The sequence below is a fragment of the Nerophis ophidion genome, linkage group LG07 (assembly GCF_033978795.1).
Source record: "Nerophis ophidion isolate RoL-2023_Sa linkage group LG07, RoL_Noph_v1.0, whole genome shotgun sequence".
NCBI classification, from domain to species: domain Eukaryota; kingdom Metazoa; phylum Chordata; class Actinopteri; order Syngnathiformes; family Syngnathidae; genus Nerophis; species Nerophis ophidion.
This window is the reverse complement of record NC_084617.1, coordinates 10,331,427-10,392,624: the sequence shown is the minus strand read 5'-3', so window position 1 is coordinate 10,392,624 and position 61,198 is coordinate 10,331,427. Positions and strand designations below refer to the sequence as shown.

General features: G+C 41.1%; 1 protein-coding gene across 2 annotated transcripts; it reads right to left on the bottom strand.

Moving 5' to 3' along the window:
* Window positions 1-1,029: 1,029 nt before the first annotated feature.
* gpr146 (G protein-coupled receptor 146) lies at window positions 1,030-44,737 on the bottom strand. 2 transcript variants are annotated; one of them, XM_061905321.1, is made up of 3 exons: window positions 44,483-44,737; window positions 27,342-27,409; window positions 1,030-9,604 (listed from the first exon to the last, which is right to left on the bottom strand). In XM_061905321.1, the coding sequence occupies exon 3, from the start codon at window positions 9,567-9,569 to the stop codon at window positions 8,568-8,570; it is 1,002 nt and encodes a 333-aa protein (XP_061761305.1). In that variant the 5' UTR covers window positions 9,570-9,604; window positions 27,342-27,409; window positions 44,483-44,737; the 3' UTR covers window positions 1,030-8,567. The 2 variants fall into 2 exon arrangements, with proteins under 2 accessions (XP_061761305.1, XP_061761304.1); XM_061905320.1 differs by lacking the exon at window positions 27,342-27,409.
* Between the last annotated feature and the right edge of the window lie 16,461 nt (window positions 44,738-61,198).

Here is a 61,198-nt window from a genome sequence, read left to right as displayed (position 1 = left end):
TCGACCGGTAAATTGAGAGCTTTGCCTTCCGGCTCAGCTCCTTCTTCACCACAACGGATCGGTACAACGTCCGCATTACTGAAGACGCCGCACCGATCCGCCTGTCGATCTCACCATCCACTCTTCCCTCACTCGTGAACAAGACTCCAAGGTACTTGAACTCCTCCGCTTGGGGCAGGGTCTCCATTTATATACACTAGATATTTTTTTCCCCATTTTATAAATATATATATATATGTATCTATATGTCTTGATTGGATTATCCAGAGAATAGTGCTCGATACCGTGGTAGAGCGCAATATGTATGTGTGGGAAAAATCACAAGACTACTTCATCTCTACAGAACTGTTTCATGAGGGGTTCCCTCAATCATCCCTCAATCATCAGGAGATGATTGAGGGAACCCCTCATGAAACAGTTCTGTAGAGATGAAGTAGTCTTGTGATTTTTTCCCACACCTACATGTATATATATATATATATATATATATATATATATACTGTATGTATAAGAAATACTTGAATTTCAGTGAATTCTAGCAATAAATATACTCCTCCCCCCTTAGCCCCGCCCACCCTGACCCACCTCCCCCAATCTCCCGAATTGGGAGGTCTCCATGTTGGCAAGCATGGAAACTCCACACAATTGCAAACTCCAACCGTCGATTACGTCACCGCAGCTTTTAAAAAAAAAAACGCGCTGATCGGTTTACGATCAAAATCCGCCGCGCTTGATGTATCGACGCGGGTTTTCCGGATTAGCTTGTGGTCTGACAACAAGCTCCTGGATGTGTCTGCTCCTGTCTGGTTGCCAGGCAACAGCTCCATCCAGGTCAGACAAAGAAGACGCTTGCTTGACCTCGGCGTTTTGGCCGGCCATGATTTACACCACAAATATGCAAAGCGCGCTGCAGTGCAAAACATAACAACAAACATGGTGGACATGAGTACCTTTGTGGTTCTTGGGTTTGCATGCAGCCCTTGTATGGGACACTCTTTAGGGGCATCTAAATAAACAAGGGAAAAAGGGCATTGTTAGTTCATGGTTTATTCAGTCTTTGACTCAAAATGACAGTAGATTACTTAAAGAATCTAGATAAATCTCTTACATACCTCCTCCAACCCCAAAAATAACTAATGTGTTCAACAGAGCACTCGATTCATCTGTACTGTAAAATCTCTCACAATATATACACATTCATTTCGCATCATAAAGTACACTCGTATACACGGAAAGCGTCACAATCGTTTTTGTGTTTTTTGCACCCTATGAGGTTTTGCTGTTGAAATAGCGGAGATTAAAAAAAAAAAAAATGGAGGGTGTTAGAGCGTATATAAAAATGAACCCTGCTGCTAAACAATGGTGGATGTTTCTCCCAACAGATGGCACTGCAACAACATGGCGTGTTGACCGTTTCATGGTGGGAGGGGGGGAGTGGAAATAACAAATGTTATGATATGTCCGAGGCGTTTTAAACAAAGTATCTTCTAAAAGTCAAATGACTGATTGTGATATAGTTTAAGAGGAGCCAACACGGGGACTTTTTTTTTTTAGGTGCACAATTGCACACAGGTGACAAGGGGCAGCAGCATCGTGTGGGTACTTTAAAATTAAATTAAAAAAAAAAAGTACTGTATTAAGTCAATTAGTGGCCTCTGTTGCTAAAGCAGGGGTCGGGAACCTTTTTAACAGAGAGCTTTTAAAACAGGGGTCACCAACATGGTGCCCGCGGTAGCCTGTAAGGACCAGATGAGTCGCCCGCTGGCTTGTTCTAGAAATAGCTCGAATAGTGAAGTGAATTATATTTATATAGCGCTTTTCTCTAGTGACTCAAAGCGCTTTACATAGTGAAACCCAATATCTAAGTTACATTTAAACCAGTGTGGGTGGCACTGGGAGCAGGTGGGTAAAGTGTCTTGCCCAAGGACACAACGGCAGTGACTAGGATGGCGGAAGCGGGAATCGAACCTGCAACCCTCAAGTTGCTGGCACGGCCACTCTACCAACTGAGCTATACCGCCCCACATAGCAGCACTTACCAGTGAGCTGCCTCTATTTTTAAAATTGTATTTATTTACTAGGAAGCTGGTCTCGCTTTGCTCGACATTTTTAATTCTGAGACAAAACTCAAATAGAATTTGAAAATCCAAGAAAATCTTTGAAATACTTGGTCTTCACTTGTATAAAATAAATTCATACATTTTTTTACTTTGCTTCTTATAACTTTCAGAAAGACATCCATCCATCCATTTTCTACCGCTTATTCCCTTTTGGGGTCGCGGGGGGCGCTGGCGCCTATCTCAGCTACAATCGGGCGGAAGGCGGGGTACACCCTGGACAAGTCGGGACTGCAGGAGCTTCGTATTGTGAGGCAGACGCAATTTTAGAGAAAAAATACAACTTTAAAAATGATTTTAGGATTTTTAAACACATATACCTTTTGTCCATTTAAATGATTTCCTCTTCTTTCCTGACAATTTAAAGCAATGTTCAAGTACATTTATTTTTTATTGTAAAGAATAATAAATACATTTTAATTGAATTCTTCATTTTAGCTTGTTTTTTCAAAGAAAAAATATTTCTTCAAACTTATTATGATTAAAATTTTAAAAATTATTCCGACAAATCTAGAAAATCTGTAGAATCAAATTTAAATCTAATTCCAAAGTCTTTTGAATTTCTTTTAAAATATTTGTTCTGGAAAATCTAGAAGAAATAATGATTTGTCTTTGTTAGAACTATAGCTAGGTAAAATTTTTTATATAGTCTAACAAAGGTCAGATTGGATTTTAACCTATTCAAAACATGTCATCAAAATTCTAAAATTAATCTTAATCAGGAAAAATTAATAATGATGTTCCATAAATTATTTTTTTTAAGATTCGAACTAGGTAGTTTTTGTCTTCTTTTTTTCGGTTGAATTTTGAATTTTAAAGAGTCGAAATTGAAGATAAACTATGTTTCAAAATTTAATTTTAATTTTTTTCGTGTTTTCTCCAATTTTAAACCATTCAATTAAGTGTTTTTTTTCATCATTTATTCTCTACAAAAAACCTTCCGTAAAAGGGAAAAAAATGTACGACGGAATGACTGACATTTTTTTTAATATATATAGATTTATTTAATAAAGGTAAATTGAGCAAATTGGCTATTTCTGGCAATTTATTTAAGTGTGTATCAAACTGGTAGCCCTTCGCATTAATCAGTACCCAAGAAGTAGCTCTTGGTTTCAAAAAGGTTGGTGACCCCCATTTTAAAATATATTTCTGTTAGAGCCATATAATATTTTTCAATACCGAACACAACTAAATGCGTGCATTTTTAAGTAAGACTAACATTTTTAGAGTATAATAAGTCTCTTGTTCTTTTTAATAACATTGTTATTCTGAAGCTAATCAATTGAACAGCTGCGGTAGAAACAAATGGATGTATTAATAATGCGTGAGATTGTTTTATATTACCGGTGGAATTATTCATTACTTATCGTGTTAAACAATGTCAGCAAAGATTTACCTGAGAGCCAGATGGAGTCATCAAAAGAAACACATCTGGCTCCAGAGCCATAAATTCCCTACCCCTGTCCTAAAGAATGCTATAAGTGAAGTGAAGTGAATTATATTTATATAGCGCTTTTTCTCTAGTGACTCAAAGCGCTTTACATAGTGAAACCCAATATCTAAGTTACATTCAAACCAGTGTGGGTGGCACTGGGAGCAGGTGGGTAAAGTGTCTTGCCCAAGGACACAACGGCAGTGACTAGGTTGGCAGAAGCGGGAATCGAACCTGCAACCCTCAAGTTGCTGGCACGGCAACTCTACCAACCAAGCTAAACCGGTATAATAACATTTCTGACTTGGCCACTACTTGAGGGAATACAATATACATATACATTCCAATTAGAGATGTCCGATAATGGGTTTTTTTTTTTTTGCCGATATCACGATATTCTCCAACTCTTAATTACCAATTCCGATATCAACCGACACAGTGGTGGAATGAACACATTATTTTGCCTAATTTTGTTGTGATGCCCCGCTGGATGCATTAAACAATGTAACAAGGTTTTCCAAAATAAATCAACTCAAGTTATGGGGGAAACAATGCCAACATGGCACTGCCATATTTATTATTGAAGTCACAAAGTGTGATATTTTTTTTAACATGCCTCAAAAAAGCAGCTTGGAATTTGGAGGTTGAGGTGGGTAGGGTTGGGAGGGACTAGGTCTGTATATTGTTGCGTCCCCTGAGGGTTAGTGCTGGGTATTTGTTCTGCTGTGTTTATGTTGTGTTACGGTGCGGATGTTCTCCCGAAATGTGTTTGTCATTCTTGTTTGGTGTGGGTTCACAGTGTGGCGCGTATTTGTAACAGTGTTAAAGTTGTTTAAACGGCCACCCTCAGTGTGACCTGTATGGCTGTTGACCAAGTATGCCTTGCATTCACTTGAGTGTGTGAAAACCATAGGTATTATGTGACTGGGCTGTGGCTTTAAGGTTTATCGGCGCTCTTTACTTCTCCCTACGTCCGTGTACCAATCCGTACAGCGGCGTTTTAAAAAGACATTAATTTTATTTTTTGAAACCAATCATTACATCCATCCATTTTCTACCGCTTATTCCCTTCCGGGGACGCGGGGGGCGCTGGCGCCTATCTCAGCTACAATCGGGCGGAAGGCTGGGTACACCCTAGACAAGTCGCCACCTCATCGCAGGGCCAACACAGATAGACAGACAACATTCACACACTAGGGCCAATTTAGTGTTGCCAATCAACCTATCCCCAGGTGCATGTCTTTGGAAGTGGGAGGAAGCCGGAGTACCCGGAGGGAACCCACGCATTCACGGGGAGAACATGCAAACTCCACACAGAAAGATCCCGAGCCTGGATTTGAACCCAGGACTGCAGGACCTTCGTATTGTGAGGCAGACACACTAACCCCTCTGCCACCGTGAAGCCCCCAATCATTACATTTTAAAGCATTTATCGGCCAATAATATCGGCAGCCCGATATTATCGGACATCTCTAATTCCAATCCATAAAAAGGTGAATACAAAACTCCAAGTGCTCAAGTCTGCTAAGTTTGCAGGGAAGATTCAAACCTCAGTAATGACAAAGTGTGAATGTTCCTAGCGTTCCTGAACGCCTCCCCTTCAGGGCAGCCTCAGTGGCAAAGAAAATTATAGCTGTACTAATCTGAAGAGGTGAGACTCCAGCCAAAATTCTTGGGATTTGGATTTAATGATTTCCCGGGTAATGAGGTAAACGGTTTTGTCTGGGGCCGTCGTCAGCGCGTGGGTGTTCAAATCAGGTGTTCAGGTTTTAAAATACAGAAGTACTTTCAAAGTGTTGATTCATTCCTGCAGTAACTAAAAATATCACTAGGTAAAAACATGTCACATTCCGATCCTCATTTTGTGTCCGTTAGGGATGAGAATCTTTGGGAACCTAACGATTGGACCCGGTTACGATTCCTGGGGTGACGACGCAATTCAGAATCGATCTTGTGTGATCGATTATCTTGTGTGACATCATGCACAAAAGTGCACTTTGTTTTAACTATTGTAGTGGCGTTCTGTACAAAAAGTGCACTTTAATTTAGTGTTGTTTTGTAATGTCACTTAGTGACATCATGCACAAAAGTGCACTAATAGCTTGTTTTTAAAATGTCTCTGACGATCTTGCACTTGTTTTGAAATGACATGACACTGCTTAATAACTGTTTAATAAATACAGTTTTGGTCAATTGACTTAGTTGTGATTTCCCTGTCTGCATGAAAGTTTAAAATGAGCATGTATTAATGCAGCATGAAGACGAATATTTAATGTAGACACATAGAATCATCATACTGCTGTGATTATATGCATCAAGTGTTCATTCAAGGCTAAGGTAAAATATGGAGATATATATGGTGTATCGTGACATGGCCTAAAAATATCGGGATATTAAGAAAAGGCCATACGGCCCAGCCCTACAGTGAATCGTTACCCCCCCAAGAATCAAATCGAATCATGTAGTGCCCAAGTGATTACTGCAAACTCGTGCATTTTTCGACTCTGCTCCCTCAGACTGAAGTGCGTGAAACTAAAATCTTGCTTCTTCAGAGTTTCCGAAAAAAAAACGTTCATCCTCTTCGCGATTTGAACGGTCAGCTGAAAATATCGCAAGCATAGGGCATTTTTCTTCGTAGTGCTAGGACTCATTGAGAACAGACGCTGGCTTGACCACCACGCATATTTAATGAGCCGAACGTGAGCCGGACGTGACGTCACGTTGATCCGAGCAATTATTTGGTATAAAATTCAATGTAGCTTTTTTCGAAACAGGTTACAGGTTATAAAAGCTCCTTCTGGTTGCAAGGAATGGTTTAAAGACTTGTTATTCAAAACTGATCCTTATAAAAATATTTAATAAAAAGTAAAACAATAAATAAATACATTTTTTCAGAACGATTTTTGAAAATTATGAATCAGTTTAGAATCGGGATAAATAAGAATTGTGATTCAAATGGGAATATATTTTTTGGGGGGGCACAAGGAGTAGTTTTACCTTATTTTAGTCTTGCTAAATCGTGTTTTTTTTGTTAAAATCAGGAATTATTAAATGCACTCTGATAAACTTGAACATTGCTTTTAAGATGGCGACAGTTTTAAACCTGAAAGTCAACCAGAGGATTATTGTAGTCCAGTGCCGTACCTCAAGAGTGGTTTGATTGCGACCGCTACTCTTGCGAACTTGCTAATTTAGCATTTTGTGTAACGGAGTAGTGGACAATGGCGAGGGAATCGACATCCAGATCTTCAGCTCGCGGCGCCCAAGACGAGACTTAAAACCAGGAGAGACAGGGCCTTCTCTGAGGTCGGCCCTAAGCTCTGGAACACTTTGTGCCTGCCATGTTCGAAATTGTCCCACAGTGGAGTGTTTTAAGTCTCGTCTTAAGACCCACTTTTATTCTTTGGATTTTAACACTACGTGAGTTGTGTGGTCCTCTGTGTATTTAAAATTTTGATTTCTATTTATTGTTTTAATTGGTTATATCCTTTAAAATAGTTTTTAATCATGTTTATTTTTAAATTTATTTTTTTTGTTTGTTTTTTATTCAGTCATTAGTGGAGCTAAGAATAATATTTGAATATTGTTTTTAATATTGTTGTGCAGCACTTTGGAAACATTTCTGTGTTTTTAAATGTGCTATACAAATAAAGTGGATTGGATTGATTGGATTGAACTTTGTCGGAGTTGGAACAATCCATGTGGAACATCGGTCACTTATATTGTACGTAAATGCTCCAAAATCAGAGACGACGTCTAATTTTTTGGGGTTTGGAAGGGGATAAATGTTCTGTGACAATAATCTAGGCCAGGGGTCGGGAATGTTTTTGGCTTAGAGAGCCATGAATATAAAAATATATTTCCGTGAGAGCCATATAATATTGTTTAATACTGAATACAACTAAATGCCTGCATTTTTAAGTAAGACCAACACTTTTAGAGTATAATAAGTATGTTATTAATTTTAATAACATGGTTATTCTGAAGCTAACCACCAACTTCTGGTGCTGCATGTTTTTGCTGATGGCTTTGTAGTCTGGTTGATACATGGTTATTTTTAACAAATTATTAATTACTTATCATGTTAAGCAATGTCAGTTAAGATCTGAGAGCCAGATGCAGTCATCAAAAGAGCCACATCCGGCTCCGGAGCCATAGGTTCCCTACCCCTGATCTAAACTTTATGGTGGAATTCTATGCGATTCCTGTCATACATTTCCATTTGGCGTCGTCTTACTTTATTTTAGTTTTACCTAATGTAGTTAACTTATTAAAGGTTCCTGTGGATTTATGTTGATTCTGTGATGGGACATTCATTCATGTGTTGTTGTGTTAGACTAAATAGGTTCCATTGTACCCTGAGGGTGGATTCATCTACTTCAACGTAACGGCTGAGTTATGGCAGAAGGGTACAGGTTCTGCAAGTGGAGCTTTCAAGAAGATGCCTTCAAGTGTGACGTACTTAAAGGCTGAGAACCTTATCTGGTACACAAAGTGCTTTGTGAATGTAGCTAACGTTTGACTTCATTTCATAGTCTGTTCAACGTTCTGTTGATGGTGCAGCGTCTAATATTCCGATGCGTTCTCTCGCTAAACATTTGGGAAGCTGTTGTTTACATAAGAGTAGCTTAATGAATGTACGGCAAAATTCAGCCATTGCGTTCGTCACATTGCCAGGATTCAGGCCACTGCAATGGTCAAGAGCTACGAGCTAGAGTAGGTGCTAAGTCACCGCACACGACAACAAGAAGCCAAGTGAGTGGAGCGCTTCTCTTGGTCACACACGCAAAGAATGTCAGCACTTAGTGGTTTTCCTTCTCGCTCTGCAGAACTGATCCGTCGGATCTCGCTCCGGAAGGTGACAGGAAATTCCACAGTTTGCTATGTCGCGCTTTAACGCAGTCCAGAGCGGCGAGGGCGCGGCGGAAGCAAGATACTGGCTCTGGAGGGTGGTAGAGGGGGCGAGGACAAGGGGGGGATAAGTGCCGGAAGAAAAAAAAAAAAAAAAAGCAGGGGCTTCACGTGACCACTCGCTGCACTGTGGAGCGTTCGTGGGGGCAGGACTGGTCCCGGCAGCGGAGCCTCATGAGGAGCCGCTGTAGCTTGTTGGAGAAGTTCTTGTTCATCTGGCGGTACATGAGTGGCATGGCGAAGCTGCTGGAGAACGCCATCAGCTTGGACATGCACCTCAGGAAGTAGTAGGTGGGGAAGTAATGCGAGCTGCTGACGTAGCCGGGGGCGCCGGCCACCGTGTGCACCAGCAGCGTCACGTAGTAGGGACTCCACAGTAAGAACTGCACGCACACCGAGGCCAGCAGCAGTCTGTGGATGGACGGGTCCAAGCGGGCCGAGTCCTGGTCCAGAGGCGTCGACTCCTTCCGGATGCGCAGGATGAGCACGAAGGCGTAGAGCACCGCCACGGCCGGCACCACGTAGCCTATGAACATCATGATGGCGTCGGCCGCCTCCTTGTTCTGCATCTTGGAGCACTCCACCATCTTGGTGGAGATGTGGTTGCACACGTAGAAGAGCAGCGAGGAGAAGCTGGTGAGCACGGCGCCGCCCCAGATGAAGCCGCAAACGTGCTTGGTGTTGTACACGCTGGACATGTACGTGCGCGGCAGGGCGCGCTCGATGTAGTAGTCCAGGCTGAGCAAGGTGGTGGAGTACATGATGACCAGCGAGGAGATGTTGAAGAGGATGAGCAGCGTGATGTAAACCTCGTTGGTGTACTCCCACGCGTGCCAGCGGGTGAAGGTGGAGCTCAGCAGCTCCACGGGCGCCACCACGTTGAGCACCAGGCCGGCGATGGCCATGTTGACGAAGTAGACGTCCGGCATGGTCATGGACACCTTGTTGGACAGGTTGACGGCAACCAGCAGCACGTTGTAGCACACGCCCACCGGGAAGCACACCAGGAGGTAGACCAGAGACAGCACGGACAGGATCAGGCCGAAGTCCTGGCAGAGGCGGAAGTCCACGCTGCTTTCCGTCTCATTGTAAACCATGCAGATCCACATCGCTGGGGCCGGGACGGGTGCTCGCCACCGTTGGACTGCAGGCAGGGAAAGAAGACGTTGTTAAAAAGCTTGTTAAAGGGGAACATTATCACCAAACCTATGCAAGCGTCAATATATACCTTGATGTTCCAGAAAAAAGACCATGTATTTTTTTAACCGATTTCCGAACTCTAAATGGGTGGATTTTGGCAAATTAAACGCCTTTCTGTTTATCGGTCTTTTAGCGATGACATCAGAACGTGACGTCGCCGAGGTAATACATCCGCCATTTTCATTTTCACATTACAAACACCGCGGGTCTCAGCTCTGTTATTTTCCGCTTTTTCGACTTTTTTTTGGAACCTTGGACACATCATGCCTCGTCGGTGTGTTGTCGGAGGGTGTAACAACACTAACAGGGAGGGATTCAACTTGCACCACCGGCAAGAAATCTGCCGCCAGACCCCCATTGAATGTACCAAAGTGTCTTCACATTTGACCGGCGATGCTAAGACAGACATGGCACAGAGATGTATGGATAACCTGCAGGTGCATTTGCAACGATTAAGTCAACGAAATCACAAAGGTGAGTTTTGTTGATGTTGTTGACTTATGTGCTAATCAGACATATTTGGTCACGGCATGACTGCCACCTAATCGATGCTAATATGCTACGCTAATCGATGCTAACATGCTATTTATGCTAGCTGTATGTATATTTTAAACTAGATACCAACATTTAATGCGAAACAAACACTTACCAATCGACGGATTTAAGTTGCTCCGGTGTCACAAGATGCGAAAGTCCTGATCGTTTGGTCCGCACATTTTACCGGCGATGCTAATAAGGCAGCCATGCTATGGGCCACTTCATTAGGTACACCCATCCTATGGCCGAATAGCGTCAATAGCTATTCGCTCAATAGCTTCAATTTCTTCTTCAATTTGGTTTTCGCTATCTGCCTCCATACTCCGACCATCTGTTTCAATACATGCGTAATCTGTTGAATCGCTTAAGCCGCTGAAATCCGAGTCTGAATCCGAGCTAATGTCGCTATATCTTGCTGTGGTAACCGCCATGTTGTTTGTATTGGCAGCCCTGTATGACGTCACAGGGAAATGGACAGTCGCATCGCAAATAGCGAAAATCAAGAACTTTAAAGCTTTTTTAGGGATATTCCGGGAGGTGTAAAAGTTTTAAAAAAAACTTCGAAAAATAAAACAACCCACTGGGAACTGATTTTTATTGTTTTTAACCCTTTTGAAATTGTGATAATGTTCCCCTTTAAAAACAAAACAAAACACAGAAGTTGTTAACTGGCAGTCAAGTGGAACTTCTCAGGCTGAACAGCCCTGGGGTTTTTATACTCTGGAATTTTACCACCATTGAAATCTGACAAATACGCCTCAAAATTTACACGGAACGGCATTACCTGCATTTAGATTTTGCCCGGCCTTTTTGCAGCCATCGCCACTGAGTCATACAGAACAACTGTTGTGTACTTCCCTTGGGTCGATACTAAGGGCTAGATTCAAGAATGTACACACACATATTTCCCCACTCCAGGAGGGATGGCAATCGAGAACCGGTTCTTGTTGGGAAATGATTCCCAGTAAGGCTGGTAAATATATCGAATATACTCAATATATCGCAGGTTTGTCTCTGTGTGATACAGAAAATCAATCTAGCATGGGTTTAACTCTTATCTTACTGATAGGATGCAGTGTGTCTCCCATAACAATGTGACCTCGGACTACGTTAAGGTAACGTGTGGAGTTCCCCAGGGTTCGGTCCTTGGCCCTGCACTCTTCAGCATCTACATGCTGCCGCTAGGTGACATCATACGCAAATACGGTATTAGCTTTCACTGTTATGCTGATGACACCCAACTCTACATGCCCCTAAAGCTGACCAACACGCCGGATTGTAGTCAGCTGGAGGCGTGTCTTAATGAAATTAAACAATGGATGTCCGCTAACTTTTTGCAACTCAACGCCAAAAAAACGGAAATGCTGATTATCGGTCCTGCTAGACACCGAACTCTATTTAATAATACAACTCGAACATTTGACAACCAAACAATTAAACAAGGCGACACGGTAAAGAATCTGGGTGTTATCTTTGACCCAACTCTCTCCTTTGAGGCACACATTAAAAGCGTTACTAAAACGGCCTTCTTTCATCTCCGTAACATCGCTAAAATTCGCTCCATTCTGTCCACTAAAGACGCTGAGATCATTATCCATGCGTTTGTTACGTCTCGCCTCGACTACTGTAACGTATTATTTTCGGGTCTCCCCATGTCTAGCATTAAAAGATTACAGTTGGTACAAAATGCGGCTGCTAGACTTTTGACAAGAACAAGAAAGTTTGATTACATTACGCCTGTACTGGCTCACCTGCACTGGCTTCCTGTGCACTTAAGATGTGACTTTAAGGTTTTACTACTTACGTATAAAATACTACACGGTCTAGCTCCATCTTATCTTGCCGATTGTATTGTACCATATGTCCCGGCAAGAAATCTGCGTTCAAAGGACTCCGGCTTATTAGTGATTCCCAAAGCCCAAAAAAAGTCTGCGGGCTATAGAGCATTTTCCGTTCGGGCTCCAGTACTCTGGAATACCCTCCCGGTAACAGTTCGCGATGCCACCTCAGTAGAAGCATTTAAGTCTCACCTTAAAACTCATTTGTATACTCTAGCCTTTAAATAGACTCCCTTTTTAGACCAGTTGATCTGCCGTTTCTTTTCTTTTTCTTCTATGTCCCACTCTCCCGTGTGGAGGGGGTCCGGTCCGATCCGGTGGCCATGTACTGCTCGCCTGTGTATCGGCTGGGGACATCTCTGCGCTGCTGGTCCGCCTACGCTTGGGATGGTTTCCTGCTGGCTCCGCTGTGAACGGGACTCTCGCTGCTGTGTCTTGGATCTTCTTTGGACTGGACTCTCGCGACTGTGTTGTATCCATTGTGGATTGAACTTTCACAGTATCCTGTTAGATCGGCTCGACATCCATTGCTTTCCTCCTCTCTAAGGTTCTCATAGTCATCATTGTCACCGATGTCCCACTGGGTGTGAGTTTTCCTTGCCCTTATGTGGGCCTACCGAGGATGTCGTGGTGGTTTGTGCAGCCCTTTGAGACACTAGTGATTTAGGGCTATATAAGTAAACATTGATTGATTGATTGATTGATTGATTGAATCAATCAATCAATCAATGTTGATTGATTGATTGATTGATTGATTGATTGAATCAATCAATCAATCAATCAATCAATGTTTACTTATATAGCCCTAAATCACTAGTGTCTCAAAGGGCTGCACAAACCACCACGACATCCTCGGTAGGCCCACATAAGGGCAAGGAAAACTCACACCCAGTGGGACATCGGTGACAATAATGACCCAGTGGGACGTCGGTGACAATGATGACTATGAGAACCTTGGAGAGGAGGAAAGCAATGGATGTCGAGCGGGTCTAACATGATACTGTGAAAGTTCAATCCATATTGGATCCAACACAGTCGCGAGAGTCCAGCCCAAAGCGGATCCAACACAGTCGCGAGAGTCCAGCCCAAAGCGGATCCAACACAGCAGCGAGAGTCCCGTTCACAGCGGAGCCAGCAGGAAACCATCCCAAGCGGAGGCGGATCAGCAGCGCAGAGATGTCCCCAGCCGATACACAGGCAAATGATTGTGATATTCGAGTATACGTTCTCACACAGTTGCTATTAGTAGCTCTTCTCACTCTTTCTTGTTTCTCCTTCTCACAGACATAAAACAAGCGTACCTTCTTACATACGTCGCATACTGTCGTGTGTGCAACGTCATACGCTCTCGCGGAGCAGACAGGTAGCGACAAGGGTAACGTTAGCTGTGGTGCTAGCGCGGCGGTGCGAATGGTGATACAAGAGAAAGAAGGTGCGAATCTGGTAACAAATGAAGGAAGAAGAATGAATTCCCAAGAAAAACAACAAGGAGTCCATCGTCTGGCCAATTTTAGTGTTGCCAATCAACCTATCCCCAGGTGCATGTTTTTGGCGGTGAGAGGAAGCCAGAGTACTTGAAGGGAACCCACGCAGTCACGGGGAGAACATGCAAACTCCACACAGAAAGATCCCGAGCCCGGGATCGAACTTAGGACTACTCGGACCTTTGTATTGTGAGGCAGATGCACTAACCCCTCTTTCACCGTGCTGCCCATATATAGTGATATATATTACCCTATTTTTCGGACTATAAGTCGCAGTTTTTTTATTAACACATTACCGTAAAATATCAAATGATATTATTTAGCTCATTCACGTAAGAGACTAGACCATGGGTGTCAAACTCTGGCCCGCGGGCCAAATCTGGCCTGCCGTGTAATTTAATTTGGCCCTTGAGGCAATATCAATTTAGCATTAGAGCTGGCCCGCCGGTGTTATACAACGTCGGTGCCGCTGTAACACTGCATTCATACTTGCCAACCCTCCTAATTTTCCCGGTAGACTCCCGAAGTTCAGTGGCCCTCCCGAAAATCTCCCGGGGCAACCATTCTCCCGAATTTCTACCGATGTCCACCTATATTGGGGGCGTGCATTTAAGGCACTGCCTTTAGCGTTCTCTACAACCTGTCGTCACGTCCGCTTTTCTTCCATACTAACAGCGTGTCACATAATATTTGTGGCTTTTACACACACACACACACACACACACACACACACACACACACACACACACACACACACACACACACACACACACACACACGCACACACACACACACACGCACACGCGCACAAGTGAATGCAAGGCATACTTGGTCAACAGCCATACAGGTCACACTGAGGGTGGCCGTATAAACAACTTTAGCACTGTACTGGGGCGGTATAGCTCGGTCGGTAGAGCGGCCGTGCCAGCAACTTGAGGGTTCCAGGTTCGATCCCCGCTTCCGCCATCCTAGTCACTGCCATTGTGTCCTTGGGCAAGACACTTTACCCACATGCTCCCAGTGCCACCCACACTGGTTTAAATGTAACTTAGATATTGGGTTTCAATCCAATCCAATCCAATCCACTATTTATATAGCACATTTAAACAACAATAACGTTTCCAAAGTGCTGCACAGCCATGTTAAAAACAATATTATGCTCCAACAATGACTGAATAAAACAAAAAATGAATAAAAATAAAACCAATAAAAACAATATAAAAACAAATATGATTAAAAACTATTTTAAAGGGTAAAATCAATTAAAACAGTAAAATAAAAATAAAAGTGTATAAAAAACAAAGAGGACAACAGAGGACCACTATGTAAAAGTGCTTTGAGTCACTAGAGAAAAGCGCTATATAAATATAATTCACTTCACTTCACTTCACTGTTACAAATATGCGCCACACTGTGAACCCACCCCAAACAAGAATAACAAACACATTTCGGGTGAACATCCGCACCGTAACACAACAGAACAAATACTCAGAACCCCTTGCAGCACTAACTCTTCCGGGAAACTTCCACCAAACTGACCAATAGTCAACGTTTTATTCATGCATTTTCTCTTTCTACTTCAAGGCTTGATTGTTTGGTTCATTCATTATTGTTATTTTATTTTCAAATGTATTATTAGCCTGTGGAAAAAAATTGATACTTACCTCAGAAGATTGCAAATAGAAAAAAAGGCATAACATTTGTATAAAAATGTTATTTGATATGCCATTGATATTTTTTTAAATTGTTATTATTATTATTATTTGAAACTGGATTTTGCATGTCACTAAAGTTATATAAGCCTTGCTTGTTCAATATTTAATGCAAAACTTGTTTGGGTCCCTATTAAAAGGTTAATTTGTTCAACCTTAGCCCGCGGCTTTGTTCCGTTTAAAATTTTGGCCCACTCTGTATTTGAGTTTGACACCCCTGGACTAGACGTATAAGATTTAATCAGATTTAGCAATTAGGAGTGACAGATTGTCTGGTAAACGTATAGCATGTTCTATATGTTATAGTTATTTGAATGACTCTTACCATAATATGTTAGGTTAACATACCAGGCACTTTCTCAGTTGGTTATTTATGCCTCATATAACGTACACTTATTCAGCCTGTTGTTCACTATTCTTTATATATTTTAAATTGCCTTTCAAACGTCTATTCTTGGTGTTGGGTTTTATCAAATAAATTTCCCCCAAAAATGCGACTTATATATGTTTTTTTCTTCTTTATTATGCATTTTCGGCAGGTGCGACTTATACTCCGGAGCGACTTATACTCCGAAAAATACGGTATATCTAAAGCCCACACTAGCAAGGAAAAAAAAAACAAGACTTTTTTAAAAATCATGTGTGTCTGCCGCTGCACAAAATTTTACTTTTAAGTCAATAATTCATGTTCCTTTTATTAAACTATGTTTAAAAACACTAATCAAAAAGCTCCGTTTTACCTGCTCAATGTCCAAACACACAAACATGCAAGTCAACATTTTTTTAACTTTGCACTTGAACCAGTTTTCCAAAAGCTCCATAAAAAAAAAAAAAAAAAAACCTCCTATGCATTCGTATGGACCTACTCCCTTAACTAACTGAAATATTGATTCATCGCAAAACACACAAGCACGTCTTTTATGATCAAGCTCAAATGTCCCAGGAGGTACATTACAGCATCATGCATCACTTTTAGCCTTGAAAAAGACGTGTTGTTGTTGGCAAAGTGCATTAAATATTAAAGCACGATACACACACACTTGCTAGTCAGAGCAGCCAAACACACACGTACACACACAACTTGCTGTTATACCCGGAGTAACACAGTTAATTTTACTTCACTGCATCCGACTGGCTGAATATGAACAGCTCGCAATGTGCTAAAGCCTAAGAAAAAAACAAAAAAAACCTGCTAACTGCCACGAATGAAGGCCTTGTTCTGGTGGCGGCACACAAAACTCAATTGTCTTGACGCCTCTGCAAGCTTCTGTTCTGGCTGGCAGTATGTCAGGGTCACATGGTGGCTCGCTGCTTTCCACATGGCCTGACAATGACATTTAAGCCACCGCCAGCAACCGAACAGTTTGGTGCACTTCTATAGGTCACGTTTTTATGTAGTGTTGCCCTCACAGTCTATTGAACCCAGCCAGACTGGGATTCATATCCATCAGCACTGCACCATAGACACACTACTTTGGTTCTAAATAGGGCTGTCAAACAATTAAAATATTTAATCATGATTAATGGCATTTTGTTCATAGTTAACTCCTAATTAATCACAGATATACAGGTGATGTTCATATTATTAGAATATCATGAAAAAGTTGATTTATTTCAGTAATTATATTCAGAACGTGAAACTTACATATATCAATTCATTACACACATAGTGATATATTTGAAATGTTTTTTTATTTAAATTTTGATGATTAGTACCGACAATTACTGAAAATCCCAAATTCAGTATCTCGGAAAATTAGAATATTAGTTACGACTAGTACCAAAAAATATTTAGAAATGTGGGCCAACTGAAAAGTATGAACATGGAAAGTTTCAGCATGTACGGCAATCCATACTTAGTTGCAGCTCCTTTTGCCTGAATTGCTGCAGCAATACGGCGTGGCATGGAGTCCACCAGTCTGTTGCACTCCTCAGGTGTTATGAGAGCCCAGGTTGCTTTAATAGTGGCCTTCAGCTCTTCAGCATTGTTGGGTCTGGCCTCTCGCATCTTCCGCTTCACAATACCCCATAGGTTTTTTATGGGGTTAAGGTCAGGTGAGCTTGCAGGCCAATCAAGAACAGGGATACCATGGTCCTTAAACCAGGTACTGGTAGATTTGGCACTGTGTGCAGGTGCCAAGTCATGTTGGAAAATGAAATCTTCACCTCCATAAAATTGCTCCACGGCAGGCAGCATAAAGTGTTCTAAAACTTCCTGGTAGACTGCTGCATTGACCCTAGACCTCAGGAAACACAGTGGACCAACACCAGCAGATGACATGGCACCCCAGACCATTACCGATTGTGGAAATTTGACACTGGACTTCAGGCAACGTGGATTATGTGCCTCTCCTGTCTTCCTCCAGACTCTGGGACCTTGATTTCCAAAGGAGATACAAAATGTACTTTCATCTGAAAACATAACTTTGGACCACTCAGCAGCAGTCCAGTCCTTTTTTGTCTTAAGCCCAGGCGAGACGCTTTTGACGTTGTCTCTTATTCAAGAGTGGCTTTACACAAGGAATGCGACAGCTGAAGCCCATATCTTGCATACGTCGGTGCGTGGTGGTTCTTGAAGCACTGACTCCAGCTGCAGTCCACTCTTTGTGGATCTCCCCCATATTTTTGAATCGCTTTTGTTTGACAATCCTCTCCAGGGCGCGGTTATCCCTCTTGCTTGTACACTTTTTTCTACCACATCTTTGTCTTCCCTTTGCCTCTCTATTAATGTGCTTGGACACAGAGCTCTGGGAACATCCAACCTCTTTGGCAATGACCTTTTGTGTTTTGCCCTCCTTCTTTAAAGTATCAATGGTCATCTTTTAGACAGTTGTCAAGTCAGCAGTCTTCCCTGTGATTGTGTGTCATACAGAATCAAAACAAGAGACCATTTAAAGGCTTTTCCAGGTGTTTTGAGTTAGTTCGCTAATTAGAGTGTGGCACCAGGTGTCTTCAATATCTGACCTTTTCACCATATTCTAATTTTCTAAGATGTTGAATTTAGGGTTTTCATTGATTGTCAGCTATAATCATCTCCTTTTTGGCAAAAAAAACACTTGAAATGTATCAGTCTGTTTGGAATGAATGTATACATTCTACAAGTTTGACTTTCTAAATGGAATTAATGAAATAAATCAACTTTTTCATGATATTCTAATAATATGACCAGCACCTGTATATAATTTTTCATCATAAATAAGTGCAGCATTTTCCCCGGGATATTTGTTAGTTAAGGTGGTGTCACTCCACGTGGAAGGGGGCGTCGCCCGGGACAGGCGGACGGACGGGGAAGGGGCTGGGTGGCAAGTGGCAATAGACTACAGACTACAGTGAAGTAGGCTGGCTTCGTTGCGTGAAGAAGCCTACAATTTTTGGTTGTGTTTTCCGCTCCATAAGCTGAATGGCAATAAACGATATATAGCACGATATTTTTTCCGTAAAGTAAAAACAAAACCCAAAGCAGTCCTAGTTACCTGAGATACTAAGTATGGTATTATTTTGACTTACTAAATATTGACTTACTAAGACAAAATGACAAAGTTAAATTAATGACTTACTGTCAATAAGCGTTTGCAAGAAGCATTTGAAAAAAAGAGTTAAAAGTTGGGCCATATGCTGACATACAGTGGGGCAAAAAAGTATTTAGTCAGCCACCGATTGTGCAAGTTCTCCCACTTAAAATGATGACAGAGGTCTGTAATTTTCATCATAGGTACACTTCAACTGTGAGAGACAGAATGTGAAAAAAAAATCCAGGATTTCACATTGTAGGAATATTAAAGAATTTATTTGTAAATTATGGTGAAAAATAAGTATTTGGTCAACCATTCAAAGCTCTCTTTGATGAAAGGAAGTTTTGGCTCAAAATCTCACGATACGTGTCCCCATTCATTCTTTCCTTAACACGGATCAATCGTCCTGTCCCCTTAACAGCCCCAAAGCATGATGTTTCCACCCCCATGCTTCACAGTAGGTATGGTGATTATGGGATGCAACTCAGTATTATTCTTCCGCCAAACACGATGAGTTGAGTTTATACCAAAAAGTTCTATTTTGGTTTCATCTGACCACATGACATTCTCCCATGTGCTCTCTGGCAAAATACAGACGGGCCTGGACATGCACTGGCTTAAGAAGGGAACACGTCTGGCACTGCAGGATTTGATTGCCTGTCAGCTTAGTGTGTTACTGATGGTAACCTTTGTTACTTTGGTCCCAGCTCTCTGCAGGTCATTCACCAGGTCCCCCCGTGTGGTTCTGGGATTTTTGCTCACCGTTCTCATGATCATTTTGACCCCACGGGATGAGATCTTGCGTGGAGCCTAGATCGAGGGAGATTATCAGTGGTCTTGTAAGTCTTCCATTTTCTGGTAATTGCTCCCACAGTTGATTTTTTCACACCAAGCTGCTTGCCTATTGCAGATTCACTCTTCCCAGTCTGGTGCAGGTCTACAATTCTTTTCCTGGTGTTCTTCGACAGCTCTTTGGTCTTGGCCATAGTGGAGTTTGGAGTCTGAGTGTTTGAGGCTGTGGACAGGTGTCTTTTGTACAGATAACGAGTTCAAACAAGTGCCATTAATACAGGTAACAAGTGGAGGACAGAAGAGCTTCTTAAAGAAGAAGTTACAGGTCTGTGAGAGCCAGAGATCTTCCTTGTTTGAAGTGACCAAAAACTTATTTTCGACCATAATTTCCAAAAATTTTTTTAAAAATTCCTACAATGTGAATTCCTGGAATTTTTTTTCACATCTTGTCTCTCACAGTTGAAGTGTACCTATGATGAAAATTACAGACCTCTGTCTTCATTTTAAGAGGGAGAACTTGCACAATCGGTGGCTGACTAAATACTTTTTGGCCCCACTGTATATAACGTGTATCGTGACATGGCTTAAAAAATATCGGATATCAACAAAAGGCCATATCGCCCAGCCTTAATCTAAAGTGCACAGAAAAGGGAAATAAAAACTGCAGTCTTCCTTGAAGCATGCTAAAAGTCTGTGATGCACCCATAAGAAGACCAGGAATAATGTTCATTTAAACCCTGGACCTGATTTAATTGAGTGTAAGATATGTTGAAAACGTAGCAATGTGTCCTCAGCTTTTAAACCCCTGGTGACTTCGGGGGGGTTGGACACACGGCGATGACGAGATTTATATAGAGTGAAATCTGAAGCAGGCTTGTGGTGGAGGCGCGCTAAGAAGCGGCGAGAGTTCAAGGCAAGGTCAAGGAAAACGACAGTCTGACAGGGCCTGCAACTTCAAGAAAACGCCAAATTATACTTATATTATCCAGCAGTTTGCATTCAAAAAAAGTCTTTCTCCTGATAAGCAACTGAAACAAAACATGCGCTAATGGCTACAGATTTTCTGCAGAGATTGACAATATCCAGGAAGGCAGTTGTGTTTTCATCAAGATGACTTGCACTGCCAGTAAAGGGGAAGCATTCTTGCTTCCACTTATGTAAGAGTCACTACATAGGGGGCTGTTTTGACTTTAAAGGTGGGGAAGGGAGAGGGTGGGGGGGGGACGTCAGTCCGTCTCCGTACTACTCCAGCTGGCTATAATGAGGCAGGAGCTCAAAAAGAGTTTGGACTGGAAATAGGGTCAGCAGGAAGAGAAAGTCTCCAGTTACTCTTTACAAAAGTCTGTTTTCAGGAGCAGTAGTGCGTCCTCGTGCAAACACCACCAGGTGAATCATTTACCAGGACTTTCCCTGCTTAAAAAGCTCATATAGCGATTACCGTGCTAATGGTCCTCTTAAAAGGTCCCTATTATGCAAAACCAACTTTTTTTTATTACATATTGCTACCTGTTTTATGTATTTGGCATCTCCATGAGTCCCAAAATACTGAAATCAAACCTTGGAGATATGGCGGAGAGATTTATAAAACGATCTTGTTACGTGCGAGGTTTGTTCCCCCGGGATGCAGACGGACCACTCCGGACGAGACGTGCAGGTAGGAACGTGATTTGTTTGTAGAAGTCAAACAAGTACCAAAAACTGAAAACAAGCCAGAGGAAAAAATGTGCCGATCGCACTCGAAGCAAACGCTATAGCTTAGCATAGGCAAAAGGACAAGGAATACTCACGTAACTGTAGCATAAGCAAACAAAGAAGCCAGGCCGACTGACCGGCAAAGGCAGGCTTAAATAATGGCTCTGATTAGAGCTCGGGGAACAGGTGAGCGTCTCGAACACCAATCAGAGGCAGGAGAAAATAATAAGTAGCCAAGGTAACTGAACAAACCCAAAGGTGCACAACAACAAGAACTAAGGGAGTCCAAGACTAACAGAAAATAACAAAAACATGATCTGGACCACGGATCATGACAAATCTTGCTTTCCTTTATACTTCCTCCAAATGAGCCATTTGGAATTTGCCCAATTTATGACACTTTTCTCCACGTGAGACGTCAGCAGATATCTTCAAATATGGTAAAGATTTAAAGAGTTTTGTGCTAGTCCGCCATTGTTGTCCGACGCTGTAGTCAATAAGCTCCTTCTTTATCCTCTATCTTCATGTTGTGGGGCAGACTGACTCGTACATACACATGTAGCGTCTAGATCTAACTCGAAAGATTGATATGGGAGCGCTAAAAACTACAACATAGCTGGGCGGGAGAAGACGCAGTGGAAGTGGAGACACTTAAAAAAGACCGCAAAACAAATACAGAAGAGATGGTCAGTAAGTGGCTTGAAGACGGTCTGTAAAACAATTTATGCCAAAATGTGTACAAAAAAACACCATCACATGTTATGTAGACCACAAGGAAACGTTTTAAATGTAGAAAAAAAACATTCATTGGGCAGTACAATTAATCATCATTGAAATCGACATTTAGGTTTTAATAAGTGTGATTTCGTAACCACAAGAGTACAATGGTAAACCATTCTACAGCAGGGATTCCCGCAGCGCTTTGTTGTTAAAGGGGAACATTATCACCAGACCTATGTGAGCGTCAATATATACCTTGATGGTGCAGAAAAAAAGACCATCTATTTTTTTAACCGATTTCCGAACTCTAAATGGGTGAATTTAGGCAAATTAAACGCCTTTCTGTTTATCGCGCTGGAGGCGATGAGGTCAGAATGTGACTTCGCCGAGGTAACACACCCAACATTTTCATTTTCAACACATTACAAACACCGGGTCTCAGCTCTGTTATTTTCCGTTTTTATGACTATTTTTTGGAACCTTGGAGACATCATGCCTCGACGGTGTGTTGTCGGAGGGTGTAACAACACTAACAGGGAGGGATTCAAGTTGCACCACTGGCCCGAAGATGCCAAAGTGTCTGCCGCCAAACCCCCACTGAATGTGCCAGAGTGTCTCCACATTTTACCAGCGATGCTAAGGCAGACATGGCACAAAGATGTATGGATAACCTGCAAATGCATTTGCAACGATAGTCAACGAAATCACAAAGGTGAGTTTTGTTGATGTTGACTGCCAGCTAATCGATGCTAACATGCTACGCTAATCGATGCTAACATGCTATTTACCGGCGGTGCTAAAGCAGATATGGTACAGAGATGTATGGATAACCTGTCGATGCATCTGCAACTATATTACGTTTCCTTTCACTCACATTTAATGCGAAAAAAACACTTACCAATCGACGGATTTAAGTTGCTCCAGTGTCAAAAGATGCTTAAGTCCTGATCGTTTGGTCCGCACATTTTACCGGCGATGCTAACGCAGCTATTCGGCCATGCTATGGCTATGAATAGCGTCAATAGCTATTCGCTCAATAGCTTCAGTTTCTTCTTCAATATTTTCATACTCCAACCATCTGTTTCAATACATGCGTAATCTGTTGAATCGCTTAAGTCGCTGAAATCCGAGTTTGAATCCGAGCTAATGTCAATATATCTTGCTGTGGTATTCGCCATTGTTTGTTTACATTGGCAGCACTGTATGACGTCACAGGGAAATGGCCAGTGTCTTCGCAGAGAGCGAAAATAAGGCACTTTAAAGCTTTATTTAGGGATATTCCGAGACCGGTAAAATTTTGAAAAAAAACTTCAAAAAATACAACAAGCCACTGGGAACTGATTTTTATTGTTTTTAACCCTTTTGAAATTGTGATAATGTTCCCCTTTAAGGCGGCCGCCTTAACTAATGTCTTAACAAGATATCCAGCCAAACTATTACTGTCTCCAAGTAAATGCATACACTGAGTATCATTCGCATCCCAAAATACTGGGGACGCTGTAGCCTAGGATCAAGACCATTTTATCCATCCATTTCCTACCGCTTATTCCCTTTAGTCAATCAGAAACATCCAAAATGTCATTTCCGGAGGTGACATATAGCAAAAATGGCGAGTCACGGCAAGAAAGAATTATATATGTGGACTGAAAGAGGAATAGAGCTACTTTTAAGCATCGTTTTGGAGTTTAAAGTTAACAAAACTCAACAAAGTATTGACTGGGAAACTTGCCAGTCCAAGTATGGTGACATTCTTACCCTATTTTTGGAGCGGTACGGACTTGGAGGGTAATCTGAGGAATTTCCTCATGGGAAAGAGGACATGACAAAAAACAACTATCGACACTAAACTGAAAGCGATTTGTGTAAAGTACGGACAAATAGTCGACGCAGGTGGAAGAAATGGTTAAGCTAGTGTTGTTTTGCTGTACTTCCAACTATGCGAGCAGATCTGGGGCAGTTCTCCATCAACAACACCCATACAATTTGGAATAGAAACATCAGATATTGACGCGAGCTCTTACAGGAGTTGGGATTCTCCATACACCCTTGATAGTCTGGTCACAGACAAAGAAATGCTGGATAATGTACAAGAGCAGCAAGATTTTAATAGGAGAAATCCACAATCTTCTGTGGTGAAAGAGAGAAGAGCTGTACTTCAGATATGTGGGCGCTAACTTCATTGCTAGGAAGTAATATTGTTAAAAGGCAGATAGATTTTGTATATCTGGGCATCTAAATATTTTTATATGAACTGCCCTGCAATTACACATGCTCTCAATAGTTGCTTTGGAATCAGAAGTCAAGATGGCAAGCATATTTTAAAGTTAAGCTGTTTTAGATGTACTTAAATTGGGTTGTAGTAAAAACACTTTGAGTAGTCTCTTGTATTAAATAATATTGAGTTAAGTAAAACTGCAGTTGCACCTCTAAAGGCTCAGTGGCCACAAGCGTGGACAGTAGGGCTGGGCGATATTGCCTTTTTTTTAATACCGCGTTATTTTTAGGCCATATCGCGATATACGATATATTTTACGATATTTTGCCTTAGCCTTGAATGAACACTGGATACATATAATCACAGCAGTATGATGATTCTGTGTCTACTAGAGATGCGCGGTTTGCGGTCTCATCCGCGGATAAACCGTGGGTCGCGCGGTTTACATGACGAAAAAATAGATTTTAATTAGATTCGGGCGGGTGGCGGTTGAACCATCCGGAAATATTTGATATGCATGGTTCCGTGATCGGTATCCTTTGCCATTCAAAGTGCCATTTAAGACCCGTGTCATAAAGCGAAGAAGATAATAAGAGACGCTATTATTCTCCTGAATGACTGCCGGTAGTCACCCAGATAATAAGTATTAGGGCGTGCTATGAAGCCATTGGCTTTGACGCCTACTACAACTTGTACAATCTGCTTGTCAGTCCAGCATCATGTTGAGTGTGGCTTCCGCAGCAACATGCACACGACTGCAAGGCATACTGGGTGACACAGAGTACACTAATGGTTGTGATATAAACAATTTAACACTCTTAGTAATATGCGCCACGCTGTGAAGCCACACCAATTAAGAAGGACAAACACATTTCGGGAGAACATCCTCACAGTAACACAACATAAACGCAACACAACAAATACCCATAATCCTTTGTACTCATGACACTTCCTGACTATTTTATACCCCCCCCCCCCAAATTGCAAAAGACTCAGCAAATTACTCAGAATACTGTGTAATTATGCGATTAAAGCGGACTACTTATAGCATGGGTGTCAAACTCTGGCCCGCGGGCCAAATTTGGCCCACCGTGTAATTTCACTTGGCCCTTGAGGCAATATCAAATTAACATTAGAGCTGGCCCGCCGCTGTAACACCGCATTCACCGCTAATACTCTTACTAGCCAACCCTCACGATTTTCCCGGGAGACTCCCAAAGTTCAGTGCCCCTCCCGAATTTCATCAGGGACAACGTTATTTGGGGTGGGCTTTAAAGGCACTAACTTTGGCGTTCTCTACAACCTGTCTCCACGTCCGCTTTTCCGCCATACAAACAGCGTGCTGGCCCGGTCACATGATATATGCAGCTTATACACACACACAAGTGAATGCAAGGCATACTTGGTCAACAGCCATACAGGTCACACTGAGGGTGACCGTATAAACAACTTTAACACTGTTACAAATATGCGCCACACTGTGAACCCACACCAAACAAGAATGACACATTTCGGGAGAACATCCGCACCGTAACACAACAGAACAAATACCCAGAACACCTTGCAGCACTAACTCTTCCGGGACGCTACAATATACACCCCCCCTATCACCAAACCCCATCCACCTCAACCCCACCACCGAAAAGAGGCATTCAATTTTTATTTAAATTTTATTTCATATGCCATTGATATTTTTTAATTATTATTATTATTTGAAACTGGATTTTGCATGTCACTATAAAGTTATATAAGCCTTGCTTGTTCAATATTCAATGCAAAACTAGTTTGGGTCCCTATTAAAAGGTTATGTAGATTAACTACGATCAAAGTATTGGACAGGACGTCAAAATGTGTAAATAAAGTTGTACTTTATATAAGAAAAATGTGGGGATACAAACGGTACAAAACAATCCTTGTACCTTGTTATCTGTCATTCATTCATCACCCGAAGGCTCGTAACGCTCAGTCTCATCAACCACAATGCACCTGCTCCCGCTCCTTTCATTACATCCGGTTTGCCGCAATGCATTGTGGAACATGTAGTATTTTAGTTAACCCTTTGTTAGGCTATAAAATAGAAAACAAATCAATCCAGTGTCAGCGTTTCTCAAATAATCAATATCAAATACATGTATAAATCAAATCAATTCACTTTTAACTCTTTTTAGCTGTAAATAATAGCAGTCCTGGGTTCAAATCCAGGCTCGGGATCTTTCTGTGTGGAGTTTGCATGTTCTCCCCGTGAATGCGTGAGTTCCCTCAGGGTACTCCGGCTTCCTCCCACTTCCAAAGACATGCACCTGGGGATAAGTTGATTGGCAACACTAAAATTGGCCCTTGTGTGTGAATATGAGTGTGAATGTTGTCTGTCTATCTGTGTTGGCCCTGCGATGAGGTGGCGACTTGTCCAGGGTGTACCCCGCCTTCCGCCCGATTGTAGCTGAGATAGGCGCCAGCGCCCCCCGCGACCCCGAAAGGGAATAAGCGGTAGAAAATGGATGGAGGGATGGATGATATGCCATTGATATTTTTTAATTATTATTATTATTTGAAACTGGATTTTGCATGTCACTATAAAGTTATATAAGCCTTGCTTGTTCAATATTCAATGCAAAACTAGTTTGGGTCCCTATTAAAAGGTTAATTTGTTCAAATACGCCCCGCGGCTTTGTTCGGTTTTAAATTTTGGCCCACTCTGTATTTGAGTTTGACACCCCTGACTTATAGCTTGGATCGGGCTGGAAAATAGTGTCCGCTACAACCGGTGACGTCAAACGCACGCGATGTTTTCAACTCGACACTTGGCGGGAAATTTAAAACTGCAATTTAGTAAACTAAACCCGTGAGTCGGTAAGGTGGGCGGGGTTGGGGGCGCGGGGGTGTAAAACATATTCAGGAAGTGTCATGGCTCCTCATATATACACATTGATTTTAGTGGGAGTCTCCAACAAAAACAGTTATTCGGACCGAGAAAACGACAATTTCCCCATTAATTTGAGCGAGGATGAAAGATTCGTGTTTGAGGATATTGATAGCGACGGACTAGAAAAAAAACACACAAAAAAACGCGATAGCATTGGGACATATTCCGATGTTTTTAAACACATTTACTAGGATAATTCTGGGAAATCCCTTATCTTTCTATTGTGTTGCTAATGTTTTAGTGAGTTTAATATTACCTAATAGTCGGAGGGGTGTGTCCACGACCGGGTGTTGACGCGCAGTGTCTCAGGGGAGTCGACGGCAGCTATGGACGGCACAAGCTCAGCTCTTATCCCGTAAGAACTGACTTTTTAACCACAGTTTTCTCACTGAAACCTGCTGGTTGACATTTGGTCTGGATTCATGTTCGCTTGACCGCGCTGTGATCCATAGTAAAATTTTTACCTCCGGGAATCTTAAACAAGGAATCACCGTGTGTTTGTGTGGCTAAAGGCTAAAGCTTCCCAACTCCATCTTTCTACTGTGACTTGAATGAATGAATGAATGAATGGTGTATTTTGAGCCATGCAAACAAAACAAGAGAATGACATAAAATACAAAAGAAATATATAGATACATTATTTTTACACCTACATTGAAAACATTACATGTGACTAATCTTTTGTAGATGCCAAGATTGGCTCAAAAGAGAGTAGGAAGAAGTAAACTTATTAGGTCCCACCCCTATACATATACAATATATATATATACAATATATAATACAATAATATATATAATATAATTCAATTCAGTGGTTGCTGCTATATATTGTCTATATAAAATACATTTAAATTCACACACACTTACATATATACATATGTACACACACATATGTACACAACACACACATATATACACACACACATATATACAATGTATATATATACATATATACACACACATACACACATAATCACATACATACACACATGCATATACCCAAAATACACACATATCCATCACACACACACACACACACACACACACACACACACACACACACACACACACACACACACACACACACACACACACACACACCTATATAAATACTATAAATATAATAGTATATATAATATACACTTTTGTCTAAACATAATTAACAGTTTATGGTGCCTATGGGAACAAGCTTTCGTTTTGACTGTGATATTAGTGGTTAATAGTGGATCTGTGGCTGTGGAGCTACTGCCCCTGATCAACAGGACCTGAGGACCACTCTTGCTATGTGTCCTATGCTGTGCATTAAAGGAGACGAGGGGAGCCCCCTGCCAGAGGAGTTATCCACGAACATAAGATCCCCCACTTGCCTGCCCTGTACTCCAGATAGTGTACCCAAATCCCTTTTCTTAGTTTCCATCGGCACCAATTCTTTAGTCCGAATTCATATTTGTTTTTACATTTGCAGAAAATTAGTATCACTCAAATTGCATATAGGATTGTTTGTGTACTTCTCCAATATTAATTGAACAAATTGCAAAAGATTCAGCAACACAGCTTTCCAAAATACCGTGTAATTATGCCGTTAAAGCAGACGACTTTTACCTGTGTGTGTGCGTAGCGCTCACACTTCCTAAAAACCCTGTGACGTCACGCGTACACGTCATCGTTACACGACGTGTCAAAGACGAAACTCCCGGGAAATTTAAAATTGTAATTTAGTCAACTAAAAAAAGCCGTATTGACATGTGTTGCAATGTTAATATTTCATCATTGATGTATAAAGTGGGCTTCACGGTGGCAGAGGGGTTAGTGCGTCTGCCTCACAATACGAAGTTCCTGCAGTCCTGGGTTCAAATCCAGGCTCGGGAGCTTTCTGTGTGGAGTTTGCATGTTCTCCCCGTGAATGCGTGGGTTCCCTCCGGGTACTCCGGTTTCCTCCCACCTCCAAAGACATGCACCTGGGGATAGGTTGATTGGCAACACTAAATTGGCCCTAGTGTGTGAATGTGAGTGTGAATGTTGTCTGTCTATCTGTGTCGGCCCTGCGATGAGGTGGCGACTTGTCCAGGGTGTACCCCGCCTTCCGCCCGATTGTAGCTGAGATAGGCGCCAGCGCCCCACGACCCCAAAAGGGAATAAGCGGTAGAAAATGGATGGATGGATGGATGTATAAACTATCAGACTGCGTGTGAATGTTGTCTGTCTATCTGTGTCGGCCCTGCGATGAGGTGGTGACTTGTCCAGGGTGTACCCCGCCTTCCGCCCGATTGTAGCTGAGATAGGCGCCAGCGCCCCACGACCCCAAAAGGGAATAAGCGGTAGAAAATGGATGGATGTATAAACTATCAGACTGCGTAGTGGGTTTCAGTAGGCCTTTAAAAAAAACTGACTTGTTTCAAAATATATACTTTCATAGCAGTTTTTCACAATCTGCAATTTTCCTACGGTGATTTTTTAAAGAACCTCTCAACCCGAGGGTCCCTGGTTCAAATCCCACCTAGTACCAACCTCGTCACGTCCGTTGTGTCCTGAGCAAGACACTTCACCCTTGCTCCTGACGGGTGCTGGTTGGCGCCTTGCATGGCAGCTCCCTCCATCAGTGTGTGAATGTGTGTGTGAATGGGTAAATGTGGAAGTAGTGTCAAAGCGCTTTGAGTACCTTGAAGGTAGAAAAGCGCTATACAAGTACAACCCATTTATTTATTTAAGTGTTAAACAAACTTCTGCATGATATAAAGTAGCTCGTTGAATAAAAATATGCTACGTGCTTTTAGACTATTTATGCTGAGCCTTGTAGCAACAACAACAACTTGTTTTGGTTCTTGCTGCGAACGTCTGCAGTCCAGCCCACAGTGTGAACTTTTTACACTACTTTGCGTCAAGCGTGTTGGCGTGAACTATTCCCAGATGGGGAGGCCTGGCGTGGGCCCCACCGAACACCATGTCGTAAGAGTGACCCCGCACGTGCTCCGTGTGTGAGTATTTGGGAGGAGTGCGACATGCCGGGGAGCCACACCCCTCGTCTTATATCTTAAGAGGAATTTACCAGACGCTTCTCAGAAATGACGGGCTTACCGTATGTCACATGATTCACTGCAACAGTACAGACCAAAAAAGCGGGAAGAATACTACGCAGATCCAAACAAGACGGCGTGACTCACATTCACAAATACTGTGGCTGCGCGGCGTTGACAGGAGTCCAAGTGACATCCAGTGCACATCTTTTTTATTTTTTCTGGTGTATAATTCACAGCAAGAGAACCACAGAACTACTTTTTGAAAGGCCATTAAAATACCGAAAGGATCTTCCAAGAAAAGGCCCCTAAATCTCTTGAGGGCAACTGCCTCAGCTGCTAATACTTTTTGGAAGTGGAATAAGGCATTTTATTGATTAAAATGAGGGAAAGACTTCAAACAACAGTCACTTACTAACAATGACGTCAGAAAGGGACCATGTTTTTTTGCAACTTTGGGTACATTCGCATTTCACACAAAAACAATTGTCATTGTCACTACTTGCACATTAGACAGAATAATATACGGTACAGCACAAAGTTTGGACACACCTTCTCATTTCAATGTGTTTTCCTAATTTTCATGACTATTTACACCGTAGATTGTCCCTGAAGTCATCAAATCTCTCATTTTCAGGTGACCCTCTTAAAGCTAATTGAGAGAATGCCAAGAGTGTGCAAAACAGTAATCAGAGCAAAGGGTAGATATTTTGAAGAAACTAGAATAATAAAATATGTTTTCAGTTATTTCACCCTTTTTTTGTTAAGTACATAACTACACATGTGTTCATTCACAGTTTTGATGCCTTCAGTGACAATCTACTATGTAAATAGTCATGAAAAAAATAAAGAAAACACATTGAATGAGGAAAAGGTGTGTCGAAATTGTTGGCCTATATATATAAATAAATAAATAAATATATATATATATATCAATCAATCAATGTTTACTTATATAGCCCTAAAGCACTAGTGTCTCAAAGGGCTGCACAAACCACTACGACATCCTCGGTAGGCCCACATAAGGGCAAGGAAAACTCACACCCAGTGGGATGTCGGTGACGATGATGACTATGAGAACCTTGGAGAGGAGGAAAGCAATGGATGTCGAGCGGGTCTAACATGATACTGTGAAAGTTCAATCCATAATGGATCCAATACAGTATATATATATATATATATATATATATATATATATATATATATATATATATATATATATATATATATATATATTTTTTTTATAAATAAAACAAAAAATAATTAAAAAATAATAATAATATATATATATATATATGTATATATATATATATATATATATATATACATATATATATATATTTAATAATTTTTTTGTTTTACTAAAAACAGAAATTACAACAGGAGTCAAAAATGTACATATACTGGAAAACCAGTCTCATAAATATCAATATTAAAGTACCAATGATTGTCACACACACACTAGGTCTGGCAAAAGTTTTCTCAGCATTTGACCCATCACCTTTGATCACCCCCTGGGAGGTGAGGGGAGCAGTGAGCAGCAGTGGTGGCCGTGCCCAGGAATCATTTTTGGTGATTTAAACCCCAATTCCAACCCTTGATGCTGAGTGCCAAGCAGGGAGGTAATGGGTCCCATTTTTATAGTCTTTTGTATGACTGGGCCAGGGTTTGAACTCACGACCTACCGATCTCAGGGCGGACACTCTAACCACTAGGCCACTGAGTACCGTATTTTTCAGGTTATAAGTCGCAGTTTTTTTCGTAGTTTGGCCAAGAGTCCGACATATACTCCGGATCTGTTATGTCCATAAAGAGTTATCTTGCACAATTTTCACATTCATTTAAGTTATTTGTTATTTTTTCCGGCCATAAAACTTTGTTTTTAATGCTTTAGTTGCTTTCATACGCACATTAAATTTCTACGTCCCAGAACAAGCTGGTGCGGTTACTTTTAGACCTCCACCCCAGATCACACCTCACTCCAACTTAGTTTTCCAAAGTGGGCTGGCTCAGGGTGGAGGACAGAGTAAAACAACTTGCACTGAGCCTGGTCTATAAAATCCGCTACATCTCCCTGATAACGAAGTACAAATGACCGCCATAACCACAACACCAGGGGGAGCTGCACAAACCACTTTAAAACCAGATTCCGATGTAACAAAGGTCTTAACTCATTCTCTTTCTATCCCACATCAATGTGGAATGCACTCCCAAAAGGTGTAAAAGTAAGTGCATTTCTATCCTCCTTCAAAACCGCTTTAAAACAACACCTCCAGGCAACTTCAACCCTTTTCTAATACCCTCCTCCATTCACATCCCATCTCCCCGGATTGTAAATAACCTAATGTAAATAATCAAATGTATTTCTAATGTATATACTTGTTCTTATGCTATCTGAGCTCACTATGTTCTCTGCTGGCTGTACATATCCTACTAAATAAGACCTACACTGTTTCAATGTCCACATTTCTCTGTTGATGTAATTGTCGATAGGCGCAGTCAAGGCGCAGTCAAGGCGTTGAGGGGTTCCGGTTTGGTAGCCGCAGGATTAGGTCTCTGCTTTTGGCAGATGATGTGGTCCTGATGGCTTCATCTGACCGGGATCTTCAGCTCTCGCTGGATCGGTTCGCAGCCGAGTGTGAAGCGACCGGAATGAGAATCAGCACCTCCAAGTCCGAGTCCATGGTACTCGCCCGGAAAAGGGTGGAATGCCATCTCCGGGTTGGGGAGGAGACCCTGCCCCAAGTGGAGGAATTCAAGTACCTAGGAGTCTTGTTCACGAGTGGGGGAAGAGTGGATCGTGAGATCGACAGGCGGATCGGTGCGGCGTCTTCAGTAATGCGGACGTTGTATCGATCCGTTGTGGTGAAGAAGGAGCTGAGCCGGAAGGCAAAGCTCTCAATTTACCGGTCGATCTACGTTCCCATCCTCACCTATGGTCATGAGCTTTGGGTCATGACCGAAAGGATAAGATCACGGGTACAAGCGGCCGAAATGAGTTTCCTCCGCCGTGTGGCGGGGCTCTCCCTTAGAGATAGGGTGAGAAGCTCTGCCATCCGGGAGGAACTCAAAGTAAAGCCGCTGCTCCTCCACATCGAGAGGAGCCAGATGAGGTGGTTCGGGCATCTGGTCAGGATGCCACCCGAACGCCTCCCTAGGGAGGTGTTTAGGGCACGTCCAACCGGTAGGAGGCCACGGGGAAGACCCAGGACACGTTGGGAAGACTATGTCTCCCGGCTGGCCTGGGAACGCCTCGGGATCCCCCGGGAAGAGCTAGACGAAGTGGCTGGGGAGAGGGAAGTCTGGGTTTCCCTGCTTAGGCTGTTGCCCCCGCGACCCGACCTCGGATAAGCGGAAGATGATGGATGGATGGATGTAATTGTCGATGACTGAAGTACTGATATCAACCGAAGCTCCTCATCCCACCCCCCGAATGGTAAATAATGTAAATAATTCAATGTACATACTATGATGATTAACTTGTGTGATGACTGTATTATGCTGATAGTATATATTTGTACCATGAATTGATTAACGTGGACCCCGACTTAAACAAGTTGAAAAACTTGAAAAACAATTGACTATTTAGTGGTCAGTTGTACGGAATATGTACTGAACTGTGCAATTTACTAATACAAGTTTCAATCAATGAGGTCCACGAAAGACTGTTTTTATCTACGCAGGGGTAGGGAACCTATGGCTCTACAGCCAGATGCGGCTCTTTTGATGACAGAGTCTGGCTCTCAGATAAATCTTAGCTGACATTGCTTAACACGATAAGTAATTAATAATTCCGCCGGTAATCACAGTGTTAAAAATAACGTTCAAATTATAAAAAATTCTCATGCATTTTTGTCCAACCATCCATTTTCTATCGCACCTGTTCAAGAAGTCGCTTTAATTGTAAGAAGTATCATATTTATTATTGGTTAGCTTTAGAATAACAATGTTATTATCTTGGGGACTGCGTGGCGAAGTTGGGACAGTGGCTGTGCCAGCAATCTGAGGGTTACTGGTTCAATCCCCACCTTCTACTATCTTAGTCACGTCCGTTGTGTCCTTGAGCAAGACAATTCACCCTTGCTCCTGATGTGTCCTGGTTAGCGCCTTACATGGCAGCTCCCGCCATCAATGTGTGAATGTGTGTGTGTGAATGGGTGAATGTGGGAATACTGTGAAAGCGCTTTGGGCTCCTTAAAAAGGGGTAGAAAAGCTATACCAGTACATCCATCCATCCATCCATCCATCCATCCATCCATTTTCTACCGCTTATTCCCTTTCGAGGTCGCGGGGGGGCGCTGGCGCCTATCTCAGCTACAATCGGGCGGAAGGCAGGGTACACCCTGGACAAGTCGCCACCTCATCGCAGGGCCAACACAGATAGACAGACAACATTCACACTCACATTCACACACTAGGGCCAATTTAGTGTTGCCAATCAACCTATCCCCAGGTGCATGTCTTTGGAAGTGGGAGGAAGCCGGAGTACCCGGAGGGAACCCACGCATTCACGGGGAGAACATGCAAACTCCACACAGAAAGATCCCGAGCCTGGATTTGAACCCAGGACTGCAGGAACTTCGTATTGTGAGGCAGACGCACTAACCCCTCTGCCACCGTGATTTTTTTCTTACCATTTTTAAAAAGAATAAGAGACTTATTATACTGTAAAAATGTTGTTCTTAAAAATGCACGCATTTAGTTGTATTCAGTGTTAAAAAAAGATTATATGGCTCTCACTGAAATACATGTTGAAATATTTGGCTTTCATGGCTCTCTCAGCCAAAAAGGTTCCCGACCCCTGATCTACAGTAATGTTTCTCCTACAAAGGAAATCATTTTAAATATGTTGTGTTTTTTTTAAATAAAATTTGGTTAAAAGATTTCAGTATAAATATTTTTCTTGGTTGACAAGACTTTGCAGCATCGCGTGGACATCGGGGGCGGTACCTCTGGATTGGCAGACCGGGGTGGTGGTTCCTCTCTTTAAGAAGGGGGACCGGAGGGTGTGTTCCAACTACCGTGGGATCACACTCCTCAGCCTTCCCAGTAAGGTCTATTCAGGTGTACTGGAGAGGAGGCTACGCCGGATAGTCCAACCTTGGATTCAGGAGGAACAGTGTGGTTTTCGTCCTGGTCATGGAACTGTGGACCAGCTCTATACTCTCGGCAGGGTTCTTGGGGGTGCACGGGAGTTTGCCCAACCAGTCTACATGTGCTTTGTGGACTTGGAGAAGGCATTCGACCGTGTCCCTCGGGAAGTCCTGTGGGGAGTGCTCAGAGAGTATGGGGTATCGGACTGTCTTATTGTGGCGGTCCGTTCCCTGTACGATCAGTGCCAGAGCTTGGTCCGCATTGCCGGCGGTAAGTCGGACACATTTCCAGTGACGGTTGGACTCCGCCAAGGCTGTCCTTTGTCACCGATTCTGTTCATAACTTTTATGGACAGAATTTTCTAGGCACAGTCAAGGCGTTGAGGGGTTCCGGTTTGGTAACCGCAGGATTAGGTCTCTGCTTTTTGCAGATGATGTGGTCCTGATGGCTTCATCTGACCGGGATCTTCAGCTCTCGCTGGATCGGTTCGCAGCCGAGTGTGAAGCGACCGGAATGAGAATCAGCACCTCCAAGTCCGAGTCCATGGTTCTCGCCCGGAAAAGGGTGGAATGCCATCTCCGGGTTGGGGAGGAGACCCTGCCCCAAGTGGAGGAGTTCAAGTACCTAGGAGTCTTGTTCACGAGTGAGGGAAGAGTGGATCGTGAGATCGACAGGCGGATCGGTGCGGCGTCTTCAGTAATGCGGACGTTGTACCGATCCGTTGTGGTGAAGAAGGAGCTGAGCCGGAAGGCAAAGCTCTCAATTTACCGGTCGATCTACGTTCCTATCCTCACCTATGGTCATGAACTTTGGGTCATGACCGAAAGGATAAGATCACGGGTACAAGCGGCCGAGATGAGTTTCCTCCGCCGTGTGGCGGGGCTCTCCCTTAGAGATAGGGTGAGAAGCTCTGCCATCCGGGAGGAACTCAAAGTAAAGCTGCTGCTCCTTCACATCGAGAGGAGCCAGATGAGGTGGTTCGGGCATCTGGTCAGGATGCCACCCGAACGCCTCCCTAGGGAGGTGTTTAGGGCACGTCCAACCGGTAGGAGGCCACGGGGAAGACCCAGGACACGTTGGGAAGACTATGTCTCCCGGCTGGCCTGGGAATGCCTCGGGATCCCCCGGGAAGAGCTAGACGAAGTGGCTGGGGAGAGGGAAGTCTGGGTTTCCCTGCTTAGGCTGTTTCCCCCGCGACCCGACCTCGGATAAGCGGAAGATGATGGATGGATAAATACTTTTTTTCAAAATTTTGAGCACATTTAAAAATAACGCGATAATAATAACCATGGTAATTTTGGTATAATAACTCTGATTAGAAGTGTCAAAAATACAAATATTGAGATGCTCTATTATGACCTAATCATCTTAACTAGCCCTAATCTAATCCAATTTAAAGTGTACCGAGGCTGTTTATGCAGTCGTCACTCCATTCAGTCAAGTGTCGGTCACGTTCTCTGACAGCTTTCGACCAACTTCTTTCTCCCGGTGTGTGGAACTGCTACAGCAGTCAACAAGAGTCAGAGTTCAGTGGTCAGCACAAAGCAGGCTTAAGCGCACTTAAGCCACGGCCTCCCCCCTTTCCCCCCAACCCCACATGTCGCTTTTGGTCACATGGATAAAGTTGACGGGGGGACAAGTGCAGGCAGGGCCAGAGCGCAAGGGGCCTTAAATCTCAAGCTGCGTTTAATGTGCTGAGCGGGAAGATTACAGCGGCAAGTATTTTGTCAAACTACAGCTTTCACTCCTAAACGTAGTCATATGTTTGCTATCACACGTAAGCCAACATTGCATTTCTATTGCTGCGTACATGGACATTGTTATTGTCTTGCTCACTTGGAATTGTGTTTGAAGGGACACTGACATTATTTACAAATAGAGTATCTTAGTAAATACACCTACCGGGGACCAAGATTTAGTGTCTATGTGGCTGCTTATGCAAACATTGCTAAGCGCATTTGTATTTTCCAATAAACTAATGTATTATGTTGCCAGTTCTCTATCTGATGCAGAGTAGTTCACATGTGCAAACTGCAAGCACAATATGAATACCTTGATTAGTACCTCTCCAGAGTTCCAAGCAGAGCATTAACATCTTCATTGGATTTAATGATTGGTGATTATTAGGGGTATAAAATCAATATGGAAAACAGATTTTAACTTTAAAATAGGGTTGTACGGTATACCGGTGTTGGTATAGTCCCGCGATACTAATGAATCATATTCGGTACTATACCGCGTCTGAAAAGTACTGGTCCGCCACCCCCCGTCCTTGTCACGTCGTGACATTCTGGTTTTACGAACAGAGGAGCATGTTCGGCAGCGCACAATCACGGAGTACCAACAAGCAGACACAGTGTGTGGACAGAAAAAGGAGAATGGACGCATTTTGGCTTAAAAACTAACCATAAAGGTGAAGTTATATGACTGAAACGTCCACCGGAAGAGGTGCTTTAAAGGGGAACATTATCACCAAACCTATGCAAGCGTCAATGTATACCTTGATGTTGCAGAAAAAAGACCGTGTATTTTTTTAACCGATTTCCGAACTCTGAATGGGTGAATTTTGGCAAATTAAACGCCTTTCTGTTTATCGGTCTTTTAGCGATGACGTCAGAACGTGACGTCACCGAGGTAACACACCCGCCATATTCATTTTCACATTACAAACACCGGGTCTCAGCTCTGTTATTTTCCGTTTTTCCGACTATTTTTCGACTATCATGCCTCGTCGGTGTGTTGTCGGAGGGTGTAACAACACTAACAGGGAGGGATTCAAGTTGCACCACTGGCAAGAAATCTGCCGCCAGACCCCCATTGAATGTACCAAAGTGTCTTCACATTTGACCGGCGATGCTAAGACAGACATGGCACAGAGATGTATGGATAACCTGCAGATGCATTTGCAACGATTAAGTCAACGAAATCACAAAGGTGAGTTTTGTTGATGTTGTTGACTTATGTGCTAATCAGACATATTTGGTCACGGCATGACTGCCAGCTAATCGATGCTAACATGCTACGCTAATCGATGCTAACATGCTATTTACGCTAGCTGTATGTACATTTGAAACTGGATACCCACATTTAATGCGAAACAAACACTTACCAATCGATGGATTTAAGTTGCTCCAGTGTCACAAGATGCGAAAGTCCTGAACATTAGGTCCGCACATTTTACCGGCGATGCTAATAAGGCAGCCATGCTACGGGCCACTTCATTGGGTACACCCACGCTATGGCCGAATAGCGTCAATAGCTATTCGCTCAATAGCTTCAATTTCTTCTTCAATTTGGTTTTCGCTATCTGCCTCCATACTCCGACCATCTGTTTCAATACATGCGTAATCTGTTGAATCGCTTAAGCCGCTGAAATCCGAGTCTGAATCCGAGCTAATGTCGCTATATCTTGCTGTGGTAACCGCCATGTTGTTTGTATTGGCAGCCCTGTATGACGTCACAGGGAAATGGATAGTGGTTTCGAAGATAGCGAAAATAAGGCACTTTAAAGCTTTATTTAGGGATATTCCGGGACCGGTAAAATTTTGAAAAAAAATTAAAAAAACACAACAAGCCACTGGGAACTGATTTTTATTGTTTTTAACCCTTTTGAAATTGTGATAATGTTCCCCTTTAAGACATGGCTAGCTAGCTAGCGGCTAAAGTCCAGCCCCAGTCGGCAGCGTTTTAGCTACTTATAAATTACTAATCCTGGTCTACATGGCGACAAATGAAGTACGTTTCTTACAAGTATCATTCCTGCAGGATGAGGAATAGCTAAACATGTTTCACTACACAACGTAGCTCACCGGCGTAAAAATGTAAACAAACGCCACCTAACATCCACTGTAATTATACCAAGACCTAGAGCGTATCTAGTCGATACTACCATGATTACGTCAATATTTTTTGGCATCACATCTTTTTTCGTTTAAAAAAAAGATATATTATGTTTATAAACTCAGGAAATACGTCCCTGGACGTGCCAGGTTTTTTTGAAACATGTTGCAGGCATCAACGTCCAAATGAGCTAATTTTTGGAAACAATAACAACGTTTATCAGTTCGAACGTTTAAGTATTTTGTCTTTGCAGTCTATTCAATTGAATATAAGTTGAAAAGGATTTGCAAATCATTGTTTTTATTTACCATTTATACAACAAGCCAACCTCACTGGTTTTGGGTAGTGTGTATCGGTATGGCTGCTTGTCTCAAATACATATTTCTTTCAAAAATATACCGATATAACTCGTAATCCTGGATTATCGCCCAGCCCTGGTTGGATGGGAAGTGTGGGTTTTCATCCCGGATGTCTCTGTACATTACTAAATTCATCTTCTTCTTTATCCTGACTAGTTGACCACTTCTTGCTGAAAAACATCCCCACAGCATGATGCTGCCACCACTGTAGAGATGGTATTGGCCTGGTGATGAGCGATGTCTAGTTTCATTCCAAACATGAAGCCTGGCATTCACGCCAAAGAGTTCAATATTTGTTTCTCATAGTCTGAGAGTCTTTCTGGTGCATTTTGGCAAACTGTTTACTAAGAAATGGCTTCCGTCCGGCCACTATACCATATTGATGGATTCCTGCAGCGATGGTTGTCCTTTTGAAAGGTTTCTCTTCTCTCCACAAAAGGAATGCCGCAGCTCTGACAGAGTGACCATCGAGTTACAATGTACAGAAACATCCTGGATGAAAACCAACGCCTCAAATCCAACATGACGGAGCTTGTGCTGCAAAGAGGAATGGGCAAAACTGCCAAGATTCTGTCATTGTATTCAAAAAGACTTCAGGCTGTAATTGAACAAAGTATTGAACACTAAAGCACATGCAATTGTTTTAGTTTTAATAAATTTGCAAAATGACAACAACAAAAAAAGTACATTATCATTATGAGTTGTTGTCTGTAGAATTTTGAGGACAAATATGAATTTATTCTATTTTGATAGAGGGATGTAACATAACAACATTTTGAATAATTAAAACACTGAATACTTTCCGGACAGACTCTTGTTGAAAGGGATATGCCTGTATATGATTTTTTACATTTTGGACCACCAAAACCATTTTGTCCTAACCCATTTGTGTCAACAAGGTGAAAATACATCTGAAAACCTTTGATAAATTGACTTTGTGTCTGTTTCCGCCCATTCAGTCTGCCTTGAACACTCTGTATTTTATTTTGAGAGTATAACACAGGCTTTATTTTGTGTTTTTGCATAACTTCCTGTTCAACTTGAACAGCCAGTTTAGTGCAGGAATGCATATCGACACTGTTCCGTTTCCGTGGAAACACATCGACTCGAATGAAAAACGGAAAGAGTCCGCTGCCGTGACGGCGCCGTTCTGCTGCCATTACGCATCCAGTGGAAATCCGGGGTTAGTTTTACTAGGTAGGTATTGTAATGTTTTTTTTTTTTTAACTCTTTCTCAAACTTTGTTAATGAGGTACAATTGTAAAAGTTGGCATTGGTCCCCGGCCGCTGGTAAATAACAACAAAAACAGGCCAAAATTTTGGACACACCTTCTCATTCAATGCATTTTCTTTGTTTTCATTAAACCATTTTAGATTGTCACTGAAGGCATCACAACTATGAATGAACACATGTGGAGTTATGTACTTAACAAAAAAAAAGGTGAAATAACTGAAAACATGTATTATATTCTAGTTTCTTCAAAATAGCCACCCGTTGCTCTGATTACTGTTTTGCGCACTCTCGGCATTCTCTCGATGAGCTTCAAGAGGTAGTCATCTGAAAGAGTTTTCACTTCACAGGTGTCATAGTTTTGATGCCTTCAGTGACAATCTACATGGCAAATAGTCATGAAAGTAAAAAAAAAAAAATTGAAATGAGAAGCTGTGTCCAAACTTTTAGCCTGTACTGTGTATACATGACTCATAAAAATTTAAGGATAGTCTTCTTTGGGGTGAAATTTGAGGCCGAACCTAAAATGCACTAGAACTTTTCCAGTTGAACTCAATTTGACCTTTTCTAAACTCACGAATGCGCATTTCGTTCTCATCAAGCTGTGTATGGAAACGTTTACAAAAATCTTCGATGTTTACGTTTTGACATCCCAAGACAACACCTGAAACAGGATGCACTCGAGCAGCAGTGTCAAACGTACGGCCCGAGGGCCGGATCAGGCCCGCAAACAGGTTTTATCCGGCCCTCGGAATAAATTTGCTAAGTATAAAAATCAACTTGAAATTTTTGAATAAAGAAACTGCTGTTCTAAATGTGTCCACTGACGCTTTAGCTCGGTTGGTAGAGTGGCCGCGCCAGCAACTTGAGGGTTCCAGGTTCGATTCCCGCTTCTGCCAACCTAGTCACTGCCGTTGTGTCCTTGGGCAAGACACTTTACCCACCTGCTCCCAGTGCCACCCAAACTGGTTTGAATCTAACTTAGATATTGGGTTTCACTATGTAAAGCGCTTTGAGTCACTAGAGAAAAAGCGCTATATAAATATAATTCACATAATTCACACTGGATGTCGCAAGAGCAATTATTAAAATTTCTGTAGATGATGCTACATATGTACAAAATAAACCACATTATGTCGAGGAAAATGATCAAACATCCTGTAATTTGACTTTGATATGATTTTTTTGTCTCGATAGATTGAAAATAAACAGCAAATTGATGAAAATTATCACATCATTTATTCAGAAAGCGTAAATAACAACAAATAAAGATAGAATACCATTAACCACATATATAACATATTGGTGTAAAAAACAAACCATTATGATTTGTACAATTTCAGAATGTTTTTGTTCTATTTTTAAACAATAATCTGAAATTGTGTTTATTTTTAAGTTATCGGGCCGTGATTTTACTAGTCCGGCCCACTAGGGAATAGATTTTTCTACATGTGGCCCTCGATCTAAAATGAGTTTGACACACCTGTACTAGAGGGAAGTAGCCACTTAGATTCACTAAGAATCTTAGTGGCCACTAAGTTCATACACAAAGACTGGAAGAGTCACACAATAAAATATCTAAAATGTTGTACATTTTGCCGTTGTTTTTTTCCAAAACAATTTGTGAAAAAACAGGTGGATATTAAAAAGTAAAATCGTCTTAGTTACCAGTTTGAACTGGTAAACTGTAATTTTTTGCAAATATTAGGTCATTTGGAATTTGATGCCTGCAACATTAATCAAAAAAGCTGGCACAAGTGGCAAAAAAGACTGAGAAAGTTGAGGAATGCTCATCAAATACTTATTGGGTACCATTAATTAATTAACGTGGACCCCGACTTAAACAAGTTGAAAAACTTATTCGGGTGTTACCATTTAGTGGTCAATTATACGGAATATGTACTGTACTGTGCAATCTGCTAATACAAAGGTGGGTTCCATGATTGGGTATAAAAGCATCCATCCATCCATTTTCTACCGCTTAAGCAGCTTCCATGAAATGCTCAGTCATTCACAAACAAGGACGGGGCGAGGGTCACCACTTTGTGAACAAATTGTTTAAGAACGACATTTCTCAACGAGCTATTGCAAGGAATTTAGGGGTTTCACCACCTACGGTCTGTAATATCATCAAAAGGTTCAGAGAATTCGGAGAAACCACTGCAGGTAAGCGATGGTATTCTGGACCTTTGATCCCTCGGAGGGTACCGCATCAAAAAGCGACATCAGCCTGTAAAGGATATCAACACTATTGACTATTTTATTGATGACGGGACAAGCAGTAGAAAATGGATGGATGGTACTTTTTCGTCACTTATTGTTTGTCTTGGTACACTAATGTTTATATTTTAGGCCATCGGTTCTTTGTTTTATTTTTGCCAAAAAAAACACAAATATATATATATACACATATATACATATATATTTATATTGCTCTTTTTATATTTGGTATGAACAATATTATGTAAACTCAAATGTATTATTTGTTTTGGTTCTTTGTTGTTGACTTTCTCAGTCTTTTTTGCCACTTGTGCCAGCTTTTTTTAAATTAATGTTGCAGGCATCAAATTCCAAATGAACTAATATTTGCAAAAAATAACAGTTTATCAGTTCGAACTGGTAACTAAGACGATTTAACTTTTTGTATTACAACATTTTATTATTTGATCAGGTTGTACTGCATTTGTTTTGCGATTGTGTGATGTTTTTGCCCAAACCCCAGGAAGAATAGTCTCCACTGCGGTGTAGACTAATGGGGATCCTTACTAAACTAAACTAAACTAAACCACATGGGCTCAAGAAACACTTCAGAAAACCACCGTCAATAACTACAGTCGGTCGCTACATCTGTAAGTGCAAGTTAAAACTCTACCATTTAAGGCCAAAGCCATTTATCAACAACACCCAGAAACGCCGCCGGCTTCGCTTGTCTATATTAATTAATTTCAACAGTATTAAGACATGCACCTGGGGATAGGTTGATTGGCAACACTAAAAATTGGCCCTAGTGTGTGAATGTGAGTGTGAATGTTGTCTGTCTATCTGTGTCGGCCCTGCGATGAGGTGGCGACTTGTCCAGGGTGTACCCTGCCTTCCGCCCGATTGTAGCTGAGATAGGCGCCAGCGCCCCCCGCGACCCCGAAAGGGAATAAGCGGTAGAAAATGGATGGATGATTGTTAATCATCCATCTATTTTATACCGCTTGTCCCTTTTGTGGTCACTGGAGCCTATCTCAGCTGCATTCGGTCCACGTTAATCATCCATCCATCCATCCTTTTTCTACCGCTTTAACATTTTGGGGTCGCGGGGGGTTGCTGGAGCTGCATTCGGCCCACGTTAATCATCCATCCATTTTCTACCGCTTGTCCCTTTTGGGGTCGCTGGAGCCTATCTCAGCTGGAGGTCCATCCATCCATCCATCCATTTTGTACCGCTTATTCCCTTTGGGGTCGCTGGTGCCTATCTCAGCTACAATCGGGCGGAAGGCGGGGTACACCCCGGACAAGTCGCCACCTCGTTAATCAATTCATGGTAAAGGCTACAGTCCATTCAAATAAATTCTGACCAAACGTTGTAAAACTTAAACCAGCACAGTTGGAAACATCCTAATGTACACACAGTTGAAATAAAAGGATGTTAACTTTAACAAACAGTATGTTATTTACACACACGGAGGACATTAGTGTTGACCTAGTCCGCGGCACTTGACGCCAGAGATCAAAGAGTATACTAGCTGTCACCTTTGTAGTCTCCTCTCCGACTCCTCCCGTCAGCTTTTTGTCAAGGCAAACACAACTAAAAGAGGTATGAGTGTTTATTTTGTAAAATAACTTAAAATAAATAAATAAACACAACTTACCAGAGACGGTATAGACTTGGCTGGCTGTCGGCGGACAACCTACGGAGGCTTCGGGTCAGGATGAAGCATTTCCACTGGCATATCTCAAAGGCTTCATTCGGAGCGCAAACGTCCCTTTTTTTTTAAATTAAAAACAAGCAAATCCTTCTACGAGATGAAATTAGACAACAGAATCCATTCGCGGGGGCTTCGACTATCAACTTTTTTTTTCGTCGCTTGTTGAGAAAAAAGTGGGCAGTCCGTGTTACGAACTACAATGTGTACACATGTGACCCCTCCCCCTTCTTGCCCCCCCCCCCCCACCGCTCAGCTCGGGTCGCGAGCCACTCGATGACGTAGTACGCTTTGATTGGACAGGGAAAAAAGGGGGGCGGGGCCTCGTTTGAGGGAGAGAAGGCGGAACCACATGCACACTAACTAAATGTTTTCAGGACGAGAAAGGAACATAGTGAAACGTTTTACGTCAGGGGTCCCTAACAGAATTTACCTGGGGGCCACTGGACGCAGAGTCTGGGTGAGGCTGGGCCGCAAGAAAAGATTTGTTTAAAAAAAAAAATGTTGCAACGTTCTCTATGCAAATATGAGTTGTGAAATTGTGTTAGATGTGAATATAAACGGAATACAATGATTTGCAAATCATTTTCAACCCATATTCAATTGAATGCACTACAAAGACAAGATATTTGATATTAAAACTCATACACTTGTTTTTTTTTTTTTTGCAAATAATAATTCACTTAGAAAATTAATGGCAGCAAAACGTGCCAAAGTAGTTGGGAAAGGGCATGTTCACCACTGTGTTACATCGCCTTTTCTTTTAACAACACTCAATAAACGTTTGGGAACTGAGGAAACTAATTGTTGAAGCTTTGAAAGTGGAATTCTTTCCCATTCTTGTTTTATGTAGAGCTTCAGTCCTTCAACAGTCCGGGGTCTCCGCTGTCATATTTTACGCTTCATAATGCGCCGCACATTTTCAATGGGAGACAGGTCTGGACTGCAGGCAGGCCGGGAAAGTATCCACACTCTTTTTTTTCCGAAGCCACGCTGTTGTAACACGTGCTGAATGTGGTTTGGCATTGTCTTGCTAAAATAAGCAGGGGCGTCCATGAAAAAGACGGCGCTGTGATGGCAGCATATGTTGTTCCAAAACCTGTATGTACCTTTCAGCATTAATGGTGCCTTCACAGATGTGTAAGTTACCCATGCCTTGGGCACTAATGCACCCCCATACCATCACAGATGCTGACTTTTGAACTTTGCCTCGATGACAGTCTGGATGTTTCGCTTCCCCTTTGGTCCGGATGACACGATGTCGAATATTTCCAAAAACAATTTGAAATGTGGACTCGTCAGACCACAGAACACTTTTCCACTTTGCATCAGTCCATCTTAGATGATCTCGGGCCCAGAGAAGCCGGCGGCGTTTCTGGATGTTGTTGATAAATGGCTTTCACTTTGCATAGTAGAGCTTTAACTTGCACTTACAGATATAGCGACAAACTGTATTTAGTGACAGTGGTTTTCTGAAGTGTTCCTGAGCCCATGTGGTGATATCCTTTAGAGATTGATGTCGGTTTTTGAGACAGTGCCGTCTGAGGGATCGAAAGTCAAGGTCATTCAATGTTGGTTTCCGGCCATGCGGCTTACGTGGAGTGATTTCTCCAGATTCTCTGAACCTTTTGATGATATTATGGACCGTAGATGTTGAAATCCCTGAATTTCTTGCAATTGCACTTTGAGAAACGTTGTTCTTAAACTGTTTGACTATTTGCTCACGCAGTTGTGGACAAAGGGGTGTACCTCGCCCCATCCTTTCTTGTGAAAGACTGAGCTTTTTAAGGGAAGCGGTTTTTACACCCAACATGGCACCCACCTGTTCCCAATTAGCCTGCACACCTGTGGGATGTTCCAAATAAGTGTTTTATGAGCATTCCTCAACTTTATCAGTATTTATCGCCACCTTTCCCAAGTTAATGATTATTTGCCCAAAAAATGTATCAGTTTAAACTTAAAATATGTCGTCTTTGTAGCATATTCAACTGAATATGGGTTGAAAATGATTTGCAAATCATTGTATTTTGTTTATATTTACATCTAACACAATTTCCCAACTCATATGGAAACGGGGTTTGTAAGACACGTCGGGAGCGCTCAACAAAGAAATATTGCATCTCCCACTTTTCCTGGAATAGTCTTTGCACATCACCAACCCTTCTCTTCACTGCAGGCTTTGAAACAGACATGTTTGGGTTTGTAGTATATATTTGTATTTCGCCGACGGACGGAGAATAATGTTATTTCCACAATGTGTGTCGTTCCGCTTTTCCTCCCTACAGCGACACAGTCGGGAGCGCAAAAAAAGTAACGGCTGCCGGAGTGTTATCCGGTGTCATATATAAATATTTGCAGTGTTCATCGTGTGAGGCAATGCAAATTAAACAATAATAATTTCAAAAAAAATAACGGTTTGAATTGGACCAGGTTATCAGGGACTGTTATTACTGACGGACAGGTGTCGCGGTGTGACTGCAGCCAGGCATGTAAGAAAAACCCTCGTCTCCATTGCAACGTTTCTGTCTGTCGCCTTCACTCATTTTCCGCTTTTCCACTAACGCAGGGGTAGGCAACCCAGAACGTTGAAAGAGCCATTTTGGACCCAAACAACACAAAGCTGTCAAGCGCCATTCATATAAAGCTCTCGGGCCGCACTAATATGTGTTTGAGACCCCTGCTCTACATGGTTGTTGTTTTTTTTTCACACATTCTGGTTCTAAAAAATATTGTACACCATTAGGATTGAGAATATTCCCAGGCAGCGGTAGTCAAAGGGGAACTGAACTTTTTTTTTTTTCTAATATTGGCTATCATTCACAATTACATGTGTTTTTCTTTTTTTTTTATGCATCCTAACTCATACTATACGGCAAGTACGAGGTGGCTTACAATGCAACTAATTAGACCAGGGGTGTCAAACTCAAACACAGAGTGGGCCAAAATTTTAAACGGAACAAAGACGCGGGCCAAGGTTGAACAAATTAACCTTTTAATAGGGACCCCAACAAGTTTTGCATTAAATATTGAACAAGCAAGGCTTACATAACTTTGTAGTGACATGCAAAATCCAGTTTCAAATAATAATAATAATAATAAAATATCAATAATTATTGCTCAGTTTGCTACACTGATTGGCTTTAACGCTGAATAGGATAGAATAGAATAGAGACTACTTTACTGATAAAATAGAAAGTACTTTATTGATCCCTATGGAACAAGCAACGCTTATATAACTTCATAGTGCAAAATCAACTTTCGAAAAACAAACAAAAAAAACATCAATGGCATATTACATAAAATGTTAATAAAAAATTGAATGCCTCTTTTCTATTTGCAGCCTTCTGAGGTAAGTATCAACATTAACTTTTTCCACAGGCTAATACATTTGAAAATAAATGGGGGGGGGGGGGGGTTTGTTGGTAGCGGGGGGGGGGGGGGGGGGGTTTATATCGTACCGTCCCGGAATAGTTATTGCTGCAAGGGACTCTGGGTATTTGTTCTGTTGTGTTACGGTGCGGATGTTCTCACAAAATGTGTTTGTCATTCTTGTTTGGTGTGGGTTCACAGTGTGGCGCATATCTGTAACAGTGTTAAAGTTGTTTATACGGCCACCCTCAGTGTGACCTGTATGGCTGTTGACCAAGTATGCCTTGCATTCACATACCTGTGTGTAGAAGCCGCATATATTATGTGACTGGGCCGGCACGCTGTTTGTATGGAGGAAAAGCCGACGTGACGACAGGTTTTAGAGAACGCTAAAGGCAGTGCCTTTAAGGCACGACCCCAGTATTGTTGTCCGGGCGGGATATCGGGAGAATGGATGCCCCGGGAGTTTTTCGGGAGGGACAGTGAAATTTGGGAGTCTCCCGGAAAATCGGGAGGGTTGGCAAGTATGAGTATTAGCGGTGAATGGGGTGTTACAGCGACACCGTCGCTGTATAATACCGGCGGGCCAGCTCTAATGTTAATTTGATATTGCCTCAAGGGCCAAATGAAATTACACGGCGGGCCCGATTTGGCCCGCGGGCCAGAGTTTGACACCCATGAATTAGACTATTCCTCCCATAAAACACTCTAAAACAGGTGTCAAACTCAAGACATCATTTTATCTTTCATTGATTGATTGATTGATTGACATAATTTCTAGGCGCAGTCAAGGCGTTGAGGGGATCTGGTTTGGTGGATACAGGATTAGGTCTCTGCTTTTTGCAGATGATGTGGTCCTGATGGCTTCATCTGGCCAGGATCTTCAGCTCTCACTGTATCGGTTCGCAGCCAAGTGTGAGGCGACTGGGATGAGAATCAGCACCTCCAAGTCCGAGTCCATGGTTCTCGCCCGGAAAAGGGTGGAGTGCCATCTCCGAGTTGGGGAGGAGACCCTGCCCCAAGTGGAGGAGTTCAAGTACCTCGGAGTCTTGTTCACGAGTGAGGGAAGAGTGGATCGTGAGATCGACAGGCGAATCGGTGTGGCGTCTTCAGTAATGCGGACGCTGTATCGATCCGTTGTGGTGAAGAAGGAGCTGAGCCGGAAGGCAAAGCTCTCAATTTACCGGTCGATCTACGTTCCCATCCTCACCTATGGTCATGAGCTTTGGGTTATGACCGAAAGGACAAGATCACGGGTACAAGCGGCCGAAATGAGTTTCCTCTGCCGGGTGGCGGGTCTCTCCCTTAGAGATAGGGTGAGAAGCTCTGTCATCCGGTGAGATCTCAAAGTAAAGCCGTTGCTCCTCCACATCGAGAGGAGCCAGATGAGGGGGTTCGGGTAGCTGGTCAGGATGCCACCCGAACACCTACCTAGGTGCACGTCCAACCAGTAGGAGACCACCGGGAAGACCCAGGACACGTCTGAGCTGGACGAAGTGGCTGGGGAGAGGAAAGTCTGGGCTTCCCTGCTTAGGTTGCTGCCCCCGCGACCCGACCTCAGATAAGTGGAAGAAGATGGATGGATGAGTAATTGATTGAGACTTTTATAAGTAGATTGCACAGTACAGTACATATTCCGTACAATTGACCACTAAATGGTAACACCCAATAAGTTTTTCAACTTGTTTAAGTCGGGGTCCACGTAAATCATGGGTGTCAAACTCTGGCCCGCGGGCCAAATTTGGCCCGCCGTGTAATTTCATTTGGCCCTTGAGGCAATATCAAATTAACATTAGAGCTGGCCCGCCGCTGTAACACCACATTCACCGCTAATACTCATACTCGTCAACCCTCCCAATTTTCCCGGGAGACTCCCAAAGTTCAGTGCCCCTCCAGAATTTCTCCCGATTTCCACCCGGACACTAATATTGGGGGCGGACCGTAAAAGCACTGCTTTTGGCGTTCTCCACATGTCGCCACGTCCGTTTTTCTTCCATAAAAACAGCGTGCCGGCCCACTCACATAATATATGCGGCTCATACACACACACACACACACAACTTGCAGCTTTACAGGTCACACTGAGGGTGGCCGTATAAACTGTTACAAACATGCGCCACACTGTGAACCCACAGCAAACAAGAGTGACAAACGCATTTCGGGAGAACATCCGCACCGTAACACAACATAAACACAACCGGACAAATACCCAGAACCCTTTGCATCACTAACTCTTCTGGGACGCTACAATATACACACCTCCGCTACCACCAAACCTCACCCCAACTCAAACCCGCCGCCGAAAAAAGGCCTTAAATTTGTGTTTTTATTTAATTTGATATGCCAATGATATTTTTTTAATTAATATGATTTGAAACTGGATTTTGCATGTCACTATAAAATTATATAAGCCTTGCTTGGTCAATATTCAATGCAAAACTTGTTTGAGTCCTTATTATTAATTTGTTCAACCTCGGCCCCCGGCTTTGTTCAGTTTTAAATTTTGGCCCACTCTGTATTTGAGTTTGACACCTCTGGTTCAAATATATACTATGAGCATAATACAGTCATCGCACAAATGAATCATCAGAGTATATACATTTGATAGCAATCATTTAACAATATGCCTCCTTCATTGTCCACAGCTGGATGGAGCCACCTGCATTAAGTGTTGCTGATGGGAAAGATCCTCTGGATTATCTCCCATGAGCCCTGAGTTGCAACAACAAACGTGTCATCACTTGCAATACAGTTATTTATTTGCAAAGGTTCGGCCAGCCTTAAGCTATAATTCCTTAATCGTTTTTTCTGTGGGATTAATCGCAATGCATTGTGCTTGTGCGCGGGTTTGGAGGCGTTGTGTCACGTGACAGACACTGCAAGGCAGCCAAGTGTTTATCTTATTGAACTGTGATTAAAATGTAGAATTGTGTTGTCCATGAGCATGACTCTAAGGCGCTTAATGCAGTGCTGAGGCATCAGTGTGTGTATAAATGGACACATGGGTTTTCATTAATGATGCGTTCCAGAATGTTGAGACAAAAAAAAATTATGTATTTTTTTGATAAAATAATATATACTTTTTTGTTGTTTAGACAAAAAAAAAATTATATATTTTTTGGGGGAATAAAATTATATATAATGTTTTGTTTAGACAAAAAAAAAAAGTTTTTTGGGGGGGATAAAATAATATATAATATTTTGTTGTTTAGACAAAAATAAGTATTTTTTGGGAATAAAATCATATATAATTTTTTGTTGTTTATACAAAAAAAGTGTGTAATTCTTTTGGATGAAATAATTTATAAGGTTTTGTTGTTTAGACATAAAAAAATATGAATTTTGTTTTGGATAAAATAATCGTTTTTTGTTGTTTGGACCAAAAAAAATGTATTTTTTTGGATAAAATAATATATAATTTTTTGTTGTTTAGACAAAAAAAAAAGTATTTTTTTGGGGATAAAATAATATATATAATTTTAGTTGTTGTTTAGACTAAGAAAAATTATGTATTTTATTTGGATAAAATAATATATAATTTTTGGTTGTTTGGACAAAAAAAATTATTTATTTTTTGGAATAAAATAATATATATATTTTTTTGTTGTTTAGACAAAAAGAAGTATTTTTGGGGATAAAATAATGTATAATTTTTTGTTTAGACAAAAAAAAGTATGTAATTTTTTGGGATGAAATAATATATAAGTTTTTGTTGTTTAGACATAAAAAATTATGAATTTTGTATTGGATAAAATAATCGTTTTTTGTTGTTGTTTAGACCAAAAAAAAGTATTTTTTTGGATAAAATAATATATCATTTTTTGTTGTTTGGACAAAAAAAAATGTATTTTTTTTGGGATAAAATAATATATAATTTTTGTTGTTGTTTGGACAAAGAAAAATTATGTATTTTCTTTGAATAAAATAATTTATAATTTTTGGTTGTTTAGACAAAAAAAATTATGTATTTTTTGGAATAAAATAATATATAATTTTTTGTTGTTTGGGAAAAAAATGTATTTTTTTGTATAGAATAATATATAATTTTTAGTTGTTTAGACAAAAAAAATATGTATTTTTGGGGGGGGATAAAATTATATATAGTTTTTTGTTGTTCAGCCCCCAAAAAAATGTATATGTTTTTGGGGGATAAAATAATATATAATTTTTTGTTGTTTAGACAAAAAGAAGTATTTTTTGGGATAAAACTTTTTTGTTGTTTAGACAAAAAAAAAAATATGTATTTTGGGGGGGGATAAAATAATATATAATTTTTTTGTTGTTTAGACAAAAAAAAAGTATTTTTTGTGATATAACAATATATAATTTTTTGTTGTTTAGACCAGTGGTCCCGGGCCGTGGCCCGATTAGTACCGGGCCGCAGAAGAATTTTTTATTAAAAAATAAATAAATAAATAAAAATATATATATTTTTTTATTTTATTAACTCAACATAAAAAACACAATATGCACTTACAAATAGTGTACCAACCACAAAAAACTCCCTTTTTCATGACAAAAACGTCCCTTTTTCATGACAAAGAAGAAAAAGACAAAAAAAGATTATTAAGCGCTGACCGGTCCGCGGATACAAAAAGGTTGGGGACCACTGGTTTAGACAAAAAAAAGTTTGTAATTTTTTGGGATGAAATAATATATACGTTTTTGTTGTTTGGACATAAACAATTATGAATTTGGTTTTGGATAACATAATCGTTTTTTGTTGTTTTAAACCCCAAAATTGTTTTATTTTTTTTTATAAAATCATATATAATTTTTTGTTGTTTGGACAAAAAAAAAATGTATTTTTTTGGGATAAAATAATCTATAGTTTTTTTGTTGTTTAGACAAAAAAAATGTATTTTTTGGGGGGATAGAATAATATATATTTTTTGTTGTTGTTTAGACAAAGAAAAATCATGTATTTTCTTTGGATAAAACAATATATAATTTTTGGTTGTTTAGACAAAAAAAATTATGTATTTTTTGGATAAAATAATATATAATTTTTTGTTTTTTGGAAAAAAAAATGTATTTTTTGTATATAATAATATATAATTTTTAGTTGTTTGGCCCCAAAAAAATTATGTATTTTTGGGGGGGTATAAAATTATATATAGTTTTTTGTTGTTTAGCCAAAAAAAAAATGTATATGTTTTTGGGGGATAAAATAATATATAATTTTTTGTTGTTTGGACAAAAAAAAGTATTTTTTGGAATAAAATAATATATAATTTTTAGTTGTTTAGACAAAAAAAAGTATGTAATTTTTTGGGATGAAATAATATATAAGTTTTTGTTGTTTAGACATAAAACATTATGAATTTTGTTTTGGATAAAATAATCGTTTTTTGTTGTTGTTTGGACCAAAAAAAATGTATTTTTTTGGATAAAATAATATATCATTTTTTGTTGTTTGGACCAAAAAAAATGTATTTTTGGGGGGATAAAATAATATATAATTTTTGTTGTTGTTTGGACAAAGAAAAAATATGTATTTTCTTTGGATAAAATAATATATAATTTTTGGTTGTTTAGACAAAAAAAATTATGTATTTTTTGGAATAAAATAATATATAATTTTTTGTTGTTTGGAAAAAAAATGTATTTTTTTGAATAGAATAATATATAATTTTTAGTTGTTTAGACAAAAAAAAATATGTATTTTTTTGGGACAAAATAATATCACATTTTTTGGTGTTACAAAATCACATTTTATAGAGAATAATTCTGTAATTTTTTTTGATGGAATAATATATAAGTTTTTGTTGTTTGGACATAAAAAATTATGAATTTTGTTTTGGATAAAATAATCTATAGTTTTTTGTTGTTTAGACAAAAAAAATGTTTTTTTTTTTGGGATAAAATAATATATAATTGTTGTTGTTGTTTAGACAAAGAAAAATTATGTATTTTCTTTGGATAAAATAATATATAATTTTTGGTTGTTTAGACAAAAAAAAAGTATGTATTTTTTGGGATAAAATAATACATAATTTTTTGTTGTTTGGACAAAAAAAATATGTATTTTTGTATGGAATAATATATAATTTTTAGTTGTTTAGACAAAAAAAAAATGTATTTTTTTGGGACAAAATAATATCAAATTTTTTGGTGTTACAAAATCACATTTTATAGAGAGTAATTCTACAGAAGTACCGTGTTTTTCGTACTACAAGGCACACTTAAAATCCCTTTTTTTCCTTATAAACTAGATAGTGCGCCTTATCCATCCATTTCCTACCGCGTGTTCCTTTTGGGATTTCAAGGGGTGCTGGAGCCTATCTCAGCTGCATTCGAGCGGAAGGTGGGGTGCACCCTGGACAAGTCGCCATTTCCTCCCAGGGCCAACAGAGATAGACGGACAACATTCCCACTCTAATGTACGGAATAATTTCTAGTTTTGCTTACCAACCTCAAAGCTATTTTATTTGGTACATGGTGAAATGACCGAGGTACAGAGGACCCTATTGAATTTCTAGCGTTTTATTATTATTCGTTATTATTATTTGACCCCCTTAACATGCTTCAAAACTCACCAAATTGGACACACACACCAGGACTGGCAAAAATTGCAATCTAATAAAAAAAAAACAACAACTCAAAATGGCGCTCTAGCGCCCCCTAGGAAGAAAACACTTACAAAACTGCCTCTAAGTCCCAGTAGGAATGTCGTAGACACATGAAACTTCTATGTAGGTCTCACTTGGACCTATATTTCATACACTGACAACCCCCAGCAAAAATTAACAGGAAGTTTGCAATTCCCCTTTCAAAACAAAAGTTGTGTAAAAACAGTCACCTTTTTTCAAACATTATCTCCTCTGAGCACATGTGTTGTGTCGGCTTCAAATAAGCACAGGACAGAGATTGAACCCTTCTTTTTTGTATGTACATGTTTAAATACTTGGTCCCGTCCATCGCTGCTTGCAGCTCTAATTATTATTAGGGACCAACTGTCCCCAAGGTATTATTATTATTATACCGCCGCCTCTTTGAGCTGTAATTTGACCCCCTTAACATGCTTCAAAACTCACCAAATTCAACACACACATCAGGACTGGCAAAAATTGCGATCTAATCAAAAAAACAAAACCCAAAACTCAAAATTGCGCTCTAGCACCCCCTAGGAATAAACACAGACACAACTGCTTGTAACTTTCGTTAGGAATGTTGTAGAGACATGAAAAAAAAACCTCTATGTAGGTCTGACTTAGACCTAGATTTCATACACTGACCTCATTCAGCAAAAATCAACAGGAAGTTGGCAAAAACCTCTTCAAAACAAAAGTTTCTTAAAAAATGTCATTTTTGCTTCTTTGAGCTGTAATTTCACCCCCTTAAAATGCTTCAAAACTCACCAAACTGGACACAGACATCAGGACTGGCGAAAATTGCGATATAATAAAAAAAAACAAAAAAAAATCAAAATTCCGCTCTAGCGCCCCCTAGGAATAAAACACAGACAAAACTGCTCCTAGGACGAAAACACAGACAAAACTGCTCGTAACTTCCGGTAGAAATGTCGTATAGACATGAAACAAAAACCTCTATGTAGGTCTCACTTAGACCTAAATTTCATTCATTTAGATCCTTCAGCAAAAATCAACAGGAAGTTGGCAATTACCCCTTCAAAACAAAAGTTTTGTAAAAACCCGTCACCTTTTTTCAAACATTATCTCCTCTGAGCGCGTTTGTTGTGTCGGCTTCAAACTCGCACAAGAAAGATATTGAACCCTTTTGATTAAAATTTGCGCAAAGAATTGTTCTAACTGCTCCGGTCTTGATTTTACAAGCCTTCAAAGAACAGCTGCGCTGACGCTGCTGCTTAAAATCAGGAAGCACCAGCGTGGCCACACAATACAGAGAAGGTAGGTACCATGTTGACTGGGTGAAAGAAGGAGGCACCAGTTTGACACCAGGATACAGAGAAGGTAGGTAATGTGCAGGTAAAGATATGTTGTCTGGGTGATGGCAGGAAGCACCAGCGTGTATGGGTGAAAGAAAGAAGCACCAGTGTGACCCCAGGATGCAGGGAAGGTAGGTAATGTGCAGGTAAAGATATGTTGAACGGGTAAAGGCAGGAAACACCAGCAAATGTCGGCCCCGTCCATCGCTGCTTGCAGCTTTAAATATTATCATTATTTATCCTGCGGTATATCAAAAATAATTTGAGCAAAATTTAATTGAAATTTTGTCGGTGAATTGCCCACCCCTGACCAAGACGGTACTTATACAAAACTTTTAACGAGCATTTTTGTGGAAAACAAATCATATTAAAAGTGTGGCGTCTAAAAGGGGGTACCACTGTTTAAACTTCCATGATATGTAGTGGTTTGCTGCAATATGCATGGAGAAAATGGGTATTAGCGCCAAGGTTTAGTCTTGACGACTAAACCACACTTCATCCTCAATCAGGCTCTAAAATCTCTTCCTATTCTTGGACACCTTAGCAGCGCTGCATTTAGTCTGTATTTACTTCCGGCGCTAAAGACTTCCAAGCTGTGTGACGACACGTCTTTTTTACAAATTTAATTCTATGTTTTGAACTCAATCGTTTGCACAATTTCATTGGCACCGGACGTTCCCGGACCAGTAACCTGAGTTGCTCGCGCTTCGGAAATTCCTTATCAGATGCGAGTCACTCAGATGGGGATGTCGGAGTCACAGGATGTTGTAAACAAAGTGGGCATCTTACAACACCAAGCAGTGACTGCAGCGGCAGTGTACAATGTGGTGTACTGTACATGCCTTTCAGCTCAGAGGCCTGAGAGTGCACACTAAGCTCATTAAGTCCGTGACAGAGCTTATGGTGTGTTGGGTTGGGGACCGGACACCAACGTCCAGTGCCTGGGACCTCTTGGAATATTCAGTGTACAATGGAGCGGCTCTTTCTGGTTCTAGTAAAGCTTCTATAGACAAGACTGACCACGTTTACAATCGTGGTCAAAAGTTCATATACACTTGTTTCTGGATGTTGTTGATAAATGGCTTTCGCTTTGCAAAGTAGAGCTTTAACTTGCACCTACAGATGTAGCGACTGTGGAGAGGTGGAGCCAACGGGCCGACGGCGGGGCAGGACACGCTTTTGCCCTGTTCAAGATGGCGGCCAGGAGACTGACCACGTTTACAATCGTGGTCAAAAGTTCACATACACTTGTAAAGAACATAATGTCATGGGTGTCTTGAGTTTCCAATACAGACCCCGTTTCCATTTGAGTTAGGAAATTGTGATAGATGTAAATGTAAACGGAATACAATGATTTGCTAATAATTTTCAACCCATATTCAGTTGAATGCACTAAAAATACAAGATATTTGATGTTCAAACTCATAAACTTTATTATTGTTTTTTTTGAAATAATAATTAACTTAGAAGTTCCAGATACGATGTCGCATATTTCCAAAAACAATTTGAAATGTGGACTAGTCAGCCCACAGAACATTTTTCCACTTTGCATCAGTCCATCTTGGATGAAATCGGGCCCAGAGAAGCCGGCGACGTTTCTGGATGTTGTTGATAAACCGCTTTCGCTTTGCAAAGTAGAGCTTTAACTTGCACTTACAGATGTAGCGACTGTGGAGAGGCGGAGCCAACGGTCCGACGGCGGGGCAGGACACGCTTTGGCCCTGCTCAAGATGGCGGCCAGGAGACTGACCACTTTTACAATCGTGGTCAAAAGTTCAAATACACTTGTAAAGAACATAATGTCATGGGTTTCTTGAGTTTCCTATACAAACCCTGTTTCCATTTGAGTTGGGAAATTGTGATATATGTAAATATAAACGGAATACAATGATTTGCAAATCATTTTCAACACATATTCAATTGAATGCACTACAAAGACAAGATATTTGATGTTCAAACTCATAAACTTTATTATTATTTTTTGGAAATAATAATTAACTTAGAATTTCCACATACGATGTCGCATATATCCAAAAACAATTTGAAATGTGGACTCGTCAGCCCACAGAACATTTTTCCACTTTGCATCAGTCTATCTTATATGATATCGGGCCCAGAGAAGCCGGCGACGTTTCTGGATGTTGTTGATAAATGGCTTTCGCTTTGCAAAGTAGAGCTTTAACTTGCACTTACAAATGTAGCGACTGCGGAGAGGCGGAGCCAACGGGCCGACGGCGGGGCAGGACACGCTTCGGCCCTGCTCAAGATGGCGGCCAGGAGACTGACCACGTTTACAATCGTGGTCAAAAGTTCACATACACTTGTAAAGAACATAATGTCATGGGTGTCTTGAGTTTCCAATACAAACCCCTGTTTCCATTTGAGTTGGGAAATTGTGAGATGTAAATATAAACGGAATACAATGATTTGCAAATCATTTTCAACCCATATTCAGTTGAATGCACTACAAAGACAACATATTTGATGTTCAAACTCATAAACTTTCTTTTTTTTTTTGGAAATAATAATTAATTTAGAATTTCAGATGATACGATGTTGCATATTTCCAAAAACAATTTGAAATGTGGGCTCGTCAGCCCAGAGAAGCCGGCGGCGTTTCTGGATGTTGTTGATAAATGGCTTTCGCTTTGCAAAGTAGAGCTTTAACTTGCACTTACAGATGTAGCGACTGTGGAGAGGCGGAGCCAACGGGCCGACGGCGGGTCAGGACACGCTTTGGCCCTGCTCAAGATGGCGGCCAGGAGGCGGAGAATGCCGCAGAACGAAGAGGCGGGGCGCAGCAATCGAGATCAGGTGCGTGGCTCACACACCAGCTCACAATCTACCTGTCTTCTCTCAGTGTATAAAAGGGGAGAAGGAGGAAAGACCATGGGAGAAGAGGTGGAGTGTCCGCAGCAGATACAACAGAATCTGACGAGCGAGAGCAAGCCGAAGACATCGACAAAGACGCGGCCCACTGAAAAAAAAAAAAAAATCTCCTGATGATTGAGGGAACCCCTCATGAAACAGTTCTGTAGAGATGAAGTAGTCTTGTGATTTTTCCCAAACCTACATATACATATATATATATATATATATATATATATATATATATATATATATATATATATATATATATATATATATATATATATATATATATATATATATATATATATATATATATTTTTTTTGCAACTTAACACCAAAAAAACGGAAATGCTGATTATCGGTCCTGCTAGACACCGACCTCTATTTAATAATACAACTTTAACATTTGACAACCAAATAATAAAACAAGGTGACTCGGTAAAAAATCTGGGTATTATCTTCGACCCAACTCTCTCCTTTGAGTCACACATTAAAAGCGTTACTAAAACGGCCTTCTTTCATCTCCGTAATATCGCTAAAATACGCTCCATTTTGTCCACTAAAGACGTCGAGATCATTATCCATGCGTTTGTTACGTCTCGTCTCGATTACTGTAACATATTATTTTCGGGTCTCCCCATGTCTAGCATTAAAAGATTACAGTTGGTACAAAATGCGGCTGCTAGACTTTTGACAAGAACAAGAAAGTTTGATCACATTACGCCTGTACTGGCTCACCTGCACTGGCTTCCTGTGCACTTCAGATGTGACTTTAAGGTTTTACTACTTACGTATAAAATACTACACGGTCTAGCTCCATCCTATCTTGCCGATTGTATTGTACCATATGTCCCGGCAAGAAATCTGCGTTCAAAACACTCCGGCTTATAAGTGATTCCTAGAGCCCCAAAAAAGTCTGCGGGCTATAGAGCGTTTTCCGTTCGGGCTCCAGTACTCTGGAATGCCCTCCCGGTAACAGTTCGAGATGCTACCTCAGTTGACGCATTTATGTCTCACCTTAAAACTCATCTGTATACTCTAGCCTTTAAATAAACCTCCTTTTTAGACCAGTTGATCTGCCGCTTCTTTTCTTTTTTCTCCTATGTGGGGGGGGGGTCCGGTCCGATGACCATGGATGAAGTACTGCCTGTCCAGAGTCGAGACCCGGGATGGACCGCTCGTCGGGACCCAGGATGGACCGCTCGCCTGTGTATCGGTTGGGGACATCTCTACTCTGCTGATCCGCCTCCGCTTGGGATGGTTTCCTGTGGACGGGACTCTCGCTCCTGTCTTGGATCCGCTTTGAACTGAACTCTCGCGGCTGTGTTGGAGCCACTATGGATTGAACTTGCACAGTATCATGTTAGACCCGCTCGACATCCGTTGCTTTCGGTCCCCTACAGGGGGTGGGGGGGTTTGTCCTCTCCAAGGTTTCTCATAGTCAGCATTGTCACTGGCGTCCCACTGGATGTGAATTCTCCCTGCCCACCGGGTGTGAGTTTTCCTTGCCCTTTTGTGGGTTCTTCCGGAATTTATTGGACTTTGCCTGCAAAAAATGTTGACTCATAGGCAGGCACTAAAACTACAATAAGGCTTTTCTTTTAGATGACCTTATTGGACAAATGTAGGCCCTTGCATGAGCGTTGAAACAAAGCTCACACGTCAGTAGTAACCGTTCCAGGAGAAGAGGCTTTCCCTTTGGGGTAAAATGTAAATGTAAAAATGTGACTGCGGTCAGTGTGACAACAATTTCGCGAGTGTCTGGCAGTCTTGCATGTGCAGAATGTAGGAAGCTGTTGCAGACAACTAATAACATCCTGGATTAACACTGCATACTATAAGCCTGTCTTCTAAGCTGGTGTGCTTCTCTGTTTTTGGAAAGAGGTTTGATGATGAATTTTAATATTCTCCTCCCATCTGTCTGGCTCTTATCTTTTTCCCCCGCTAAAAGATCCATTAACCGTTGTGCTTCTGCAGAATGAGGTTATGAATATAAGCGATGTTTCCTGGTTGGGGAACACAGTCTGTCTCTGTTTACTCTTTATTAAGCAGTCTGATTGCCAACGAGCAAAACATTGAAGGCTATTTTTTTTTATCTTTGAAAACACAAAAAAAAAAAGGACCGGAAAAGCACATTTTAAAAGTGAGTTGATTAAGGATGATTAAAGTTTCCATGACTTCACAGAAGTTTACATTGACCCACGTTCATTTCCTGGAGATTTACCCTAATCCTTGCCCAGCCTTAATCTTACGCAAAGTCCTCAGTCAAAAACGTTAAGGTGGGGGTCGAATCTTTATGCGGGATCGTTCCTCCAATGCACCACGGACACTCCGGACGAAAACGTAAATGTAGGATATGATTTAATAAATAATACGCCGTACCAAACAGACAGAAACAAACAAAAAGAAAAGCGTGCCGAACGCACGGGAAGTTACGAATAAAAGTTTCAATCGATCAATCAATGAATCAATCGATTACAAACTGAGTTCGGAGAGGAAGTGAAGTCCCGCAC

Coding starts and splice junctions, on each gene's coding strand:
- gpr146 (XM_061905321.1), bottom strand. CDS start 9,569: ATGTGGATCTGCATGGTTTACAATGAGACGGAAAGCAGCGTGGACTTC.